Source organism: Nymphalis io, chromosome 13 (genome assembly GCF_905147045.1).
Source record: "Nymphalis io chromosome 13, ilAglIoxx1.1, whole genome shotgun sequence".
Classification (NCBI taxonomy): Eukaryota; Metazoa; Arthropoda; class Insecta; order Lepidoptera; family Nymphalidae; genus Nymphalis; species Nymphalis io.
The window spans coordinates 2,300,370-2,372,458 of record NC_065900.1 but is presented as its reverse complement, the minus strand read 5'-3'; the positions used below and the strand labels follow the sequence as shown (position 1 = coordinate 2,372,458).

General features: G+C 34.4%; 2 protein-coding genes across 16 annotated transcripts in view; one reads left to right on the top strand and one right to left on the bottom strand.

Moving 5' to 3' along the window:
* The window catches only part of LOC126772658 (dorsal-ventral patterning tolloid-like protein 1), a 103,759-nt gene extending 68,602 nt beyond the window's left edge, over positions 1-35,157 (top strand). For 3 of the 7 annotated variants that reach the window (XM_050493068.1, XM_050493069.1, XM_050493072.1), the window contains 14 exons: positions 23,980-24,154; positions 25,241-25,267; positions 25,589-25,800; positions 26,003-26,210; positions 26,506-26,714; positions 27,201-27,336; positions 27,737-27,835; positions 28,019-28,230; positions 28,512-28,740; positions 28,951-29,149; positions 29,293-29,497; positions 30,191-30,320; positions 31,268-31,446; positions 34,957-35,157. In XM_050493068.1, coding sequence (XP_050349025.1) covers positions 23,980-24,154; positions 25,241-25,267; positions 25,589-25,800; positions 26,003-26,210; positions 26,506-26,714; positions 27,201-27,336; positions 27,737-27,835; positions 28,019-28,230; positions 28,512-28,740; positions 28,951-29,149; positions 29,293-29,497; positions 30,191-30,320; positions 31,268-31,446; positions 34,957-35,150 — 2,414 coding nt within the window. In that variant the 3' untranslated portion in view covers positions 35,151-35,157. The other 4 variants (XM_050493066.1, XM_050493067.1, XM_050493070.1 and 1 more) reach the window with 3 other exon arrangements.
* Positions 35,158-37,831: 2,674 nt separating this feature from the next.
* Positions 37,832-62,173, bottom strand: LOC126772660 (heterogeneous nuclear ribonucleoprotein R). 9 transcript variants are annotated; one of them, XM_050493077.1, is made up of 17 exons: positions 62,091-62,173; positions 61,745-61,814; positions 59,383-59,494; positions 57,302-57,495; positions 53,201-53,328; positions 50,690-50,931; positions 48,423-48,558; positions 47,537-47,670; positions 47,370-47,459; positions 47,134-47,283; positions 45,639-45,784; positions 44,553-44,647; positions 42,707-42,849; positions 41,943-42,002; positions 39,955-40,099; positions 38,772-38,823; positions 37,832-38,695 (listed from the first exon to the last, which is right to left on the bottom strand). In XM_050493077.1, exons 3-17 carry the CDS (start codon positions 59,491-59,493, stop codon positions 38,431-38,433), a joined length of 2,091 nt encoding a protein of 696 aa, XP_050349034.1. In that variant the 5' UTR covers position 59,494; positions 61,745-61,814; positions 62,091-62,173; the 3' UTR covers positions 37,832-38,430. The 9 variants fall into 9 exon arrangements, with proteins under 9 accessions (XP_050349034.1, XP_050349032.1, XP_050349037.1 ...); XM_050493075.1 differs by lacking the exons at positions 48,423-48,558; positions 61,745-61,814; positions 62,091-62,173 and adding exons at positions 48,068-48,203; positions 59,747-59,952; positions 60,370-60,705; XM_050493080.1 differs by lacking the exons at positions 48,423-48,558; positions 61,745-61,814; positions 62,091-62,173 and adding exons at positions 48,068-48,203; positions 59,747-59,952; positions 60,370-60,702 and having other exon boundaries at positions 47,370-47,441.
* Between the last annotated feature and the right edge of the window lie 9,916 nt (positions 62,174-72,089).

Below are 72,089 nucleotides of genomic sequence, written 5' to 3'. Positions count from 1 at the left end.
GGTTCAGATAGTAAGTAGTGAAACATATTCAAAGATTGATGGTTCTACTCAGTTTAGAAAATTTTTTTATTAAGCGTATAGATATGTACAAATTGTCAGTAAATTGTATGATTCATAGTTATACAAACGGCGTCGTTTGCTCGCAAGCGTTCGCTGGTTTGTGAAATGCTGAAGGCAAATTTATGATGCCATTAATCGTATTAATTTTGCCAAGAGTCGTCGGGTAACCAAAACCAATATTTGACGAATATAATATTTCTGATATATCATCTGTTTTTGTATGTGATTTAAGAAAACGATTACGAACTGACTTAGTCAATCCTGACTCTACGTGGTGTAGTTCTATGCCTAGATTTTTTTTGTAAAATATGAAGGTTGATGAGCATATGGGGCACCTGATGGTAAGTGATCACCAACGCCCATAGACATTAGCATTGTAAGAAATATTAACCATCGCTTACATAGACAATGCGCCGCCAGCCTTGGGAAATAAGATATTATGTTAATTGTTCTTGTAATAACACTGACTGACTCACCCTTCAAACCGGAACACAACAATACCAGGTACTGCCGTTTTGCGGTAGAATATCTAATGAGTGGGTGGTACCGACCCAGACGAGCTTGTACAAAGCCTTACCACCAGTAAAAATCAGTAAAAAATAGACGTGTTTAGATGGTAGCCATTTATATGTATGAACTGCTTTCTTTCGTAATCATTCATGTATTCTAACCACTGAGCCATTAATGTGATATTATTTTATTCATGCAAAAGAAACAACCCCTTAACAATTATTTAGAAAATGACGGCTAAGATTGTACTACGTTTACCATTCAAATCCTTTGTTAAGGTACACAGTGTTTTATATTCTAAAAATCCTACTCACGTACTAAATGGATATTATATGGAAAGGATCACCTCGGCATTTCCTTTACCTGAGCAAACTAGAACGGGCAAACTCTCCGTCACTGTTCTGAAGTGTTCAGTATTATAATATTGTTTCGTATTTACAGGCGATCATTTTAGGGATTATGGTTTGAAAGATAATTTAATATTTTAATACTGAATAATTTATTTCCATGCCTATTCATAGTTCCTCGTTCGAAATTCAAACTAAATTTTGTTTATTAAGTCCGACAAATTCAAATATACATATTCGAATTCATTCACATGTTTTATTTAAAGCAATATATCTATTGTTCGAATAAATAAATTAATCGATAAATCATGGAACAAAATGCGTCATCTGACTGGAAGTTATCCAGTGCCATTCAGCTTAGTCAATACTCGTGCTGTACTGTTGCGACGTAATTAAAAATCAATCATTCTCATAGTTTGCTATCAGATCTGTGGCACTTAATTAGTTATAAAATAACAGCAGTAGGTATATATTATTAGTTTATATGAAATATCATTGCCTTATATTGTTATATATAATTATTTACGATGCAACTATATGAGATAAAGCACTGACAATCAGTTGTAAGACGTGATTTACCCTGTTGTGATGGCTCACGACAGGGTATTGAATGATAACTATTGTTGATTATGTTCTCCTGATTGATTTCGGCCACGGCGACGTATTATAGTGCACGAGTGTGTGTGCAAAACCACAGATACACTATCTACATATACATTCTCATAATCCAAGGGAATGGCAAATCCGTAGCTACTGGAAAGGGTTCAAACGCAGGATTAACGGCTTTTCATGCTTTCTAAGGAACGGGAGTGCAAACACTGCCAATTTACAGAATCGGGACTGCTATTTAAAATAGGGAGAATGATGAATACAGGTCAAATCTTGAAAATCTTAATAAGGAATTGTAAAAAATAGCCAATCGGCTATTAATATACAGTATCCATCTTAGAAATATTCAAGAAAGAAGTACCTATGAGTATATCCGAGGAGCTCTACTACTCAAATTATGCGTTATAACGCTTGCACGATAATTTCCGAAAGCTTGACTTCGTCAACAATAAGATCTCGCTGACTCGCAATAAATTAATATGATTTCAAATTTACATATTGACTTTTCTTAAGTGTGATCTAAAGTCTTTTCAAATATATCACAAATATAGAATATCAGTTTCCGAGTTTTCCCTTTTTTTACGTTTATTATGTCTAAATAAATAAAAAAGATCAGGCAGTTAGTAAGGAACTATATTTTTAACTTTAAGCATTTTTATATGCAACAATAATCAACATTTGATACGATGCCTCATAAATTCCGGGTTTTATGCGCCTTTTAAAATGTAAATCCGTGCAAAATATTTTCAGTACGCTGAATCACCTAGAACTAAACTTTAATACGGGTTCACAGAAAACATGCAGTTATTTATGAAGCCGAGATCCTTACGAATGTTGACAAAAGGTTTGAGTTTTCTAAGCCGGTTCATATTTATGCGTATATTTACTTAAATTTTTAAGTGCATAAAATAATTTTACGAATGCTTGGTTACGTATTTACAAGTTCAATGTTTAAAATATTTTTAACAACTTTGAAACGAACAAGTTTGTCAATTATGACAACAATTAGAAGTACATAAAGTAAGTTCGAAATTGGAAATATATTTACATAATAATTGGCTATTTTCGAACTGATTACTTTAAAATAGGTTTTAATTGTTAGTGTGAAATAATCAACTAATTATTTCACACTAACAAGGTAATACAACAATAAAGCTAATATAACAATAACACTAAATAGCTAACTAGCTAACACCTTCTTTTTATCGATTTTTTCTATACATATATAGTGACTTGTATATACATAATATATTATATATACATATGAAAGTTAATATTTGTCATTTCTGAAGACATTTGGATGGTAAATTAGCATTAGTGTTTCCATTTAGTATTACACGTTTTCATTCAACCCGTGTAGGTTGCTGGAGTACGCTATTGTTTTTCTCACATAATAATTATGCGCAGTAAATATGGCAACGCGTACAGCAGTTTTAATAACTGGAACTCAATGAAGTATTATTATAGTATTATATTGATATTCTCAGACTTTTGTCTTGTCAACTTACTATGCAGTTTTATCAGAATACAATACAGCTCTAATAGAGTCTATCAATATCATTCTAGATTTAGGTGTCACAGCCATCAGTATTGGAAAAGTAACCTACAAGTCTCTTGCTCTTTTGGCTGTCTTGCTCTTATATAAATTTATATAGATATTTAATAAAGACATTTGCTTATGTAATAAAAAACATAGATGTCCAAAAAACTCTATTATTAAACGTTTTATTGAAACGTTACAGAGGTATATAAGCCGTATACAGGCTTATATTATGATCATTTGATTTATTTACTCCTAACATTTTCACCTGAACTCTCATCGCGAATGTGTTCGCTATTTGATAAGTTCAGAGTGGATCCATTTGAGTGGAAAGTGCGGACGTGGGATTTAGTAACAACTCCATTTATTATAAAACTTTTTGAAATACTATTGCAATATCGTCACCTATGCACATTTCGTGATTTATACTCGTTTTGTTAAAGAAATCCGAGACTGGAAATTGCTATTAAATTTCAATGTAATTCAACGTAATATAAAATAGGTTTCGCGCTACACTCTCGTGACATAATTATGTTTATATGATAAATTATTAAAACAAAGTATTAGAATTGTATTTTATTCAAAATTATCTCTATTTCAGTAAAAATTTTCGTTACGGTGCGTTGTCATGATTTCTTTTCGGAACGAAGTTCTTTTACGCGGCTCACAGTAGAGTGAACTGGCAAAAATCGTCACATAACCAAAATGCGTTATGCCAACTTTAAGTGACCTTTCCTCTGTTTCTTTTTTTTTAGTAACAACGAGTACACGACCTAAAATGAGTCCTTGTTATTAGTAAATTAGTAACGTGTAAACTAAACAATATTCTATAATTAACATTAAATGAGAATGTGGATTAAGAAATAAATTAAACATTGTTGATTTATTGATTTCTAGTTTCCGCACGCGGCTTCACCCACGTATGAGTTAAGAGGTCAGATGTTTGGTGTTCTATGTACTTATCTGTAATCCTGATATGTAAGTCAAATTTCATGGTGGACGGCTGAGTAGTCAAGACGTGAAACTGAAAGTGTAACAAATAATCAAATAAAAAAAAAACACTTTCGCTTTTATTTTATTAGTTAGTGCTATGATTTATTGTATTAATCACAATTTCAAATCGTTCGATATTTGTATTCATTAATAGACTGCGAATAAGTTAATATTTACAAAGTTTATGTTGTAAACATTAGTACTGAAGATATATGGCCTTATTTGTTAAAGTTGCTTAGTGACTGTTTAGTTAAGCAGTGATTTCTCTCTTTCTGTCATTATTGATTTGACATGCAAAAGAAGAAGACATAGACATTGTTTAAACGCCCGCTAAACAACATTTATAATTAAGGCCGATTATGTTTTATAAATGTTCTTTCTTACAACATGAAAATTGAAAAGGATTACGTGTATATATAGTTGAAAATTTTATGTATTATTGAATGCTATATAAAGTTTAATAACTAAAGACTTTTTTGAGGGGGTATGTGGGGCTCGCCGGTGTCCAAGGCGGGGTGCCTTGGACACCGGAATACCCACTAAAAAACCAGCCATACGGTACCCTTTCCGTTTCGACGAGGAGCACGCGAAAGCGATCCCGTGGCGGTCTGACGAAAGTATGTTAATAACTAAAGCCTATTCCAACCAAAAGAGGAGGAGAGACAAATAAACAACTTTGATATTAAATTGACGCAATATCATTGATCGATATCTTGAAAAATTTGTGATTTTTATAATGGATTTGCGAATTCAATTGTATTGAATGTTTTATAAGTTTTCAACTGTCGTTTTAAACATATAGTAAATTATAATTGTACAGATAACTGATGTTTTTTTTTATAGATACGATAAAATGTTTTAATTATATGACATTTTATTTCTCTGTTTTCAGGTAAGAGAACGAATGCGAAACACTTTTAATATAGATACACTTAGTTCAGCAACATTAGACATATTTTTCTAATATGCCTTTCTTGTAGTCTCCACGAACGTGTTGTCCATGTCTTTGTTGTTTATTCCTATCGTTTTATAGTTTAGTTTTTTATGTGTTTGCATTTCATTTCCAGACACCACCACAATCGATTATTTTTTATCATAGCGGGGTTCCTAGGCTAGGCTGTATGGTTTTCGGCCTGTCTATGTCACATTAGCATTTTAGTCATTCAAATTTTAACAACCTTACTTATAAACGTTGTTTAGAGGATTTTACGATTAGTTAAACACTCGTACCTCTCTTTCTTTCATCATTGATAACACATTCGAAAGAAGAAAACACAGATGATTTAACTAATCATCCCCTAAAAATATTTATAGCTAAACGCATATGTGGTAACACAATATACAATTTGGATGTTAGATTTATATATTATTATCATTTATCCGCTACAATAAATTATATTTTATGTCAACAACTAATGATAATGAGTCTTACTATTATTCGCCATTTTGTGTTTTCATTTCAACAAAATGGCTGACTTAATGCGTTCTATATTTGTAATTATGCATCGCCAAACTGAAGAACACGACGGTTGCACACCTTAACATGAATATTCATTTCAGTTAATGAAATCCATTACAATCATCACCCGAATTTCGGCGAAATGAGGTAACATTTCAAAATTACATTGATTTTGCTCATTAACCAAATAAATTTCGTGGCTCATTGAAATTATCGTCAGCAGAGCGAATTTGAATAATATATGTAAAATGAAATTTAACCTACTGTTATAAGATTGTAATAAAAGTTTTAATTACAAAGTTCTAGCATTACTTTTAGTGACTTGTCTCATACTTAATTATTACAAAAACTTGATATCTTATTTACTTTATTCAAAATGGGTAGATATTGTAATGAGCCGGATTTTACCGAATAAAAATTACAAGGCTAAAAAAATATATTGGGTAAAAAAATTACCAAAATGAATATTCAGTAAGGTACATACACGATTTATATTAACTTGAGATATGAAAATATAAATGCAACGTAAGCATTTCGAATAAAAAAATTTAATATCGAAATCCATAAAAATAAACTATAGTTTGAAAATTAAAAACAATACACTTTAAGTTACGTTACATTTAAGAAGTAAAATAATAATAAAGAAGCATGGAGGCTTTTACTATGGTGATAAGGTACGAATTTAAAGTTTTTCAGTCCGAAGTGCGTCAAAAACCAATAATTGGACGATAGAGGTCGAACATTTAGTTTTTTTTCGGTGACACTCAAGATAAAACTATATTAAATTTGTGGTTTATGAAAGGATCAATTTAAGTGATGGCTGTAGCCGCCATATATATATATATATATATATATATATATATATATATATATATATCAAGGTAACGCACGTTAAAACCCTTGGGTGTGGCAGATGTCCATGGGTAGTCACTTTCCATCAGGTGAGATCCTGCTCGTTTGCACACTCTTATATAATAACTAAGGAAGTATGTACTACGTAGTTTGCTTACGTCAAAAGTAGATACAATTCAGTTTTTATAAGAAGTTTAGCTAAACATTTTAAACGGAAGTATGTTTGAAAAATGTTCGGTGTGTAGACCGAATAGGTATTCTTTTTGTGGTTAACCTGAATATAATGAACTACGCGTAATCGACCCTAAAATAAAGGTTTGTTATAAAAAAAATCTCAAATAATTTATTTGATAATTGCAATGGTTTCATTTAAATGTAAATCATTTTTTCAGTAAAATAAATTGTTAACACATCGGTTAACACTTTCAATGCAACTATCAAAAACACAAAGTATGGGTGACACGAGTCAGGTGTGGTTTTTTGCGAAAAAAAAATTGGTTTGGCCCGTACCAATAGCTTTTTATTGTTTTAAAAATAAAACAAAGTTTTCATAAAAAATTCCGATAAGCAGCTCTCGATTATTTGTAAATATAATTATTAATTATCCAGTTTTTGTATCAATTACGTATAGCATTTATTTATTTACCAAAAATAAGTAAACATTTTTTTTCTGACAGACGTATGTTTCTGATCTGACTTGCAAATATATTGTAGTTATCCATAAAATATTTTATATTTGATTTTGAACTGGATTTACTGATAAAAAGTCAAATAAAAGATTAGCAAAGCCTTGGCGTTTTTAGTTGCCATAATAAAAAAAGGAATCAGAACGCAAGGAAAACTTACAATATGTGTTCAATAAATTGATTTGTCTCCTTCATTAATCACATCATTACAGAGGTTTCCCGCAAACTTTCATGTAACACGCTTGTAATTTATCACCAAGGAATATTACCCGAATGATAATAAATTGCTAAAGTTGTTGGAGTGCAGCTGATAAGAGTTATTATGGTAGTATCAGGTGCGCTCGTCGCTTCTTTAAAATAATTCAAGAGACACTCAGCTTAGCGTTATGTAGATTTTTGAGACCGTCGTCGCAAAAGTGGCCTGACCTTAGCTCGGATAATAATCTACTTTAGACACATTGTGAGATATGTTGAGCTCGTAATTTTTATTTACTTACAAGCAACAGCCAGAAGTATGATGGTTAGTGATTTCTACTACTCTTAGTGTTTATATTTATTTTCGTTTAATATCTTAGTATATAAGTAAGTAACGAGCCCGTAAATGTCCACTGGGAGACTTTCCTTTGAAAGAACTAAATTATTTTCAGAAATAAAATGAGATTTCGATGAAATTAATGTATTATTTACAATCATAAAATCCTAAAAAAAAATTTAAAAGTGAATCCCTTTCCCGCCGTAAAGAATGTCTGTCATTGTTCTTGCTTACAGATTAAAAATGTGGAATATTATTGCTTAGTATGAAAAATGTCAGGTAATCTTCAGCAATATTTAATTATAAAACGTATTACGTTTAATATTATATATTACAATTTTATTAACTCTTATACCTTTTAGAGAAAGCCCAAGCCTCGCTGCCCATGCTTGGGTTACGTGTTTGTGGATACACATGTGACGTAATTTCATCCGACATATACATTTCCTCAAAATGTTTTCTTTCATTGTGAAGAGTGAAATAAATTATAAAACAACTTTCAGCTTCGAACTCGTCAAATAAGATACTGGTTTCTAGGCCATCTCGGCTCTTTAGTGTTCAGTATTATTCTACTGTCAATAACAACACTCTTTATTGCCGATTTGCTATGTTCTGGATGAAACGTTCGGTAAACACTGAGCAGGCATTTTTTCTATTACTGAGTAATGATGTTACGTTTGTGGCCTATTTTGTAAAATGTAGTATTTATTATTTATACAAATAAATAAAATTGAAAAGCCTCTGTGATTTCAAAATAAAATGCGTTTTTTAAGTTAATATGCAGCAAGCAAGTTAGCATGCATGTTACCAAAACAAACATTATTTTTATTTTTGTCTATCTCTATTATTTGTTCGAAGTAATTTCCAATTTACAATTAATAACATTCCTTAAAGGCCGCCAACGCACCTGCAAGCCCTCAGATGTTACAGATATCCATGGACGGTTGTAGCTTCTTTCCATCAAGTTAGCCTCCTGCCCGTTTGCCTCCTCCTACATTAAAAAAAAACAAATATTTTTTTATATTTATATCTATATATTTGCCTATTAAAAGGAGTATTGAAATATACATTTCAGTCTTTATTTCATCAAAATCGGGCATATTTGTAGGTATTTTCATAATTTTCCAAAATCGGTTCGGTATAGTACGAAGTAGCGTTGTTTCGCTTTATTTAATAATATAAATAAAACAGCGGGATATAACTAGTGAATTCTAAAAAGACTCAAACAAATGACACATTATCAGTATCTAGTTACTTCAACATCCGTTACGCTTAGAAACTCATGACGTAACTGGAGCTCTCGCATGCGTGTGATGCTTACCTTGTCTGCACTTAACAGTATATTATTACAAGAAGATTGGACTCAGTTCTTATAGTAACAATTATATTTTAATCCCACTTAGCCTTTAGTCTCGATTATGTATTAATACATTTTATAAAATCATCTATGCTCTTCACATATATATGTATATTTTCTCCTTTTTTTGTCAACCATTATTTTTTTCTTGACAAGTATTATTGTTTTAAAAAATAATTAAAACAAGATTAAAAAAAAGGTGGAAACATACACATTCATGTGATTTATACTTAATTTTTCATTTCATTTAAATTATGTTTATTTTTGAATTGTGACTACAGAGCGAAAACCAACCAACGGTTTTCCCTGCTTTCCGAGACACGGGAGTGTACACACTTTCATCTTCCAGACGGGGCTACTACTGAGATTATTTTTTTTTACAATTAATAGGCCAGCGTTGGACCGTTGACTTGCCTGATGTTAAGCGTCGACACGGTCTAAGATGTAGCACGCTTGCCTATAAGAAACCTGTTTACTCTGGTTTTGAAGACACCAACATTGTACCTATCAGGAAATACGGACTAAATAATTTTCTGATAGAAAAACCCGATATCTTATTATTGGCCGACCTGGGATTTGGACCCAGGACCTCCGGGTCTGCGGCCTTACATGAAGCCACTAGACCAACGAGGCAGTCAAATGTAAATATAGTATGTTAAAATACAGTATGTTTGGATATATTTAGCTAATTTATTATTACTTGTGTCTTTTGACTAATGTATCATTCTAATAATATACCTTTTATAAATATCTAAGAGAAATATGCTATAACAAAACAAACTAATGTCTAGTTTAAGAGTATACAAGCAACAAAAAATAATTGAGAACTTCTATGGTAATCAAATTGACAATTATTTATGTTTATAAATTGGGCATATTCCTAACACCGACATCTATAAACAGAGATTGGTTTAACCATGTGACGCATTTGTCCATTCTATTATGAAATAATATAAATAATAATAATATCGACATTTTCATTAAGCTTGTACAGAGCTTGTACTATGGAAACCAGGCAACTGATATACTACATATACTATTTTTCTTTTGTAAATACATACTTATGTAGATAATTACACCCAGACTCAGGACAAACACACATGTTCATGCACACAAATATCTGTCCCGGGTGGGAATCGAACCCACAACCTTCGGCGTGAAAGACAAGCATCCACCAACCACGCCAACCGGTTCCTCTATACTATTCTTTTATGTTATGTGAAAAGGGTTCTATTTCTTCCTTCACGACCATCAATTTCTTGTACTATTTGGTCCAATGTCAAATAAATGTGTAGTGTATTTGTAGATAATACATTTCTTTATAGAGTGGACTGAGACATGAAATAATTAATGAGAATCAGGTGTCTCGCGGAGATAAGGCAGAAATCATTTTAGACGCGTATTATACCATTATCTCTACGTAAGACCTTTAGATAATACGTCGAATAAACTTTCTTGTGAAGGCTCTTTTGTATTTCAAGTTATTATTAAGACTTGTATAAAAATTGAAGGCATTTTATCATAACAATTAATAGCTCATAATGAAGATTTTGTCAAAGATATATAGAAGGACGAAATTCGTTAAAACATAAACTGGAGCATGACATGATAACATTTTACAATTATCAAAATCAAATTATAGTTAAATCGAGAAGACTCGTACATGCATATATTTATTAACAGGATTATATTGAACGAAATGTAACTTACCAGTAGGGCATTTCTCTAAGAACATCCTCGTAACTCACTCTCCTCCTCCATCCATCCTCGTAAGTAGTTAAAGTTACGTAGTAACTACTAGATCCAAGTGTGCATATCTTTCACACATTTCTCAAAAAAAGAATAGAATTCACTTTAAATATTTGAGAAAACAAGGTTAACATACTTAAATATTATATATACAACATACGGACGGTACACAAAAATAAAGAACAAAAAAATTAGACTCTTCACTTAAAATAATGTGGGTATAACAAAAACAAGATGCAATATTACGTATTGTTTGTGTTATAGCAATTGGATAGCAATTGATATTATTTTCTAAAGCTAATTTACCCATTAAAATTTTGTAAGAAAAATACAATAATCAAATAAAAATATAGAAAATTAGTCGCTGATAATATTTTACAAGCCGTTAATAATATTTTTATTTTAGTTTATTTCAAATTATATTGTTTTCAAACATTGTTCATTTTCTATTTTTATTAAATTTATTATTCCTTGTAATTGTAATTAATATTATTATTATGAATGGATGTACACTTTTAATGAATATGCCTGTCTGTTTTTTATCTTTTCGAATGTAATTGTTTTGAATTGTTTTAACACGTGTATTGTTATTGTGCTTAAATTTTTTTATAAATAAATTAACATTTGATTATCATTATTAAAAAGTTTGGAAATTACGCTTCAGATTTACGCTTACGCTTTGGGCACGCGGAAATTGATGTTCATAGTATCGCTGAATAAACTGAATATAAACGGTAACTAGTTGTAAGAGTTTCACATACACTTGCTTATATATTGTATACGTATAAATTTATACTTTTTATGGTATGGGTAGGCAAACGGGCATATGGGTTACCTAATATTAAGTAGTCAACACCGCCCATAGAAATTGGCGATGTATGAAACATTAATCATTCCTTACATCGAAAATGCACCACCAACCCTGGAATCGAAGATGTTCTTTGTGCCTGTACTTACACTGGTTCACTCGCACTTTAAGCCGAAACGCAAATTGTAGCATTATTAGTATTGATTATGTATTGCTGTTTATCGATAGAATATAGCCGAGATGGCCCTGTGGTAATAACGCGTGAATCTTAACCGATGATCGTGGGTTCAAACCCGGGCAAGCACCACTGAATTTTAATGTGCTTAATTTGTGATTATAATTCATCTCGTGCATTACGGTAAAGGAAAAACATCGTGAGGAAGCCTGCATGTGTCTAATTTCATTGAAATTCTGCCACATGTGTATTCTACCAACCCGCATTGGAGCAGCATGGTGGAATAAGCTCCAAACCTTCTCCTCAAAAGGGAGAGGAGGCTTTAGCCCAGCAGTGGGACATTAAGAGGCTGTTACTGTTACTGTTACTGATAGAATATATGATAGTATCTACCTAGACGGGCTTGCACAAAATCAACTTAGTATAGTATAGCTAGAATTTAAACCCGTATAAATATAAATATCATATCTTAATTGCGATAGCGTGAATAAATAGTAAATTGTTCCTAGTTAAGTATTTTTAAGAGTTGGAGATAAAACTTTCGAAATTTTTAAACAATCCGCTCACGGAAAAATAGGAATTCAAATAAAACAAAGAATCCTCAAACGATCAAGTTCAGAATTCGTTTGAGAATCAACTGGGCCCAGAATTTAGCTGCCGTAAAACAAAGGGAAAAAAATCCAAAAGTTCCCGCAAATTACTTTTGCGAAAGGCTAGAGGTATAATGGTGATTTCGTAGGCTCGAAATTATTTCACTCGAACGAACCCAGATAAAGATTAAACCATTAAGCTCGTCGGACCGGCTCTCGATAGCTTTCGATCGTTCACCTGAATTTTTGCTGTACAATGAATTTAATGTCTCTAAACTTATTGAGATTTTACAATAATAGATTTTAATATAATTCGAGCTATAACCACGATATTTCTGAAATAACTAACTCAAAAATCATGCAAAACTTGCCTCCTGAATTTTCAAGTACATAATAAATATGGTCTGGTGTAGTCTGCTCACAGTATCAAATTAAATTCAACTAACCACATCGTATTAGCCACAATTGATTGGATAGATTAGATTCTTTACAACGAATTGTTTTTCTCTGTTGCGTTGTGAATGTTTATTATTGCGTTTCATTTAACATGTCGCAAAAATATTAGGAAATTATCCCTTATCTGCCTGGAAATCATATTAGCGGTGTATGTCTCCACTGAACGTTGATGTGTATACATATATCAGTAAACATGGACGATATCTACAATTACACGAACGGGCGCCACCCTCAATATCCGTCGAGACAATCAAGATGGCTGAACATCCGGCCGCCATGTTGTCGTACTATTGCGATTTCCCGTAAACGATTTCACGGGAAATTTAACTCTAAATTGGTATTTCGCAGTTTTTTTGGCATCTATTGACACCTTTATTTATTTAATTAAGTCAAGAATTTCAATTTGTATCTTGAAAGTATTCTCTGTCGCATACTTTTATTTTAAGCTGCGAATCCATATTCAAAGACTTTTGCCATATTTCAAAATTTTCTTAAACATTCTCTACGTATTATAACTCATTTTACCTAAAAAGATTATTATTGGTGGTAAATTTTTGCAAAGTATTACCTCGCAAAAGCTAATTCTATTAGGTTTATTAATATATATAAGTGTCACTTACTGATGTATTTTCACTATACATTTGTCTTTAATAATAAAGTAACAAAAGTAGCAGTAAGGGCTCGTTACTTAGAAAAAGTTTTAGGAACTTAACGCCAAATAGTCTTTATAGAGAACTTGGAACTTCTTACTAATTACAACTTACTTCTTGTATTTTAATAACCTAAAATACCATGCTTGGATAAGAAACGAAACTCCTAGCTTTCTTTTATGCGACTCTTTTTATTTAATGCCCAAATATATCTCAACGAAAAAAAGTGGTATGATTTAAAATACTTCTAAACTGAACGGCCAGTCATGTTATGAAGTTGATATTCCATGAGGGTTTGTGTTGAGAATGTTTAATGCGCTGCAATCATACAAAATTAAGCTTTCATTCAAATCGGGCCGGATGCTGTATGTGTAGATTACGCTTATACAAAGCCATTCCATTGTCCACAAAAAATATCATCGCAGAATTTCCAGGAGTAACATGAAATAGTCTTTTCATATACATGTATGAATAGAGACTACGCATACCGATTTTGTTTAATAAAGTGTCGTTTGGTCTTCGAGAAGTATCTGAAAGTATCATCGAGAAGACATACGTATGGCAGATAGCTCTACTATTTGTGACTTGCCGAACATTTATGAACTATTTGGCAGTCTTCACACGGTGATTGAAAACGATGAACTAAACTGTTTGTGGATTTATCTCCAATAATAATTCTTAAAACTGCCCACTCCTGACTATAAACCCGATAGGATCTTCAACTCCACCTAATTTAAGCTGTCGGTATTTTGACAAAGCAAAGCAACTATAAATAATAATAAAAAAAAATAAGATATTCTCACATCCCATTTAATTATATAAAACATTTCGGCAACGCAATATAATAATAAAAAAAAACAACTAAAAATATCTTTTTATACATAATTCTGTACGTCAATGAACTTACGAAACTAAGCGCCTATACCGATTTTAATGATGTTTTGGGTGTGATTATATGGATTCCGTTTCAAATTCCATTTGTCTATTTTTCTTTCTATTTGGTAGGTCTGCGATCGGGTTTTCCGTTTTTTTTCTACAGAAATATTATAATTTATCTTTCACTCATACGAATTTGGGTCGGGTAGCTAAGTAAATAGTTTTGCAATAGTACATAGCTGTTTATCTTTGTAAGAGCAGATTTGATTAAATAAAAGCACAACTGATTGAATGATAATGACAGAACAATTGAGCAAACTGCTTAGTTAAAAACTCTTTTGTTTAAATAATATTAATAAATTTATTATCTCTGTCCAATTAATGTGTCAATTTCATTCTTTGAATACGTTTTTCGTATTTTTTTATATGTTAACCAACGAATTTATCAACGATCTCTTCTTTTACATAAATTAAATTGCATAAAAAAGTTACAATTATTAAAATAATAATTACGATTTATTTAAACATTCATTAAAAAAAAATAATAAAAATGCAAAGTTTAAAAATAATCACGTTCTAAATTACTCTTATTGAGGGCGAGTAACGAATGGAAATTCGAAAAAGAATGCATAAGTATTGTTCGAATAAACGTTGGCGTCGCAACGAACGACCGTAATATTTCGTACAATACAACCCCATGGGCATATTGAAGAAAAGAATTTTCATTCATTCATTTCATTTCGAGAAACAAATGGAACATTTCGTAACGCTTCATTTTATCGACTGCACCCTTTCGTTATTATTGTCATAATCGTGAAAACGTGTGCTTTTCTTCTATCCGTGTTTTCCAGGCCAGCACTTAACTTAAGCGGGTGACGCCTGTAAAGCGTCAAAGCAAAAGATTATGTAATATTATATATATATGAGGTGATTTTTTTATCGTTTAGAAAAAATAGGCCGTGGTATAAAAACTATACAAGAGTATTTGTTGAGTATCAATGAGTCCATAGAAGTTCGTAAAGTCCTGGCAATTTCCCTGCAATATTTCTGTAATAAAAAAATAAAATATTCTCACATCCCATTTAATTATAAAAAACATTTCGGCAACGCAATATATAAGAGAATCAATTAAGTCACCCTCTTAAAAAAATACAATTCTAAATATACTATCAGAATTAAAAAAAAAAACGTAAATGGGTTAAATAATGCGCTTAGCGGAGATTGTAGCCAGACCATCAGCAATATAGAACATTATTAAGTCAACTTTTAAGACTATTGTTTTATTTACAGACCCCACTGCTGTTCGAACGAAAGACAAACGATATAAAAAAAGGAAATGAATGAAAGGGCACCAAATAGAAACCACGCTAAACAGAGACCGATAAAATAAAGAGCATAGAATAAATAGTTTTCGGGTTTATTTTGACCAAGCTACCCTCTGCTCCGAATAATAAGGCTTATGTTTACATATATACATATTTACAAGCTGATCAGAGCAGTATAGCTTATTTTATTTTAGAAAAGGAAAAAGGCGAATACATAAAAGATTTTTTTACTTTTTTCAAAATCTATACAAAATTCCTGTAAAAACATGTTAAGCTAATAGCGTCAATATTGCTTCATTATTGTCTCCGCTATAAAAATGGAAAATTATAAATATCTAATGAGTGGGTGGTACCTACCAAGACGAGCTTGCACAAAACCCAACCTACCTCCAAGTAAACTGAGCAATTGTTCAGAGGCTAAGGATAAAATAAAGATGAATGTCACCTGGAAAACTAAGGTTAAGAATATCTTACCTCATTTAAAAAAAATGTTAACCTTTAATATAAAAACAACAAATAACTTTTGTATAAGATTTCATAGTACCCTAAAATGTCATTAACTAATGACTACGTTGTATTCTCCAATATTATAATATACGAGTATAAGTAAAATAAAATATAAGTCGATTGGCTTTACAAAATACTGAATTTATGTCATAAACTCAATAATAAGCATGTTGTAATAAAAAGTTAGATATCCAATTATGCAGAAAAAAACCTTGTCTTTAAGCATAAGACCTTCCAATAGTTAATTAAAAACATTATCTGGAAAAAACTCGTATTTGATACTAGTTATTTTAATTATAATATTAAAATAATCATAATTAAAATTAAAGTATAATGAATGTTAAAAAAAATGCTTTTTAAACTTTCTAATCACAAAGCATTAACTGACTGACTAACTGCTCTGCTACTGGCTACCTCAAGTAATGCCCCACAATGGGCGCCACTATTACATTTTTTATACATATGTACTATCTAGTAGAATCGTCGTGAGTCCTCTATCAATGTCGAATGGAAATTAAAAAAAAATGTAAAAAGTAGTATGTGACAAATAAAATCGTACTATGCACCTGCATTTGCTATTAGCAATTATTGTAAGTCGAAAGAGTGTGTGGAAGTTTGAATGCACATGAATTAAAATGTGACATTTTTGATAGTGACTCAAATTCAAAATAATTATTATTTCCAAATTTCACCTTCGTACTATTTAGTTTTGTTTATTTATTTTTTTGTTAACTTGAATAACTGACCTTTTCATTCTTAGACTATCATCCTTTTTAAAACTTCTTGCTTTAAAACTATACACCTAAAAAGTTGAATTCAAATTTGAATTTAAATTTCCGTTAAATCTCGTCGATATTGTTACACACAGACAACACAAAAAAAAAAAACGATTTTGTGTCAAATTAGTATAATGTTTATTTGTACAAAATAAATGCTTGAAATGTAAAATAATTCGAGCCATTTTTTATCCTAATTATCATAAATATAGGCAACATTGTTCATATCTCTTAAAAATCTTATTATACTATTATATTATAATAGATAATTTAAAGTTGTACCAATTAGTTCACAGGCCATTAAAAGCACGATTTTGACTCTAATTCATTTATAAAGAGTCCACTGAGTTGAGGCTCATAAAGCATAAATCGAGATCTTTTTGCGAGCAAAGTAACTCATAAAAAAAGTCTGTTTGTTGCGAACTCGCTATAATGATAAACGACTTCCATTGTACTTTGTTCTGGACTAAATTCATTATTGCCACTTAACTGAAACTGGAGACCGACTTGAAAACTTGTAAAGCAAACTTTGAATGTTTTTTTTTTTAATATTCAGTAATATTACTTACAGCCACTTTGCCATTGGATACCAATATGATGATAATAATTTGCAATACCTCTCGATGAAGCTGATGTTGCAATAAAATAATTGTCTATTTATGAATTATTAAAACCATTTGTACCAGACGAAAGGTGTTACCATACACATTTAGAAAAGTATATTTTATTTATTAAATAGTAATACCACAAACCGATAACCTTAAAAAATATCAATATTACTTTTATATGCTTTATACGAGCAATTATTGTTGAATTGGTATGTTTGGTGAATGAAAGCGTCTCTAAAACATTGGCAGTATCGATTCCAATAGGCGGAGTTGAATGAAGGTGACTGAAGTATTCAACGCTTGTTACTATCAAATTCATAAATATACAGTTTGGCAAATATGCTTCAATGAATATAAAATATTTAATAACAAAATATTATCGTTATTTAAACGGAGTAAAAACCCGTGAAAGAATCTGATCATTTATGGAAGCTTTAGTGGCGAAAAAAAAAGAATACAGTTGGAGCGGATGTTTCTAAATGGGTGTTGCTTGTCTATTTTAAGCCGTATTCCACGGTGATAAGGTTAAAATAAAGTGGGGTATAACTTCCGCGCTGTAAACGAGTAAGTTGGATGCTACGTTCAACGCAGGAAGTTATGAAGGTATACGTGCTTTAGATATATACTGTGGAAATATTATGTCGATTGTGAACTAACCTATTGTAGATATTTTTATTGTTCATTAAAGAAATGAAATCAAATAGTTTTTGTTTTATATGAAACAGACGAAACGCTAAATTAGAATAATTAATAAATTAAAGAATCAATATTACGAACGGCCATAAATCGATACAAGTATGACCTAAAACTTACAGTTCTATTTCGATGTGTGATATTCAGAGCGCTTGGATAAAATTGAGGTATGTTTAGTGTCAATGTAATGTCTGGAAGTTAAATTGTTGCTATCTATCAAGGAAACTGTAGCGGAGTTGATTTTAGAATGTCACTTCAAGTTAACAGTAGTTTAAGAGTAGTATTCAGATAGTTACAGCAGTAAGTGTCTCGAAACAGGGAAACTTTACGACTAAATCTTGTCCAAAACTTAAAATTAAATAATGAGGCCGTGAAGTTTCTCTGAGTAAGGTATCAAAATTCCGCCATATTGGATTCTTGTACAAGGCACGTTGGTGATTAATTTAATAAAATTACAACTTTATATTCATATATACTACTTTTCATAATCAAAATGAGTTATGATGAATGGATTTATTTTGCTAGTGGGAGTAAATATATTTTTTTACAATTTTTATATTCTTTATCTTCTTTAGTTTTAGGTGTTTATTAATTACTTCCGAAGTATTTTCATGAAAATCACCATATTTGTAATAGTTTCCTTATGTTTCAAAGATGTAATTTGACTATATTATAATACAACTTTATTTTTAACCACTTTTTTGCTTTTGATTATTTTAATGATCAAATGTTATGCTTCTATTTTAAGTAAGTTTATTGTGAGGCAATTAAGTTTTAAGTAAACAAAATATTAAATAATAAATAAATTTTGTTAAATAAGTTATTAAAATTAAATACTTACCTACGTAAATTGACCACATTCATGTGAGGTAGCTTTTAGTCTCATGTTTTAAGGGCATTGTTTCGACATCGATCCAGGTACTCGAACCGCCCACGGGATTAGCAAATACAATTTAAACTGACCTGATATTTAAAGCGACGAATATAATATTAATGACTCTATTAACGCCTACGCTTAAAGATATTTCGTATTTGAAATAATTGTTTACCTAATAACAATATCAACGAATCAGGATAAAGGGCATGCTTATTTTATAACTCGTCTATCAAATGTCAAAATTATATTTAAACTTTTAGATAAATATTACAATAAATCTTTTTATTATTAAATCATCAAAGAAAAAAATATATTTTTCTGAGCTGGAATTTTATAGAACAAACGCTCTTATTTTTGTTCACTGTTTACCAGCGCTATATCAAATTGGAAAAAGTTGATTGCAACATTGGAACATACAAGTACTCGTAAGTTCGTTGGAGCAGTAAATGGTTGTTGTTTCTGTGCAGTGCTCGCGGGAGAGACCACGGAGCTCTCGAGTCTGGCCTCGCTCGACGAACCCTCGCCTACTAAGCTTCCAAGTATGTTTTACATAAAAAGTCATGCTTCAATAAGATCTCAAAACAAACATACGTGTAAATATATATTCAAGACTGTACAATAAATGTTATATACATATTATGTTTTAAAATTGTAAGCGTTGCGCGGATTCAAGAAGTAGACAATAGTTCATTCGACTCTGTCACAAGAGAAATGCTGGTTGTTATATAGATATATAAGACGTACAGCTATATACGATGTATAGCTATATACGATGTACCTTTTAGCTTTTGTTTCTTCTTAGTCTTAGTTAGCTATTTAAGTTTCAAATATTTTGTAGAGAGATCTTATTTTAGCTAAGTTTAGTGTTCATACCTTATGCACTTGAATTCATTCCGAGCACTGGCTGGACCTACATCCGAAATTAGAATCATATCGTAATGCTTTTCAAATAAATAATATAAATAACAAATCGCATTTCGCATCTATTGAAATATCATAATTGCTAAATTAGCGCTTATTTTTCACAGCGCAAGTCTTAAGCATTGTAATTAATCTGACAATTAAATGTAAGATATTTAAAAAAGTTTAATCATCTTTATATTAAATCGCCCTACTTAAATCCTTATAATAAACACGTACGAAACTTAGTTGTAAAAGTCTTCACTAATACGCCCCAAAAAATATATATAAGGTCCTTACACTGCATTAATCTGACTTAATGAAGGCAGTAATCGACTCATGCGGTAAGCTTTGGCTCGGCTTGCAGAAGTTTTAATGGGTATACATACACAGATACTAAATACGTATATGTTGATAGATAACAAATATTTTTTTCAGATATTCTTTAACAAAAGTCATGTTGTTTGATGACTTATAATGAGCTGTTGATTGTACAATACAATTACGAATATATAAATTTTAATTAATTAAATCTTATCTTATAATATTAAATGAGCATTATTATTTAAAACGTATCAACACATGAATAAGTACTAAAAAGTCATCAATTTCGATTCCTAAAATTAGATACCTATGTTAATTAGATTGTGATGTTGCCTGGAAATAAATATAAAAAATACGCCACGGTATTAAAATAACGTTAATCATTTTATAGAAATGAAATGAACACACGGACAGCATGTCTGTGGAAATAGAAATAAAAAAATGGTTAATAGCATAACTGTAGTGAAATTTGCCTGTACGAAGTCGGGATAGAAAGCTAGTAAAAACGCAAACTACTGCGTTATTACAAGTAAATTACAATATATATTTATAAGTCACACTGCGGTACATTCCTATGCTTATAACAAAAAGGTTTGAAGCTTGTCCCATCATGCTACTCCAATATGGGCTTTTGAATACACATGACAAATTAATTATAAATAATCGTCATATGATCTCTATCATTTAAGTATATACCAATGCATTATATCAAGATAAATTTAATTTGCATTTTAAGTTCTAATAAACATCATATTCTAGATAATATTCTCAAGACTTTTAAATTCCTAAATAACAAAAGGAATAGATACTTGTAAAATATATTTATGAATTTATTTACCAATAATAAGCACTGTTTGAATACGCACACCCCGCACCTATTAAATATCCCATCACCGAGATCAAGAATGCTTTATTTGTTGTGTGATTGTTAGTGAAAGTAAATAGCCACGCCAATGCCAAGCAAGTAGCCACATCCAATGATACGTCATTGAATGTAGCCACTTGCAGCATAATGTGATCTATAATCATATTCTATATTATATTTTAATATTACTATGACTACACACTATTTATGAGATAATAGGAATAAGGATAATATCTTCTATTAACCGAGAGAAGGTTGGGACATACTAAAGATAATAATAACGAAATGTAGACCACAGACAATTTATAAATTATAAATTTCCAACGTTAAGCGTGTACATTTCATACCCTTTTTTCTTTCTTTATTGCAATTAATTTTGAGGTGTAATTCTAATTTCAAACTTCTACAATGAATAATCTTAAGCTTAAAGGTCAGGTATGAAACTTAGCTCCACGTTATGTGTAGTCTTTTGTGACGCGAAATTTTACTTCACATTTTCCTTTAAAAAATTAAAAGGCAAGCGTTTCGTACATATGCTTAAATTATACCAACATTGCTTCTATACCCTCTTTGTAATAGACTAGCTTGCTCCGAAAATTTACGTTTACTTTACTAATTTTATTTTAGAAACATACTGTTAAGATGTTATACTATAATAAATATTAAATTTCATACACAACGGGAATATATTTTTTGATCTACGTAATTAAACATATAATTAACATATTATTCTGACATAATAATTAATGATTTTAACAATAAATGTTCTTTCGAATGTCAAATCAATAACAGATAGAAAAAGCATCAGAAGAGATAAATAAATGCTTAACTAAATACAGGCTAAACAACGCGCAATGTCATTTTAAGTAATATGAAAGCTAAATAAATAACTAATGAATATAAGCCCAAATGGAACACTTATATAAATACGATAAACGTTAAATAAATTAAATACTGAGAAACATTATAAATAAGCAGTTTATAACATGGTCGCTTACATTTTATCTTGGCTGTTCAGTAACACAAAAAAAAAACTTTGAAAACAAAAGACGGATATGTTCTTGTTTACGAAGAGATTTGGCCGTGTTTGAGTTTAGTCGTTATAATTTCCACCGCACGGCCATCGTATATTTATTTTCAACTCGTTTTTTTCATAACTGCGTTGACTAAATTTTTAAGCTCAATTATATGATACGATTAATCTACTTAAATATAAAACACAAAAGTGATACAATAGAACTTGATAACATATTTTAAGTAAAAATAATGAAATAATTTGTAGAAAAGTAAAAACAAAGTAATAAAATTCTTGAATGTCGCTACTGGACAAAGGTCTAGTATAAGCTTTAGAGCTTTTTCCACCTTGCTTCACTACTGTGGGTTGGCGAATACAAATGTGGCGGAATTTTAACTGACACGTGCAAATTCCTCACGGTGTTTTGTTCCAGCGCCGAACACGAGATAAATTATAAAGACAAATGAAGTACATTTAGATAAATTCAATTCGAACCTGCGATCTTCTTTTGTTCCACGTATACTATACATAGTATTTGCTTCGGCAGTACATATGTACTAAAATTGGAACGATACAAAGCAGATTAGCATGCTATTCACTAGGTTATTTCGTCTCAACTCAAAGTGTATAACGTTAGATATAATAATATCATACATGCGTCTCTGTTTATAGTAAAGTATTATATTAATTTTATAATATCTAAAAATTGACATTTACTTGGTGGTAAGGTCTTGGGAAAGCCCGTCTGGACACAAGGGGACACGAAATCTTAGTTGGTGGCAAATGGCTTACATGGAGTAAGGAGTGGTTAATATACCTCACATCGAATAGGTAGTGGTAACCACTAAACATCAGGCGCAAATATACCCGCCCCCATCCTATATTATAAAATAATAAGAAAAGTTTTCACCCTACTTTTTGTATCTTGCAACTTTTTCTATAGTCCTATAGTTCTAAGATCCGACCGATTGATGAGACCGCTGAAGACTTGGGTAAATCAGATAAAAGTACTCCGTTTTATTAAAGTTTTTCTCATCAACGGACTTTGTCTAATCAGTCTAATGTTCATAATTAAGATAATGCGATGAACAGTTACTTAAACCAAAATATTTCGAAGTAATTTTCCGTTGGTATATTATTTAGACCAAAACAAATACTTCAGTTTAACAATTAAATTATTATCGTGATTTTTTTACAGTTTTTAATATAATGGATAACATATAAACATAATAAAAAACAAAAACAATTTCAGAAAAAGCCTCGCCTTATCTGTGTTCAGTAAGAACTCATTCATATTATCTCAATCATGAAATGTTGATAACTGACATACAGTGATATGCTATTTTGATACGTGTATGATTTAAACGTTGGAAGTATTAGATTCGATATCGCACATCACTTCTGAGATTTCATAGTCATGTACCGAGATGAGTTTTAGTTTGTTCTAACAGTATAGCTCTGAGCAGTGTTATATGAACTTACAAATTCACTCACACGTGAAATCTAGACAATCGACTTATCGTATATATTATTTTGATGCGTGTATTCTTGAAATATAATATTAATGTCGCATATTACTATCAGGCATTTAACGACCGTTTTCTACGGTTGGTTCCAAGTTTGTTATCACAGAATAGAATATATATATTTCTTTTATTAATTCTACTAATTATAGGAACAAATGATATTTACATTTTTCCTTCAAATAACCATGGTGTTCAAGGATTGAGTTTCGAAACTGTGACTTTAAAATCCGTTATTTATTTAAATATTATAAATAATATAAATTTGAGTAGTTCAATAATCTGAAAGCCTTATAGATATAACATAATGTTTTCAGAGTGCGACCGTACGTTCGTGAGCCGCGGCGGCGCCAGCAACGGCACTTTCCACGCTCCAGAACTCCTCAACCCGAACAACCACAGCCGGCAGTGCCTGTACACGTTCCTAGCGGCCCCGGGGCAGCGCGTGCTGGTGGAGTTCCGAACATTCGACCTGCGAGGGAAGCCACCAGAGTAAGCTAAGCGTTTTTATTATTATATTTAATAAGATTACATTACATAGGTCACTTAATAAATAAGTGAAATTTAACAAATAGTAAGTGGTCGTCATAGCTCAATGTAATAAATATTAAACACTAGCTGAACCAGCGGCTTCGCCCGCGTAGAATTCAGTTCGCCACGATAACCCTTCAGGATCCGCCATTTTAATGCTTAGGTGTTATTATTTTCTAATAAAAATGCATAATTGAGTTAAAAATTACAAGCCAGCAGCGATAGTCATCAGACTATCGCTACTTCATATCAATGAAGACCGTTGGATTGCAATGCAAAAGTTCGCAAATAATTAAAAACAGACATTATCCCACGATCATTATACTGGGATAGAAATCATGTATTAATCCAGGTTATAAATTATGTGTGCCAATGTTTACCCGAAGCCGTTAAGCCGTTTTTATGTGATAGAGTAACAAATATTGAAACATAAAAACTTTCTTATTCATAATATTAGTAGGATTCCTGACATAATCAACGCATCACCAAACGTGGGAACTACGATGTTTATATCTGTTCTGTATAATTACACACTCCACTCGTAACTCACTTTAAAAATCACAAGACATTGCTGCATGGTGGTAAAACAGTTGATAAGATCTCTCCACGGCCAATGGCAATGGAAAAGTAGTTTACTAGGAAAACACTAAAACGTTTTCATAAAGAGTAGAAGCCGTTTCCCATAAGTTTATTTTTATCTCAAGTTTTTTTTAATGTTACCCGCCTAATTCTGCGTAACATCTTCTAATAAAAGGTTCGCTTTAAAGTTTAAGTTATAAGACCGACTTTGCGTGACATTTATTTTAATTGTTTTACTCTATATCTAATTTGTAAAATTAGATATAGAGCACCTTTCAAATAAGGCAGTAAATACATTAAATTAATGTATTTCGCTCTACCATTTTGTAACTTTTGGGCGTAAGAACCTTCAAATTGGATCAAAATGTGTTTGGAGAACTGCTCTGCCAACATCAATTTGTATTAACAAAGTTTTACGCACAAACATCATATTTCATTACTTATTCTAATGGTTCTTGTTTTTTCTAGTGGAGCGGCAGTGGGCGAGCTTCCAGCGTGAGTATCGCTATCACGGTCTTTTATTATTCAATCATAAGGGACGGAAATATGTTTTCTTATAAAACAAGGTGCGATTAATAGGTCAAAGTTATTAAGCTGTCATTGGGAGGAATATACTTCGATTTATTTACAGCTGCGAAACTAACTATGAGTAAGAAAAAAAGTCGAATACCGTCAATATAAAATACATTTAAATACAGAAGATACAATAAAAAAATTATATTTAATTGGCGCTTATACTAAAACATATACTTGTCTGTTTTTTCTTTGCAATCGATATTTTTAGCGACATTTTACTTTCAAGTATTTGTTACTCAGATGCATGCACGAACACATGGACATCTACTCAGAGATGGCGTCACTGGAGACGGGGGAGCTGGTCAACTCCGCCTTCGGTGGACGTTTTTGTGGACCGATCCCACCACGCCGCCGCGTATCCCTTCACCGAGCAGTCGCGCTCGCATTTTTTACAGATCATACGTATACGCCGCCCACGCTCTTCGCAGGAACCTATCGATTCATCAACGCTTGTAAGTGTCGGCTTAAAGGATTACATTAAACCTACATTGTTTTAAAATAAATATTTGCAACACATTTCTAAATTTGTTTTTTATATACTAAAGACGTTCCCTTTTTTTATCTGTTCGCAGTTATCTATTTATAATTTAAATAAAATCAAGTTTTAAGCAATTATTTGTATTTAATAATTATATGAAATTAATTGGTCAACAGCGGAATTCGAGGTAGGGACGCCAGTCCCGAACACGATGTGCTCGTTTATAATCGAATCGAGCAAACGCAAGACGGGGCTGTTGCTGTCTCCGACCTACCCCGGCGTCTACCCCAAGGACGTAACATGCAACTATCAATTCGTCGGCCAAGCGGGCCAACGCATTCGCCTCGAATTCCGAGACTTCGACCTGTTCTTCGGCGGACCTCAGTAAATAAAATATTAAGATATGATATTATTCGATTAGTGTTTAAACTCATTTATTGGTTAAATTAGAAAATAGATCTGTTACTGAAAATATTTAAAAAAAACTAACGAATACATCAATACCCCGTTTGAGAACTCCTAGAAGTGAGACATTTATTTGAGAAATTTTTATTTTTAACTACGAAAATGAACAAAAATTCGACCAATGATTACACTGACTTAAAAATCACAAGTGTCTTGGGATGTCTGTTTTATTATTTGAAATAGAGAACTATTTATCTTTCACTTGAACCATTAGCTGCCCGTTCGACTGGGTGCGCGTGTACGACGGGCCCGACAACTCGTCGGCCGTCATCGGCACGTACTGCGGGCAGCAGCGCAACCTCGTGCTATACTCCAGCGACGAGCGCCTACTAGTCACCTTCTTTACTTTGCCGCGATCGGCCAACACGCAGAACCGCGGTTTCAAGGGTATCTTCGAGTTTTCAGAGAGTTTTGTTAAGTTAGGTGAGTTTTTAAAGAATTAATCTAATAAACGAATTTGTAGAGTTGTTTCTATACATCAATGCATATTATAAAGCAAAGTCTTCCTACCGCGTCTATCTTTCTGATGGTCGTATGAACGCGATAAACTCAAAACTACCAAACAGATTTTGATACGGTTTGTACCGATGGACGGAGTTTAAATTGAGTGTTAAATTGACTAAAATATTATGATGATTGTTAAAGATATCGAAAAAACATACCGACTGGGAGCTTTACTGGCGTTTGCCTCGTAAACCAATAGTTATATATATTACGATATAAACATTTTATGTACACCCGTAGTCTATACGGGACCAGTAGGAAGTATTGTACAAAAGAAACGCTTTATAAATCATGATATAGCTTGTTTTGTAAGTAATAATAATAATAAAACAGATGTTAATTTAAGTAGTTTCTCAAACAGTTATTTTAATTAGAAGCTAAAGTGCTTAAAATGTTTATTTTCAGATTTTATAAGTAAACACGATGCCGAACACATTAGAGGTTCAGAATGCGATCAGAAAATACTTAGTAAAAAGGAATCTACAGGATTCGTGTACCATCCAAATTATCCATTTCCCTATATACAAAAAGTTGTTTGTAGGTGAGTTGTAAATACAAAACCAAAAGGTATAAATAGGATTATATTTAATCGATATAAAGACATAAATTAAAAAGTAACAGCCAGTATATACCCACTGCTGGGCAAAGGTCTCTTGAGGAGATGGCTTGAACCTTATTGCAGCACCACGTTTCTGCAATGAGGATTATTATCTCCATAAGTGATAGATTTTTAGTCTCACGATGTTTTCGTTTATCCTTTTTTCTTTATTCCACCGCGCCAAATGTATTATATTAGGACCTAATAAATACAAATTAAGCACATGGGTTTGAAATCGCAATCTTTTGTTAAGATTTATGCGTTCCGGCCATGTTGGATCTAAAAATAAAAATTAATAAATGAAGAGGCCAAATTAAATAGATACTGTATTAATATTTTACAGATATTTTATATACGGTATGCAAGACTCACAAAATTTGGAGAGAGTTCGATTAGAGTTTCAGAACTTTTCTATACCGAAGGGAGAAAAGCCAAAACCTGAGTGAGTAACAATTTTATTTTTATTTACCTTAAATGATTTTAATTTTAATTTGTTAATCCACATTTAATTTTATAGTCTTCTTTAACATTCTAAAAGATTATAAGCTAATTATCGGTTGTGAGCTACTTTGCCTATGATAAAGAGGAAACAGGTAGAAAATAAAATGTATTATTAAATTTCCAGTTCATGCCAAGACGGTTATCTGAAAGTTTACTTGCGTGGTCAAGAAGCAACAGACTCGTATGATAAGCACGACGCGGAATTGTGTGGAGAGGGTTCTCCCGATCCCGTTTACCCCCCACCACTACTCTCAGATGGACCCCGTCTAGTCATGGTGTTCAGTTCCGGTGAACTCCAGGGTCGCGGTTTTAAAGCTAAATATACATTTGAGACTGGTAAGTTGGAATGTAAAAATAATATAATAATTGCCAAGAAGTAAACCTTGTAAATAATCGCTTTAATTTAAAATCTGTCACCACTTGGCAAGTATCATTGATAAATGGTTCGAAAGCTAAAAGTACCAACAATTATACAAAATCTAAGGCTTATCATTTCTACTGACGTAGGTAATAAATTTTCCTCTTGTGTTGGATTAGTGATCAGCATATGAACCGTAGGCGATCTACATAAATAACAATATACTTATCCAATAATCTCCTGTTCGTTCAATTTTCAGAATACCGAGTACCGGGTACTGCAGCACCGGGCGGCGAGTGTGCGTTCACATATCGTTCGGAAGCTAAGAAACGCGGCGATTTTAACTCCCCCCGCTACCCCTCGAACTACCCCTCTCGTACCAATTGCACTTACACCTTGGTTGCGACGCCCAATGAACAGGTCACCGTCGTCTTCGATCATTTCAAAGTCAGAGCTGACTCGTGGAATGCTACTGCAGGATTATATGGGTTAGATTAGATTCAGTCTCTTAAAATAGCTAAACGATGACTTATGCAGTTTGTGCATTGTGTGGTTAGAAATTATAAAAATCAAATTGTCTCTTTCTCAATATGCATACCCAACCGGAAAGACATCTGATATTTAAGAAAAAAGAGTTTATCTGAATATATTTTGTCGGTGAATGTATGCTCAATCAAGACATTCATTATATCTTCCAGCGGCGCGACTTGCAGCGAGGACTGGGTGGAGGCGTGGTGGACGGGTCGCGAGGGAAGTCGCGTACCGTTGGGCCGTTGGTGCGGACCCGCCACACCCGGTCCGCTGCAGTCACCTCGCGGAGCACTGGGGCTTCTCATTGCATTGCACACCGACTATGACTCAGTGGCCTCAGGGTTTAAAGCGCGCTATGTGTTTGAGGTCGGTTCCTTGAGGCTTCGGCATCGCATTTTTAGTTTTTTTCATAGCAGAAAGTGAAAATAATGCGAATATCATATTTGTTTATAAATATTGTCCGGTAAATCATCACTTATAATAAAAGCCTGCACATAATATAATTGTAGCCCGCGAAGTCAATCTTCGGCGACTGCGGTGGCAACGTGTCGGGCTCGTCGTGGGGCGCGGTGTCGTCCCCGCGCTACCCGCTGCCGTACGAGGCGCCCGCGCGCGGCGCAGCCTCGCGCGTTTGCAACTGGTTCATCACCGCGCGACCCGGCCGCCGCCTGCTCATTAATTTTGACCACTTCGCCGTCGAAGGTCATCTCACTGGTATGTCATATACCTATATTCCAAGTTTTATGTACTGGTAACAGCCTGTGAATGTCCCACTGCTGGGCTAAGGCCTTCTCTCCCTTTTTGAGGGGAAGGTTTAGAGCTTATTCCACCACGCTGATCCAATGCGGGTTGGTGGAATACACATGTGGCAGAATTTCAATGAAATTAGACACATGCAGGTTTCCTCACGATGTTTTCCTTAACTGTAAAGCACGAGATGAATTATATCACAAATTAAGCACATGAAATTCAGTGGTGCTTGCCCGGGTTTGAATCCATGATCATCGGTTAAAATTCACGCGTTCTTACCATTGGGCCATCTCGGCTTTTTCCTGGATTCCTGCTCTCCTCGATAAGTCGTAAATACGTGCAATGACGTAGGTACGTCATGAGGTGAATTCGACTTTGACCAAATCAAATTTTATGTATCAGCCATATTTTATTTCTAATCACCGTTCAAATTATCGTCTAATTAACGAAACTAATTTTAAATACTGCAAAGACCTGTTATAATTTTCATCAATTTTATATAAACAATTAGTGGAGTAGATAAAAGGAGTAATGTCTATTCAGTAACTTGAAAGACTACCTACGTCTGTCATCGTCCACTTCTCCTGAAATCTTTTGTCATTGAAGATTTTAATTATAATAGGATATTCTTATTATTTTAATGGTCCATTATATTAGAGCGCGGTTGCCCTGCGGCGGTGCTACGTCTGTGGTACGAGAGTCCGGGTCCGCCGCTGGAGCTGTGCGGCGAGAAGGCTCCCGCCGACCGCTGGCAGTATCTCTCATCCTCCAACTCGATACGACTTTCGTTAGTAACCCTTATTTTTACTATTTTGAATCCTTAAATGATATAATAAAAATCCCCCACGATCCGACACCACAATATCGTTAATCCAACAAGCATCTACAACTAATAAAATCCTATTGATTTTTGATCATACTTTTTAGATAATATATTAACTTGATGTCAATGCGTCCAGATACGGAGACGCTTCAACACTCCTTCTCCACAAAAGTAATACCTTATGTTTTATATTCTCAAAATATAAATCGATAGTATTTTTATTGCCTACATTAAGTATATTTTATTAATAATTTAAAAAATACATATTTATTTCTAACTGTATCTCTCTGTACTTGGTCGATTTAAGCCACGTTATAGAACTAAGTCAGTAGCGTAGCTATCATAGGGCAAGGTGGTGCGGTCAACCAGGGCTCCCTAAGATGACGGGGCCCCTGAGGCAACATATGAAATAAATTATATTTACACACTAGCCTGGCTATTTTATATATTTTTGCAGACTAACTTTCATTCTTATTTCACTTTCATTATTATTATTAATTTGTATGCTACAATGAGAAAAAAGGTCATCTAACATTTCTATATGTTGGTGACATCTGTACAAATCAAGCAACGCTGCACCGAGGCCCTTATCCCCCTAGCTATACTACTTAATTAAGTTGGGCGTTTCATTGTTCAATATAGAGTTTAACTTAATTTTTTTTATTAAGATACTTCACCAAGGTTTTGTTAATTATATTTATACATACTTTACTTTACTTTCTTAACTACTCGTCAGGAGTTAATCAGATAAAAATGAGTGTCACTCAATTTATCTTCTCAATGAATATGGTGCTAAGTGGTGAACAGAACAACAGTAACAGGAGAGTAGATTTCACCATGATGTAGGCTCTAACAGTTAGACGGGTAAAACGAGAAATCGTACAGTAGTCGATTGATCGCGTCGAATGCAGGTTCATAATAGCGGACAAGTCGGTGGGTGCGGGAGGGTGGCGCGCGGTGTGGACGGAGGTGACGGTGGGCACAGGGGAGGACTGCCCCGCCGCCTGCGCCGGCGCCTGTCTGCCGCCCCGCGCCTCCTGCTCCGGCCTGCAGCACTGCGCCGGCCAGTCCCCCATTCGCCCCGCGCATTGTTAGTATACCCGTCTGCCGCAGACGACTGGCCGACTGTAGGACTCAGTATTCTTTGTCAGAACACAATATTGATGAGCATTTTCGACTCTACATCTCAATTCAGATATGCTCAATGAACATCACTCTTATCTATTTCCCTTAAATCTGACAAACAAAACGACTTAAAATTTAAGTACCTTAATTAAATATTTTTTAAATACCTATATAAATGCGAACCTTCCACGTATGTCTCTTCGCACAGTGAAAAAAACAAAGTCTAGCACATTTGCTGTCAATTGACATTTAACGATTATCATAACCAACAAATTCACCAATAAATTGTTACACGCTAATTACATTTTACAATTAAAGTTAGATCACATCGCATTCGAAGTCTGAATAATACACAGCGAAAGACTACAAAAGCAAAAAGTCTTATCTATTAGGATTGACTTCGCTTCTGCGTAACACTCATACCACAGAATCATTTCAACTGACACACGACATAGTGCTGGTGTTTGGCTAACACGTGATTGCAGTAAAATTTGCACTAAAACACTTGCACAAAATCGCACCTGTTTTCGTACTGTATATTTACGTATAATAAATACATAAGTATAATAAATATGTTTATAAAAAAGTCATCAATAAAATTAAAAAGAGAGAGAGCATCACTAAATCTTATCTTTGACTATTTTATATTAAATATAAATGTGTAGCTATACTCATATGATACAAAAATTTCTATAATATAAATTTTTTGAAAGAACAGCGAAATGTATCTATTAAAATTAATTACATATCGAAATGTGACTTGAAAACCATAAAAACGATATATAAAGTAATCGGTAGAATGGATTTCACCCTAGTACCAATTTTACAAAGATGTAAATTTAAAAAATTATTTCGATATACTTATTTTTCTATCTGGTTAAACAAAGTGGCGCCCAAAAAGGGGCAACACTTAGAACACGCGGGATATTATCAAACATATTTTGGTATATATTTTAATAGTTTCGATTCGTATTTAAAATTGATGATCTTTCATCATAGGTCTCAATTTCTTATGTAACATTCACATTTCGCGTCGTTCCGTTTTTATTGATTTCACTAATTTATTATATTTTTGACGCATAAACTATGGTGTGTCCATATCTGTCGGTTACGTTGCATAGTAGTTCAGTAAGTTTTAAAATAGGAACCTGATTGGCTTTTTAATTATTAAGCTTATATAATTTTAATTTTTATCAAATGTTCAAAATTTTCATCTACACTATTGATAGAAAAAAATGTTATTCGTATATTGATCGCACTCTGCAATTTCGTATGCGATGATAATGTATCAACACAGTTGCATTTTGTCGTTGCAATTAATAATATTAAAATAATAATTTAAAATGTAGATTTTACGGAGTAAGCAGTATTATTATTTGCATTGAGAGTAAAACTGTTTTATTATATTTTATTATAAAAAAATACCAATTTATATTTTATATGCTCAATTTTATTAGATGTAAAATAGTTTTAATAGTATAAAGGTAAATATTGTGAAACATGTAAGTGATTTGTTTATTTGATAATGCAAGCGCTTTCTGCTGCTTACTCCTGCTTTCTTCTATGAATTGTGAGATAATGTATCTAAACACTGTAGAACTATTAAATGATATATTACTTAAATAACATATTAAACATACATTCACTGTACTCTTACTTCTCAGTATTAACGGTTCAATGCAATCTTTGTCTCGGAGGATATTATTATATGTTAAATGTTGGTAGGTATTTAGAACAAAAAAAAAATTAAACTGTTTACCAAATAGCGTAATATATTGAAGATGTTGGGTGATTATGGATATTTTTATTTACAAACTTCGTCCCTTCTATAAACTCTTTAAATATCCTCATAAAACATAATAATTCATTATGCATCCATAAACTGTGCTCCACTTAAATAGATGTTTAAATTCGTCTTGATTTTTCCTTTTTATACTGTGATGACTCAGGAGTAAAAGTAAAAAAATTGCTATAATGTGAGCCTATTTCTCAATCGTTGACCATTATATGGTAAATAGGTCTGAATTCCGATGGGACGAAGCTTGCATTGAGTCATCGCACTATAGGGCCCGGGGTACCGTATCCAACGCTAGAAATACTTGAAACAAATTATACATTATATACATTCGACGTTTAAAAATTGTAATTTGCAGATGCTTCTAATTGTATAACTTAATAATACTACAAATTAATGAAAATGATTTGACCAAGTATTTCTTTTGTAAAAATCGCAATAAAAGTTAATGTTTTCCAATAGTTCGCTACTACAAATAATACAAATTGGCTGAAATCGATTTAAATATGTAAATTAAGCACTTATATTGATATTGGAAAATATTTCTTACAAAATCAATCACCTGTTGAGTCATACATTATTAATTGTCATTTATGCGCCTATATCAGGTGATTTATTTTGCAATACGCTTTAAATCCTTGCGTTTCTCTGGAAGACCAAACATGGTAATGCCTCCTTGAGTCAAGTTCCTGGAGAGGAAACGTAACGGGTTACGCGTTGTGATGCACTTGGGTCGGTCCCCGGGCTGACGCGGCGGTGTGCGCAGGCGGTGCGGCGTCGGGCCAGGCCGCGCCGCGCGCCGCGCTCGTCGTCCTCTCGCTTGTGCTCGCCGCCCCGCACTGACCGGGCGCTGCACACGTGAGTCTATATCTACACCCTTTCCCCCGCCCACAACTCACCGCTACCGCACGCACGCCGAGCATCCGTTCCGCTTTTCTTCTCTTGCTTTCTTCTGTATCATCCTCATCTTAATTGATATCTTAGACTTTAAAGTTCACTAGCCAAGCCTGATTTAGTCATGCGATCGACACCAGATGTAATCATCGCAGCGGAATATGGTTCATTCTTTTGCTGTCCGACGCTCGAACTTTGTAATGTAAGTTTTCACAATTCCGTACAAGTACGTGGATCTGCATTAGTATTGAATATCGTCATCACTCTCGCAATCTGCAAGCTCGCCTCCAAGTAGTTATTCATTGTATCACCATATAAAGCTTTCTATTCTAAATAGACTTAAAATATTGCATGACTTTAAACATAAATGATAAATATAAAAGTATAATAAATGAAAAAATAAAATTGCATAATTGAGCAGAATAATCCTGAATTACAACTCCAATGTCAAAAAATGCACATTGTGCCCAATCGAAACTACTACGATATTTTAGCAATTTTTTAAAAGTTCAGGTTTATTGGGTTAAGAATGCATGTACCTAATTCAATTTATAAATCAAATTTCAAGGTTAACTTCGACAAATCGACATGTGATAGTTGTTCAGGGATCTTTCTAGTAAGGAACGAGGATTCTACGTCGCCGGAAAATTTCTAGTACTGATAAAATCACAAACTATGCCAATCGTTATCGTTGACGATTTATAATAACGAGTATAAAGAAATTTTCTCGCGACGAAATCGTCCGAAACCATCTCGGAGAAAGGAGACAGGAGTGTTCGCGTGCAGGCGAGAGTGCGGGTGCGGCGAGTGGAGGCGGGAGTGCGGTGTGGTGGGCGGCGGGGTGCGTGGGCGGCGGCGCGCTGGTGCTGGCGGCGTGTTGGCGCCGTCGCAGGCGCACGCCGCGCCGCCCGCCCCCGCCGCCGCGACCACCACCCCGTGCCGTCGCTGCCAGGCTCGCCGCTCCGCCGGACACAGTGTGACGCGCAATACAACACTTTAACGGATACTTTTGTTTTATTTTTACTGCCCACTGTAATGCATGCTTAATACATGCTTACAATCTGTAGCCAATAAGTGATATGGGAGCAAATCTTAAATATTAGATCCGTTAATAGACTTTTATAATAAATAATTTGTTATACTAAATATTTATTGAAACAGATCTCCTGTAGTCATTTTCTTTGTCGTGTAGCTATATAATATTTCACGCATCTCGTGTAGGTACTGAACAAATATGTCCAATGGTGAAAGCGAAATTTTAAGAGATGTTTTTTTTGTTAGTACACTGAATAGTCTATTCAATTTTTGGTATTTCCAACTTTTTCATTCTAATTATGATATGTTTATAAATTAAATGAATTCAATTACTTTGAAGTAATATATGACAAAAATAGTAAAATTTTGTCGTCATACCATCATCATCATCATGTCAGCCGAAAGACGTCCACTACTGGACAAAGGCCTCCCTACTGGACAAAGGAAATCCATTTAGGCCGGTCTTGCGCTGCCCGCATCCATTACTCTTTGAGTGACCTTGAGCCTTCTTATAAGACCCATAGTGAGCGACCACGTCTCTGATCCGTAAGTCATCACTGGCAACACACACTGGTCGAAGACTTTCGACTTAAGACGCTGCGGTATTTGGGATGAGAAGATATCGTGTTGCTTCCCGAACGCTGCCCAGCCGAGTTGAATTCGACGATTGGCCTCTTTCTCGAAGTTGGACCTACCTAGTCGGATGGTCTGACCTAGGTAGACATAGTTGTCTACAACTTCGAGTGCAGAATTTCCAACCTTGACTTCGGTGGGTGCAACATGGATGAGCGTCACGGTAGCATGCGAAAGCGATACCGTGACGCTCCTCGTTAAGACGGAAAGGGTACCGTTGGTTTTTTAGTAGGTATTCCGGGGTTCGGGGCGCACTCGGCACCTTGGACACCGGCGAGCCCTACATACCCCCCACTGTCCCGTGGGGGAAACTCTTTAACGCGTATTTCCAGCGATAAAAAAAGGTGCAACATGGATGTTCAACATAATTTTCGTCTTGTACATGTTCATTTTTAGACTAATTTAATGTGTGAATCATTTTCTTTATATATCATATTTAAATCATATTCGTAAGACTGTTGACTGAATTCATTCATTCATTTTATTATTTGGTTGTATTTGACATTAGAATTTTGGCATTCATTGCCACCTGGGAGCGTGATTGTCTCTCTATATGTACTTATGTTTACCTAGTACATTGACATCTTACATACATTGACATTACATAAATTAAGCCGAGATGGCCCAGTGGTAAGAACACGTAAATCTTAACCGATGATCATGGGTTCAAACCCGAGCAAGCACCACGGAATTTTCATGTGCTTAATTTGTGATTATAATTCATCTCGTGCTTTACGTTGAAGGAAAACATCGTGAGGAAACCGGCATTTGTATAATTTCACAGAAATTCTGCCACATATGTATTCCACCAACCCGCACTGGAGCAGCGTGTAATGTAATAAGTTCCAAACCTTCTCCTCGAAAAGGGAGAAGAGGCCTTTAGCACAGCAGTGGGACATTCACAGGCTGTTACGGATTACGGAGATACATTGAAGATAACGCTTTGCCTTCCGTAATTGTGCCTATGCAAGGAACCTAAATGCTTAATATTATAGCTACAACTTGGCAACACTAGTTTGAACCTACATCAATAACAAACCACATTACTTAAGAAGATTATTCTGAAGACTAGCAAAACCAAAAAAAAAATGTTGATAGTTTACCTCCCTTAACAAACTATCGCTAAGTAAAAATGTCCCTCTTCACTTTGTATGTAAGTCGAGATGGCCCAGTGGTACGAACGCGTGAATCTTAACCGATGAACGTGGGTTCGAACCCGGGCAAGCACCTCTGAATTTTCATGTGCTTAATTTCTGTTTATAATTCATCTCGTGCTTTTCGGTGAAGGAAAACATCGTGAGGAAACCTGCATGTGTCTAATTTCATCGAAATTCTGCCACATGTGTATTCTACCAACCCGCATTGGAGCAGCGTGGTGGAATAAGCTCCAAACCTTCTCCTCAAATAGGGAGAGGAGGCCTTAGCCCAGCAGTGGGATATTTACAGGCTGTTACTTTACTTTTTACTTTACTTTGTATGTGCTTTATTTGGAACCACTTATGTTATCTGTTGTAACTTAAACTTGTTATTATATTAGCTTTACAACAATAAACATGATAATGATCAAGACAATATGACAAAATGAGTTCCATGAGACTTAAGGTGTGATGATTTTTACAATAGTAATATTTTCAAAATTGTAAGGAACTTTTTAAGTTAAGGGACAGAAACTACCGTTTGCAAATCTATAGCGCTCGAACTTCAACTGCTCCAAGTGTTTATTGCGCGGTGAGCGATCCATTGCGGGTGTCACCACAGCGGATAGTACCATTATAGACTCACCTTCAGTAAAATTTTGGTTTCTAATTATGCACATTATGGCATTGAATAATTACCTAATACTATAATTTTTGTTGCTTTTTTATTTTTTTCCTCTCTGCAAGTTAGTATGTCGCGACGGTCAATGTAATCGGACTCGTACAATAGGTTAGTTGGGTACGATGTTATTATTTTTTAGCTGTTGGTAATGCGTAAACAAAAGAAAACAAGCACGTAATAAGGCAAACACAGTTTTGCAAATTTATTCCACATATTAACTGATACAAGATTGATACAAGTCAGAGTTCTAACAGTATGGACATGCTATGTGGTCGAAATACAAAAAAGTTTAGTACAGCGATAATAATAAACATTGCAGAAATCCTGAACTTTACATTACTACTTCTTCACACTAATGTATTTTAAAGGGAAATATGTAATAAAAATAAAGCAAAAAACTAAAGCAGGAACACAGTTGGGAAATGTTATCGATTACAGGTGTTTTTTATTTTAGCCGCAATTGATAGAGTCGAGTTCAATTCATTCCATAAATTCTTCCTCGTGTAACCTTAGTTGTAAGTTTGTCAATAAACAACAGTCAAACTCCTTATAATATAATAATTACTGCTAAAATACACATCACATCGCAAAATGCGTTCGCAGGAATAAAATATATCGAATAACATGTATTAAAAAAAACAGACAGTCGACGGGTCGGCGACCCGACGCGCGACCGCAAACAGGCAACCGCGGCCGCGCGTCCTCACAAAAATAAAGTATATATTAAATATATACGGCTAATACGACAGTGAAAACATAAGCATAACGGGAAACTTACATTCGAAACATTTCATAACGTCCTACTTTAAGATTTTTACGGAATCGTCGCGATACAAAATCGAAAACGTGAAAATCAAATAAAAAAAACACATATATAGAAAAAAGTGGAACGATCCCCCCGCTAGGGCGGGCGGACCGGGCGTAAACGTAACCGTGAACCGCTGCGGAGCGTGCGAGGCGCGGTGCGCGGGCGAGGTGCTCCCCTGCGCAGCTTGTAGTGTCTCCGGGACAGGGGCTCGCGCGCGCGGCGCCCGGCGGCGGCGCGACGGCGCGGCGGCGGCTAGCTGCCCGCGCCCGCCCACCCGCGCGCCGCCGCCGCCGCCGCGCCCAGCCGCCGTTTGCTCTCCCCCCCAGCGTTCTGTTGACCCCCGTCGTGTTTACGTTTACCTGCAACCCGCACAGACACCATCTTACCACTTTTGTTCACGTCACTATTTTTTCTACTATCTTAGTTTAATTACTACTATTTTATCAATACTTTATACTGGTCACAAATACAAAAAAATGATGGTCCTAAATAACGTGATATTATTCAATATACAGGATGAACGAATGCATGATGCCATTCAAAAACGAGATACACAATTTAAACGATGTTATCTTCCACAAACTTTAAATTAAAAAAAAAAATTTGGACTCGCAAATAGGCTGATCTAAAGTTTGTGGAAGACCTAGACAGGATGATAAGGATAAAAGGAAAGGAAAGGGTAGGATAGTTACCGATAAATATTTAAGAATCCAGATTACACGCAAACCATTAAACATGCTGAAACGAAATAGTTTGTATCAGGTTAATCGACTTTAAGCCGGCCATCCGAGGGAGTCCAAATTTTTCTTTAACAAAATTTTGAATTTCTTACGATACATTGTTACTGTATTGTATCTATTTGAATGTGAAACAATAAATATAAGAAATAAGATTATTTATTTTATAAATGTGATCTAATTTCAGAGAAAACTTTTAACTTAAGCTAATTAAGGATTGGGTCAAAAGAGTAATCCTGACCGTTTTTATGAACTTACGGTTGGTTAACATCATTGCGTTTTTAAAACTCCCGTATAACTAATAGTTTTATCTCATCTTTCTCAATGATGTATTTCTTTAAAATATTAACAAAACGAGGAGTAATAAATAGAAAGGATTTATACGACAAAACCTTACTCAACTCATACATATTATGGGTTATTTTCCCTACCATCCCTATATATATTTTTTATATTATAGGTATGCGGACGAGCAAATGGGCAACCTGATGGTAAATGGTCACCACCAACGCCCGTAGACATTGGCAATGTATGAAATGTTAACCATCGCTTACATCGCCAATGCGCCACTAACTAATGTTTTATGTCCTTTGTTTCTGTTAATACACTGGCTCACTCACCCTTCACACCGGAACACAACAATACCAAGTACTGCTGTTTTGCGGTAGAATATCTGATGAGTGGGTGGTACCTACCCAGACGAGCTTACACAAAGCCCTACCACCAGTAAAATATAACAAAGTCTATACGAACCTGGTAAACTTGGCTTGGCGCGCGGGTTGCCACGCATGGCGCTGGGCGTGCGGCGGCCACGAGCGGCGCGCCGCGCACCACCACGGGCCCCAGCCGCGGCCCCGCGCCGCGCCCAGCGGGCGCCCGTCCCACATGACCCAGCCCCCTGCACCCAATGTACTGTTACCCATCTCGTAATACCAACACCCTCGCCTTTCGTTTGATACCTCTCAAGTTTGACACCGAGTGTTACGGAAAAGAGTCGGCAAATTATATGACCATGCATACATTTACATATGACAATTCAGAGTCTTTTTATTATTGAATACGAAAGAAACATATTTATAACGAATAATTGTTCATTTGATCTATAACTTACAACGTATATATTTACAGAGTAGCCAAGATTTCTTTATAATTTGCTCGTGTGGCAGATATTATTAAAGGCGATATTTTTAACATAAGAAACATCTAAGAACACGTCGGCCACCTTGACAGCACAGCGCTGTCACTAAATACTAAAATATTTCTGATACCTGCCTCGTGTCAGATTTATGAAAAGAAGAAATTTCAGAGGTACAGATCTCGGAATTTAGTTAAAGCTTTTTCATATTTTAAATGCATGCATATGTAGTGCACACATGATTATAGATAATTGATGGTCCGAATAAAGAGAGAGTTCATAAAAATCTGACAGTGCTTACAAATGACAGCGCTTAAAAATTGTAAAAGAGTTTAGCGATATCATGTACTCTCTTGGATTTATTTTGAATCGTACATCTTTTGGATTAATTTTGAAATTTCCTATAAATATGAAAAAAAAACCGATGAAACAAATGAACTCTCTGATATTCTGAAAGAATACGTTTTTATTAAAAAATAAATATGAAACATGAGAAAAGCATAATCAGACCGATACGGTTGCGAGCTTTCTATCAAGGCAATCGAAATTTTCAATGTAACTATCACATTTTATTGATAAAATATTATAAAAGCATAACTTTGCCGTCTCTAATCGTTCACTTTTGCATATCGTTCCAATGCAAAAAAAAACTGAGTCCAAACCGGATTGAACTCTAAAAACAAATATGTCGTTACAAAATTAGGCAAGTGTTCACACTCGAGAAGTACCAGTACGAAGTGAGGGTAAATGTGCTTACAAGTTTGGTAACATCATTAAATTTTCATCAACAGCCACCATTTTTGTTCTACAATCACAAACAATACTTAACTATACGACATCTAATTCTACCAAGACATTGGTGACTATTGATGATTCATAGACAATAATTTAAAAAACACGAAAATATCATCTATAACTTGTTTAAGTATATTTTTATAGATTAAATTAATATAATTTGTCAAATTAATTATATAAAGAATTTCTCTGTTCATCAATGTAATAATCATTTCATTATGAGAATTGAAAATTCTAAATAAGTGAAAACAAGATTTTGAATTTGAAATGAAACATCGATGAACTAGAATTCAACAACTATCATAACATTGCGAAAGTATTTGGTAAAAAAAAATAATCATAAATACATCTATACTTAATATATATAAAAGCTTTGATAATGTAATCAAACGTCTTCCATATACATAATAATAGTTTAGTTTAACATTTGATATTGTAAATATGCGTAATATGAGAATAATCACACTGTAATTGTTTTTTTTTTTTTCTTCATCAACATCTACAACAAAAGTTGTATGAATATTCTCTTCTAAATCTAATACGTCATGCAGCAAAAAAATAACTGCTTCAACTATATATATATATATACGTTTATATAACACGAGATACAAAATATGCTAAAAGTATTTTTTTGATGTTTTTATCGATAAAGATTTATTAAGAAACAATCAGGTACCTACTTCTACGCTACAATTAATTACTGACATACTTTACGAGTGTAAATTACAACAGATTCTAAGGTCGATAGCCATACATGGACAAACAACAGATGTACAGTACTCTTATTCGTTCACATAACGCAGACGGGTACCTGAATGCCTCCAGTTAGATCGTAGTAAAGCGAGTTGGGCCCGAGAGCGAGCTCGTCGTCCTGAGTGAGGCATTTACCAAGCGGGTCAGTAAGTCTTCTTAACATATTCTCTACCTCGTTACAACAACGAGAAATTTAAAAAACGTTACACGGGCTTTCCGATTTACGAAAACGACATTCCTGATCTAAGAGATATGCGGGGTGGCCAAGCTCCAAGCGTGTTATCGGGTTAGTGACAAAGCGAGCGAAGCAAAGCACTACATGAGGAATGGTAAGCGCGGGATGATGCTAAGCGAGGCAAACGTGTAATGGTAACTGAAAACAACAGGGAGAGGTGAGTCGGGCGCGTTAGTCGGAGTGGCCGCAGCCATGCAGACCTGATGGTGCGATCGCCGACAGCCACCCCGCCCCGCCCAGCTCCCTCGGCCCGCGCGCCCCCGCACCGAGCTTCGTGCTGCGTGTGTGCACCGTGCACTGCGCAACAGCACACTGCACCCTGCACACACACAATGCCGGCGCACCGGTGCGGGGCACGCGCCGCGCTCCGCCGCCGCTATCGATCACCACCGTCAGGCCTACACACTACCGTCTTTACCGAGTCACTGACTCCATTCTAGGATGGGAATCAACCAAAAATAAAACAAAAAGTGAAGAATAGATGAAAAATTTGGCAAATCAAAAACCGAAAGGTAACAATGATGAGTACAGCGTCTAGTGACTAGTAAAATAATATGATAACATTAGTTAGTGTGTGTGGGACCCACCGGTTGCGCTCTGTTGGGAGGCTGGCGGACGGCGGACGGTTGCGGTGGCCCCGCGTAATCAAAATAGAACTCATCGTACCGGTAAAATGGCTCATTGTAGCCACCTCGGTAATCCCCGTACCCGTAATAGTCGTAATCATAATCTATAAACACACAACACAGGCCTTTTAGAGGCTAAGCTAAACTAACGCTAACTTACAAGCTACCGTAGGCTGGCGGTATCCGAGCCTCTGCAACACTCGTCACCGGGCAAACATTTACATACGAATATCTCTGCTAGGAGGCTGTGCACACGGGAACTCCACCTGCTTCCTTAGCTCACTCACAAACCGCTACGCACTCGACGTAGTCAAACTTATCATCGACACACGGAAAAAAAACATGCATCTTCAAGTGTCTAATTTTCAATAATCTATGGTAAATGTTTCCCAAACATGGATTCTTGTGAAAACAAACAATTTTGAATTTGGAAAAAAAAAAATTCGTTGCCGATATGCATTTCTTTGTCCCACCACCAAAACCTATACTGAAAGCGATGTAAAACAGATGATCAAGTCGAAATCTCAAAGATTCGTGTCGAAACGCTGCGGTATCAATGGCGATGATTACATCATGTTCAAGCATGCACTCGGGACTCTGTTAAGGTTGTTATTACATAGACAAGTTTAGCCCTCTCGTATACCACGTAGACTTCACTTTAGAACGGCGTTTCGTTTCTTCTACGTCTTTAGTCCGAAACCATGCAGAACCTACTTAAACCTAGCTCTCATTAATTCTAGCCTATAAAATAGCGTTATGAAACATGTGAGTCGGTCTACGATAACACACTGAAAGTTCTTCATTCTTGTTTTTTCGTCCGTGACTTCAATTAAAAAGGAAGGAAATTTACAGTGTATTGTCGCAACCTTATTTGTTAGTAGGGGATCAGTAGCAAAGTTTGCGTGTGCGCGTGGAAACCACACCGTGTACACTTTATGTTTTGTGTGAAATCAGATCCTTTCAAATCGAGAAATAGTGAAAAAATAGTAATTCCATTTCAATTATCACTAAACAAAAAAAAATATATATATTTTAATAAATATTTCTTCACTCTTCTCTTCCTTGTTGAAGTTTCGAGCTAGGTAGATTGACTTTTTCTGATGATTAAGCATTATGGTTTTTGGATTTACAGTGTTTTTGTTTCTTTCTATTTAGTAATAATTTTACAATGTTGAAAAAAAAATTACAAAACAACATCAAAACCTAGTTTGGTCTTTTTCACACTTTAAATTATAATTAAATTTTTAATAAAATTACTATATATTTATAGATAGAAAACAGATGATTTAAGGATGGACTAGTGTTAAAACGTGTTATGGTTCGATCAAGGCCAATGATTCAGCTCCAACATATCCATAGATGTCGTCAGAGGGGTCGGAGACACGTACAAAGAGTCGCAGAGACGCAGGTGTGAATATGGCAGGTGGTAATCTTTTATAAGAACATGTGACGTAACAGCAGCTGGGACTATTGTAAGAAACATCTGTTCGCGAGAACAAATCCCATACTTTTATGAATTTAATATAGAAAATGACGTATGACGTGTGTGAAGATTGGTCCAAACAGCGAACACGTTGGTTCATGTGCTGCTTAGTCATGACCATTGAAATTAATTCTACAACGGTATTATTTTGTCATATTAATTTAAAAATCATTTTTATATGTATCATTTTGTTTAATCGAAATCATAAAAAAGTCGATCTATCAAAGCAAAAAAATACGCATACGCGCGAACCGGCCCGCGCACGTGCGCGAGTGTGTGTGGTGTGGTGTGTGAGGTGTGTGGGGCGGGGGCGGCGGTACTGACCGTAGTCGCCGCGCGCTTGCGGCGGGCGCGGCTGCGGCTGCGGCGTGCGGCCGCGCAGCGCGCCGTGCACCGGCGAGCAGCTGCACCAATCAAATCTGACATTACACAACGATACGTTACCCACCGCCAACTAAGCTAGCGCGTACCTCGTGCGTTGCCGGCCTCGCGATAACGTTGTCATTGCATACTCGTAGCACATTGTTCATAAATGGCTTGTTTTTTATTACGAGTATTTCATTGATATATTGTTACAATACATATATTAGTTTATCGTACAAAAGTCTGCTTAATTTTCTTTTTACTTCTGCTATGATTTTGCAATCTGTTTTGAAATAAACGAGAACAAGACAACTATATATTACATAAAATAATCTTAGTAATCGAATATTAATGATAAAATTTGTTTTCATTTGTAAACTTTTTATACATGAAAATTAAAGATCAATTTACTTTTTATATTCAATTATTCAATGAATACATGACCGACAACGACACGTTGCTGAATAACTCTTTAATCTCGGGAGAGAAAACTAATGGTGAGTAAAGAACGCATTATTCTATTATTACTAAATACATTCCCACAAATGAAATACGTCTAATTATTATACATTCGTTTAAATATTTTCAATAATTCATCCAGATCCTTTACTACCTACAAATATGTAATTATTAAATATTAAATTTATTCTCAGACGATCTATTTTTTTCTGTAGGCATAAAATAAAATATTTAAAACAAAAACTATTAGTGATATCGAAGAGCAGCCGGTTACGACCGACGCGAGCAAAAGCATCGCAGAGTCCTCACCGTATTAAGCTAAGAAAACAATAATGAATTTATAAAAGAAAAAATAATATAAAAATATACAATTTTAAATTCGAGTATGTGTCTCATACACAGCTTCATTTATGCCGGACCTGTATTTTACTCTAGAAGAAAGGACACCAACAAATATTCCACCGAAAATTGGTCATCTCTAGGTCTACTGGTTACATCTTATAAACGTATCATACATATAATGCAAATGCATGAAACTATACATGATGAATATTTAAAAAAGTAAAATTGAAATAAAGTCGAACTCACCCGCCACGGCCGTATATCATTTGGGTCATCCGACGTTCACGCGCACGTAATATTTCCTCTTTCTTCTTTTTGTCTGAAGGGGGTTTCGCCAGCGACACCTCCAAACGAGCGCCGCCCATATCTTTTCCATATAATTCTTCCATCGCCTGATATCAAACGAATATTATTATATACATTCCTAGATTCTTTTGATCTTATCTATAGTCAAATTGGTAACATTTTGTGTTGTCGACAAGCATTGATGTTTGACAACATTTGAGTTTTGAAAACAGTCATTCATTTGTTTTTTCCTCATTATTTTTTTCTTTGGCGTCGCTTATTACCGCACATTGGAAAACATGAAATATCGGTATATTTACGAGTACGAGTTCTACCGTGGCACCAGTGCTGCAGAAACAGCTCGAAGGATTAATGATGTGCACGGCGCTGGTGTCGCAAAAGAAAGCACGGTACGTTTTTGGTTTCAACGTTTTCGTTCTGTAAATTTCGACCTTTAGAACCAACCCCGTGGACGGCCGGAGACCAAAGTGGAAAATGAAGAATTAAAGGCTATTGTGGAAGCGGATTCATCACAAAGTACTTCAGAGATAGCTGCAGGTTTCGAGGTAAGTGATAAAACTGTATTAATCCACTTGAAGCAAATCGGTTAAGTAAAAAACTTGTACGATGGGTACCTCATGAATTGAGTGAATCGAACTTGCAAACACGTGTCGACTGCTATGTCTCAATGGCTGAACCCTGGAGTCCCTGCCAAATCCTGCCCTAAACGAAAATTGACTCAGAAAAAGTTACTTATGAGTGTTTGGTGGACTAGCGCCGGTGTCGTTCACTACAGCTTTCTAAAATCTGACCAAACGATTACGGCAGATATCTATTGTCAGCAACTGCAAACCATGAAGGAAGTACTAGCTGCTAAACGACCGAGATTGGTCAATCGCTCTAGGCCACTGCTGCTTCACGACAACGCAAGATCACACACTGCACAACAAACAACCACAAGTTAGATGAGCTACAATTGGAATGTCTGCGACATCCACCGTACTCCCCGGACCTTGCTCCAACAGATTACCATTTTTTCCGGAATTTGGACAACTTCTTACAAGGAAAAAAATTTAACTCCGATGCGGCAGTCCAAACCGCCTTCAAAGAGTATTGATTCTCGCCCCCATGGTTTTTTTAGTAAAGGGATCAATGAACTACCTATGAAATGGCAAAAGTGCATAGATAATAACGGTGCATACTTTGTTAAATATATTTTATAAAAAAAAAATGACTATATTCCTCCCGTACAAAAACTCTGGACGGGGTAAGCTACCGGAATTTATATATTAGTTCTCTTTATGTGCTGTCAAATAGACACGACTGAACCATCATACTACGGTTAATTATCAAACAAATGTTATAATCATATCCTTCAAGTTCGAGATGTCAAATATCAAATAAGGGTGGTTATTTTAGGGTAGAGGAACCGAAAGACCGAAACGTTTAATCTCACCTTAACAGCACAATCTCGGTCTTCAAAATGGACGAAAGCGTAATCCTTTATCTTCTTGACGCGCTCCACGGTCCCGTAACGTTCAAACTCTTCTTTCAGCGCCTCTTCCGTGATTTCTTGGGTTAGGTTTCGGACGTATAACACCTTAACCTATATTAAAAAATGAATTTAACATGTAACATTAGTAGTTAACATTTTCTATTTATGAATTGACCGAAGAACAACGAGCCACTTACTTTACTCATAGTTTGCTCATCGGGCTCTTCTTGAGGATCAGCCCAATCCACTATAATATCACAGCCCCATACCTGCGAAGGATCATTAGACTATTAGAAAAAAAAACACTGACATACAATTGACATAACACGGAAGACACGTGTCGTACTAGAGGTAAACAGCTCACCTTTATTCTACCAGTTCCAAGTCTACGTTTAGCTAACGACGCGGCTTTGTGAGACTCGTATTCCAAAAAACAAAATCCTCTATTTTTCTTCTTATCATCGGGCGAACTATATATAATTACTTCTACGAGTCCGGCTGCAATCATACAACTCAAATAAAATGCCACGAAGGGGCCAACGAGCGTGAAAATTATAATATAAAGCTCCCTCCAACCCTCGCTTAAATTCAATTTCAACGCTACAAAATATGAAGCAAATCAAACGATATTCCAGGAGAACATATACGGTACTGAAGAAGTCTAGAGAACAACAGCAAGATTCTCCAGTCATTACCAGTGAGCATTCTCGAGGCGGAGGCCAATCGTCAGGTTAACACTTCGTTTGCGATCTACTTCGCGAGGGGGCGCGAGGGGCGCGGGGCGCGGGGCGCGGGCGGCGCGCGCCGGCGCCGGCGGGGCGGCCGCGCGCCCGGCGCCGGCTCGCGCGCCCTCGCCAACTGAATAGCATTTATTATGAATTCGACAAGGACTTACGTGCGTGCCTAGTAAGCTCCTCAAACAAATCGTCCCGATCTCGATTCTTAGGGATATTTCCCACGAATAAACGATGATTGTTAAAGGAAACCGTTACGCCAATCTTTTTCCCCTTTCGAATTTCATAATCATTCAGCTGCAAGAACAATTCGAGGGAGAATAGCCAATGGCCCGGGCCGGAGCGGCCGCGGCCGCCCGGCCCATGACTGGAGAGGGACGCGGGACGGGCGGCGGGCGGCGCGGGACGCGCGGGACAAGCGGGACGCAAGCGGGGCACCCTCAGCGGTCCACACCAAGCCCCACGCACTCAACCCAACAACTATCAACTCTTTAAGTCATTCGATTGAAACTTTACCTGTTAATTTACCAAACTCTTCCAGTATCTCCTCTTTGCCTTTAGACTTGGGAATGTTGCCGACGAAAAGTCGCAGATTCGGAACGCTAATCTTAATTCTCAGAGTCTTCCCCGGTTTTATTTCGTGATTATCGAGCTGTGGGAAAAATAATAAGGGAAAAATTTTGAAAAATGGGTTTCGTTTCGGATTCGTTCTTGCCGAACTGCGATCCCGGTCGGTTCCGATATCGGCCGAGCCGGCGCCGGTAGTGGCGCTTGATGAATTTAGCACAGGTCGCAGACCGCGGACGCGACAGGCGTGAGCGATGATGTCGGTTAGAGCCAATTGTGATGAGTTAACTGTACTTTGGATGATAAGCCAAAAGTGTTTTACGGAGCAAAGAGGAGAGCCTGAGATATATTAAATTCTCAGCCGGAGAACTTTTTGAAGCCAATTGAAAGTTAACCCTGTAAGTGGACCGTTTGATGAAGTGAAAATAAAAAAAAGCGAGTACAAAGTGTGGTGGTAACAAAAAAAAAAATGAAAGCAACTTAAAATTGAACGAGGTGCACAGTAAAGAACGGGATGATATCTCAGGAAAAGCGAGGCTAGATCAGATTACAGGTGTTATGTTTGCACATTTAAACAAATTCAGTGATTACATTTATATGAGGCGGTGGCCATACACATCGTCAAGAGAACAATCCAATACAACTGTGCGAGACGCAAAATGTACCAAGGACACAATAATTTCGCGAATACAAGAATTTTCAAAATTAATGTATGAATAGGACCACCGCCAAGGGAATATTAATGACATGCTCTTTACATGATAAAAGCTTAAAATCTATATATCCCAAGTGAGACTGTGAATACGTATATTCATCAGGCAAAGGATAGCGTCTTGCAAAAGTACCGACGAGTGATTTGCACTACAGTAGTTTTGCAAGTGACGCCACAATTTGGCGACTTCGGCTGGTGGGATGAAATCATCATTCAAAGAAAATTATTTCAATATAATTACAAATTTAAACGATCACAAACTCTAGATATGATACGTAATTTATATTTACCAGAGTATTTTGTGAAAATAAAATGTCTAAACGATTCGAGCGTCAAATAATAAGCAGATAGCAAACTGATATCAATTAAAAAAAATTGAAAAGTTTTAAATATCTCTCGCAATTCAAATCAATATTAAAAGGAATATATTTTCAATGATTTCACCCAGACATATTTAAATATAAAAACATTCGAAGCCGCCAAATTGCGGTCGCGCTAACGTGCTGTGATTCAGTTACTTTTCAAGGATTATACTTAAACATTCGGCGAGTCACCTGGAAAGTAGATGTCAAATTAGAATTTAGTTTCACTTTAATTGTTCACCAATTAAAAAGACGTAGGATATATCATTCAGTTTAGACACAATGTAGTGTTACCAATCAAGTTATTTCATGTTTTAATTTCTGCGATAACACTGTGCAAGATATGCGTATTGCGTATCGGGTACAGATGTGCTTTAACATCCATATTGTTTGGTTACTAAGGTTTGTGGCAACAAACTATTACTTTGATAAAAATCTACTACTTCCTATAAAGGTATCTAAATACGTACGGGGGTCCCCCGACCCGCATAATTATCAACAGATTCCAATGAAATATAAAATGTTAGGTATTCGATTAAATATATTTATGATTTATCAATATAATATTACTCCAAGGCTAGATAAAACAAGTGTACTTATCAAGATGCAACATTGACATCGAAAGCGGAACTAAATGAACGCAAATGCAGGCAAAAAAGTAACAAAAATTTATATTTAAAGCCTAGTATATTTAAAATAGCGCGTTGTTGCCACCAACCTTATTTTCCTCTTAGCGATTGAACCTCACGTTGAATCGCTAAGCGGGTTCGAAAGTGGTAATCATTTTAAAACGTCTCTTAAGGCATCTTATCTATTCACTAAAAATTAAAATCATTCATATTATTTACTAGCTAAAAATTAATTATTACCACTTTCTAAGACAAAAATTACAACACCCATATATAAATAAATACCCAATACTCTGAACTTACTTTTTCTCTCGATAATATTTAAAACATTTTAAAATCAAAAAATAACTAGACACGGTTTAATATTGTTTCACTTATCGTTGTATCGATCTCGAGTTAGCTTTACGAACTTTCGTATTTTTATTGTGAGGCAGTACACAATTACACACAAGTCAGAAAAAATAAATTCAGCGCAGACTCTGTCCCGGAGGAGATCGCGGCGCCGGTACCCACCTCGTGCACGGCGCGCTGCGTGGCGTCCCGCGTCGTGAAGGTGACGAAGGCGTACCCGCGGTTGGTGCCCGTCATGGGGTCCATCATCAGGCGCAGGTCCCAGATGGTGCCGCAGCGCTCGAACAGCGGGATAAGCTCGTCCTCGTACATGTCCTTGGGGATCTTCCCGCAGAACACCTCGCAGCCGGCGCCGGGCGTGCCGCCCTCCCAGCCCGGCGGCGGCCCGCCGTATTTGCGCTGACCTGTGGGGATGTAGCTTTTCTGTCTCTCGGTTCGTGCTACGGATGCGATTCTTAAGATACGAAAAGCGATGATGATCACTAAACTATTTGAAAATCAAAAACTACATTTTAAAGAATTTTTTCTCTGTGAAATTTATGCAGAGATGATAGTTAATGATAGAAGACATGAATCATGACATTCAGCATCACTTTTTCCCTATTTATTGATATGCTTAGACCTATCAGAAATAACGGGGTACATTAAACGGCTTTGTGTATCTATAAATCTTGTTTAAGATAAGTGCTACAATGCCGAGTAATCTTCTCTCAAATGTTAATATTTAAGTCCGATGATAATCTTTCATTGAAAATTAAATATATTTTGCTACAGATTAAATAATTTCACGAAAATGGAAAAAAAAAGTCCTAATGTTGATCAATCAAATTAAACATTAACGTCAAAATGTAACATGTTTCAACGCCTGCCGCGCAACGTTTAATTATTGTTGATGTGTTCCGATTATATTTTATAAATTAAATCAGTTCTCCTGCTTAATTAACGTTCTGCAAAAGCAAACAAAATACACAAACATCGCGTGATTCGTGAAATGTTTCCTTTTCATTCGATAAGACTATTTTTGGCCAAACAAAGTCAAACTCATTTTAAAATTTAAGACGAAAAATTCACATGACACAAGTAAAACTGTTTATGTCAGAAATGTTTCTCTCAAATGTTACGTATACAAAATGTTGCACTTAAATTTCATCAAATATTTGTTATTAAAAGTAATTATATTCATTTTTATTTCTTATTAGAATATTGTTAGATATTTACCAATCTAATATGAAATATTTCAGAACGAATCCGAAAATAACAAAAAAAAAAATCTCGATCGAAACTCGACCAATTTTTTTTCGCACATCTGTTGGCAATTCCTTCCGATATAATACAATTATTTTCCAGCGTTACGAAACGAGGGAAAATAACACTGTATGACCAATTTTCGATGTTCGCGTATTAATAATTTTACATCTTCCTGTTACCGTAAAGGTTGAAGACATCTCAGGCACGCGATCTAGTTTATGCAATCCCTTGTATGCTATATCTGAACTGGTTTAGAAATCAACTCGATATTATGTTTCATTTGTATCATTATTACATCGTCCATGTGAAGCGATCGAAACAATATTTTTCAATCGAAGCATTTTCATTAAAATTGTTTTTTTTTTTTAATTACTTAAGTTACCAACGGATTTAACCAACATCGAGTTTGCTTGACAACAAAAAATCGCAAAAAGTTACCAACATTTTTTTTTATAGGCACATCTTTAATATATGAACCAACTTTTTCCAGACAAACGTTGTACTGTGTTGTACTGAATATGAGTGCAGTGCAACATTGTACACGTAACGTACGAGTGAAACTTTTCTGCTGCAAAATGTTTTCACTTCTGTAACGCGCTCCGAGTCACTCGGTTTAATTTAACAATGATATAGATATTACTCAAGCCGAGTTTCAGGGAGTTCATTAAAAACAAATGTGGTTACGCGTGATGCGCGCACATACATCAGACATAATAATTTATATAGTAAGGTCTGAGACATTAATATCACTGTGGCGTAACGACGACTGATTAGTGTCAATTTATATGTAAATATATAAAACAAAAGGCTTTACGACTAATTTTCTTGGATAAATATGAAAAGGGAAGTTTAAGGGTTAAACAGTGTTGCGTCCTCTTCTTGCGAATCTCAAATCAACGATGACAGAAGGAGAGGAATCAACGTTTAACTAAACCTCGTTCATAAGTAAGATCGCGTTTGATTACTTACGAATCGCTTAAGTCTAAAGAATGCGAAATACTAAGAAATTATAGAAATTTTTAATAATATTATAAACCGATACTATTATCACTTACGAAATCAAAAGTCGTTCACATTTTATCTAAAAGGGGGCGTAATTCCAATTTAATGAACTATTTCACAAGCTATTCATACTTTAATCTGCGTGTTTTAAATTCACTTACTAAAATAATCAGAGCGTTAATATCGTGATATCGATAATACTATGCTTATAAAAATAATTAGACAAGTAAAAGATAGCTTACATAACTTGCGTTGAGTAATAATCGCAAAGATAATATCACACTGGCAACAAATTATCAATTCGAGATTTAGACAAAGTACACGAAATAAAATTTCTCCACATATCTCAGTCGCTCGTCCGCCGTTCCCACTATATAGATATATAAGTACATATATATAGTATATAATATCAACAAATCCTACCTGTCGTCACGTCTAACGTGTAACCGGTCCTCTCTAAGATCTGTTTGATCTTCTCCTCGTCGGGTCCTTTGACCTGGACAGTGGATGACAGCGCGGGCGCGCCCTGCACACCCGCCCTGCTTTTCTGTCTGTAATATCGACAATTAAACGTTTACGTGTATACATTTAGGTAAAGATAGATAACAATCTATACAACGATGTGGTAAAAGATAAAACATAATATATCGGAAACAGTTAATCAGTACGAACAACGTATATTCAGGTGTCAAAAAATGTTAAAAATAAATTGATATTTTGATCAAAAGTACTATTAACTATTATTAATAAGCTCCATACATAATATTAATATAAGTAATATTTTATTGTTCACCACCGGAGCCCAGTACGTTTTAACTCCACCCCTTTCGGTAAAAATATATAAACCTTCTCCTCGAAAACGGAGGCCTTAACCTAACAGTGGGACATTCACAGGCTGTTATTCATCTCAATAAAGTAATAATAAGCAAACTTATGACTTTTTATATTCCAATGATATGATTTTCGTTTATATATATATAACGTAAGACATATTATTGTCTAAATAAAATATATTCAATGATATTTAATATTTAAAAAAAAAATACAAACTAATATTTTTTTAAAACGACTAAAATATATGTTTTAAAAAAGATGCGAATTTGTAATGGACATGTACAAAGGCAAAGGTTGAAAATATTAAAACAAAATGATATATGTAAAGTTAACACTAGCGCTGAAGGCTCGATGGTACCCTTATAGCGTACTCGCTAACCCCTTAGGACACGCGTTCACTAATTGGGGAACACTGTCTTAGTACTCGTATCTGTCTATAAACAATGCATACGCAATATACCTTCAAACACACCGAAACGAATCTATTAATTAAAAATATATATTTATGAATTCGAAGCCGTTGTTTTACACAAAATTATTTGGATAAGACTTAAAATCTGCTTCTTTTATATATTTGTATTAGCGAGGCAGACGAGAAAAAAATGGACAGTGGACACATTCGTACATAGACACCGGGCACGTAATATAAACCGCTCCTTAACATCAATGCGCCGTCATTCATGGGGTCTAAGATGTTAGCTCTAGTGCCTGCCACTACACAGTCACCCTACAAACTAGAGGGGCTATAAAGTTCATTCGACAATTGTCAAGAGATTTCAAACTTCGTATAAATTATTCGATTCAACTCGTCAATCGTTGATCACGTGATAAAACAAATACAAATGTCATTTTCAAACATTTTGGCCTTTTCCACAAACGAAACAGGCAATCGCTATGAAATTTTGTCTAGGCCCACTGAACACCATAATACAAATTATTTATATTTGCCGGGTAATTGAAGAGTGATTATAACCCGACAGAATAAGAAAGAGATAGCATTATTATTTTCAAATGAATATGACAGATATTAAGAGGATGTGTACACGACAATCTGCCCCATTATCTTGTAATATTTAACGAGCAATTCTTGTACTTGTATGTTATATATTTAGTGTATCTTGAAAACGGCTCAAATTTTTTATTTAGTTTTTTTTTGCTTTGTTATACTACACTGGCCTCCAAAAAAATCGACCCACCTACATTTTTTGTAAAAAAGCTATCGTATGGTTTTAAACTACCACATATTTATATTTTTAAGATTGATAATGAAAAAATGCAATTGTAGGATTGTACAAAAACAGAAATAGTGCGCAAAAAATAGGTTTTTATGTAAATATGTGACAAAACACGAAAACACAAAATTTTACGCAATTTTATTTTTTTGTGTACAAAACGATTATGCCGTTTGTTTTTAAATTTGGGTACCTAAATCTTACTTTAATAGGGAGTGTTTCCTCCTCTTGACCTAATCACTGCCTGCATACGCCTATTAAGTGACCTGATTAGCTTTTTAATGTCTTCCTGTGGGGTCCGTTGCCTTTCTTCAGTTAGGGCAGCTTCCAGTTGATTCAAGGTTTCTGGAATTGGATTTCGTGCTCGAACCGTACGTTTTAGCTGGTCCCAGAGGTGCTCCATCGGGTTTAAGTCCGGACTATTGGCTGGCCACTGCGTAACTGGAATTTCGACTTCCCTGAGATAGTCTTTAACAATTCTAGCGACGTGAGGTCGTGCGTTGTCGTGCATAAGTTGGAAATTATCCCCAATATATCCAGCGTAAGGCATCACATGAGGCTCCAGAATGTCCGTTATGTAAGTTTCAGCATTAACAGCACGATTACGGAAAAAAACCAGCTCTGTGCGTCCCGTCAAAGAAATGCCTCCCCAAAACATTGTAGAGCCTCCACCAAATCGGACTGTTTCTCGAATGCAACACTGAGAGTAGCGTTCTCCTGGCCTTCGCATGACGTTACGTCGTCCATCAGAGCCTACTAGAGACATTCGGCTTTCATCACTGAACAATACTGTCTCCCATTGGTCTAGTGTCCAATCGACGTGCTGCCTAGCAAATTGTAGTCTTGCTTTACGATGGGATGCTGTGAGTTTTGGTCCTGTTGCTGGCTTGTGAGGGGTTAAGTTTTGCTCTCGAAGTCTTCTTCTTACAGTATTTTCACTCACAGACACTCCACGACTTTCTCGGAGTCTACCTTGAACGTCAACAGCCGAAAGATGTCGGTTTCTTAAAGACGTCAAACCAATAAAACGGTCATCGGTCGGGTTCGTGACACGCCCCCTGCCAGATCCTGGTCTCCGGCGATACTCCCCAGTCTCCAAGTAGCGTTTGTACACTCTTCGTACCGCTGAACGACTTAATTTTAGTGTTCTAGCCACATTACGCTGACTTAACCCCTCATGAATAAGAGCTACGACTTGAGCAGCTTCTGCTTCAGTAGTATCCATTTTTTATGTTTAAACTTATTAAAATTATTGTTTCAACAAAGTTTCATACACTTAATCAATAATAAACATCGAACCGAGATGACTCCGCATTAAGAAGTGGAAATAAACTAACCATGCACTTTGTGCACGAAGTAACGTTTTCTTATCAATACTTTAAAAATATTCCAAATATCCTCAATAACACTTACAACTCCTCCAAATCAATATCAAGTGGGTAATAAAATGTTAAATGTATGTCCCATAAGTAAAACAATCCACCTAGGTCGTCGCATAGTTAAGATAACAACTTTGTAAGTAAAAAAATACGGGTGGGTCGATTTTTTTGGCGGCCAGTGTATATAAGTGGCTTTTAAAATAAAACGCAATTTTTCACAAAAAAAAAAAAAAAAAATCAATAAAAGAAAACTGAGCGAGCCCCCTCAACCGGGTACTAAAATTCTAATAAGATTACTAAAAAAAACTCATTTGAAAATTGAAATTCCAATACGTTCCAAATTTATATTTTTTAAACAAAAACATGTAAACACAAAGTAGATTAGGTATCATCAAAAATATAACATCAGCTCGGGGAAAAATAATTCACTGTTGAAATTATAAAGGTAATGAGTAATGCTTCAATGGATTTTTTTTTTGTTTGCACTGTCATTCCCTGTGGCTCTTTGTACAAGGTTACTTTTAAACTTATAGGAGCTTGCAAATATGCGTCACACGCCTCGAAGAGGATAACGACCACGTGTAATCTAATCTTGCACTGTACCGTAACCGTCGCAAAGTATTACAATTCAATATTCATTATTTATATTGCATTATATTACGAAAAAATTACCAATACAAATACATTTCCAGCAAATTTGTGTTAAGCGTTTTTCTGTGCTGTACAGCCTGAATGCCTAGTGAAATGGTTACAGTTTACGACCTCACAGAAAAATGCAACAACCTAGCCGTAGTCGTATTGCACATTTTTCAAAACAATTATCTCGTAAAAGAAACCATCAACGATGCCGCAGTATGATCACGAGATGCAATGCGGCAAGTAATCTGCAATTCGACTAGATGGCAGCACTCGTTTATAAAAATCATCATTTCAAACTTGCTGCAATCCCGCAACACGGCCGATAAGTGTCAAATCAATTTTTCAAGATGACCCAGATACTGATCGGGCAATTTGGCCATCATCCAATATTGGGTAGGGTTGGCAATTGCGAAAACACAAAAAAAAAAAAACATACTCACCTATAGGTTTTCATGACTCCACATAAATAAGCACTTTTATTAGATACATGTTCGAGATTTGAGTCTAAAAATTGTCCAAGAACACTTAAAGCACCGTCGGATGGAAATTCTTTTAAGGCATCTAGCGCACGCTCGTCCAACTCTGCGTGCGCTAGCTTTCCAGTCTTATAAATATCGTCGAGCTTGCTTGCTACCTGGAAAAAACAATTTACTTCGCTTTACTCAACTGCAAAGGTTCAACGACCAAAAAAAGGAAAAAATATATATATATACATATATATATATATATATATATATATATATTTAGTTTCTTTAATGATTTAGAGCGCAAGTCTACAAGTTGAAACTTCTAAACTCGATAAGTGCGAAATCGACGCCGATAAGAAATGAGACGTGAGTGTAAGAACGTGTCTTCAGATAAAAACGACAGAGTGTCCTCAATAAAGTTCATAATTAGTCATCAAAGCCTCGTAGATAGTGTGCTCAGAGCTTTATCTGACCACGGGACAGCCACGCTGTGTATAAACTCTATGTATGGTAAAATATTGGAAATTCCACTTTCGTAGACATTACTTTTGAGACAATTTTCATTATAAAGTATAAATTCTCATACGCGAAGAGACGCTTAGCAAGAGTGAGATGGCGAATACGTAAAGACAACATAAATATGGTCAAAGGGACAGGCTTACATTTTTTTTAACATTACAGGAAGCAGTCGTGAGTGAAGGTGAACCACTTGCAAGATTTAATACCAGTTAACCAAACAAGCTTCAGTTATAGGCCAGGAGTGATGGTGTTTCATCACTTTAATTATAGTAATTACAGGGCTAAATGTAGGATCTTTAAAAATATCGTTGTACAAATAATACTCTTATTATCAAAGCAGTAAGGATGTCAATGGAATAACTGTATATATTAAATTTGTAATTATAATTGCAGATATTTTTTTTATGTTTTTTTTTATATAACACATAAATCTATTTAAGTCATTAAAACCTAATGTCTTTGCCCTAGCTGAATTGTTATTATAATTTTTGTATAAAAATGTTAATCTATTATGGCAACAATGTTATATTTAAAATCCTTATTAAGAGAGATAATATAATATCAAGGGTCAATACAGCTAGAGACAGAGTAAATCCATTTCAAGATTATCCAAGTGAAGTCAGGTAGGTCATATTGTAATAATATTTATGATACAAGTCAAAACATTCTAGATAATTTCAGGTGTGGTAATGCATTATATCTAAAATATAGTCCCATAAATACTTCTTGCTATGTTTCACATTTGATAAAGCAATTCCAAAAATTAGTTTCTATAAATTACTGATTCAACCTATTTTTATCTTTAGACTGGTAGAGGTCAATTCTGCCAACATATTTTTATATTATAATTAAAAAAGTATACACATAATATTTACTTTAGTCTTCTTATATGAATCTTATTAGAATTCAAATATGCTTGGATTAAAGTTTACTAATTTAAAATATTGGCAATACTGTAAATATTAAATATTATAAAATAATAAAATATGAAATAATAACATTAAAGTCTAATTTAGTTTTGAATAATGACATTGAAATCTGATTTTGAAAGAAAATTTTGTATCGCAGACTGTCATTTCATACAAAATTTGCAAAGTTTTCAAATTCATTTATCGCAACATTTTAAAATAAATTTTTAATTATTTCAAAATAGAACTTCAAAGCTGATAATATCTGATATAATAAATAATTTCCATATTATTGTATGTATTATGTTTTGTTGTGTTTTCAAGTTGATGAACTGCGGAAAAAAATCTTTGGCACGCAAAATGGCAATATGGACATGAAGCATATATGGAAATTGATTATAAATCTTAATAATTATGTCAAGAATTTTAAATATAATATACATTATTGCCTTCTCAGATATTTTTATAAAAAAAAAAAAAAAATCTTACAATGTACCACCGTTTCCACAGCCACCGTTATGGAATAATTAGTAAAATTGGATCTATTAAGCTTATAATTATAGTTAGTTATTTATTCTAAAAGCATGATTTTACAATTTGGTCATGATTTGCTATAAAAGTGCTCACCTTTGTGTCCAAGCCATATTCTATAAGTTTGTGGTAATCTGGTGTCCGGCCAACATCAGAGTCCTTCCCAGGGACCTCTTCTAGGGATATTTCTCCATTACCCTCCGCCATTCTGCACAATTATTAACTTTTTGTACACGCACTACACTCTTGCACAGCTACGCACCGACTTCAAAACTTTGAAATTAACTTTATGATAACCAGCTTGTTCTAGGTTGAGCTCTCAGAGCTTACTACAGAATGCAAATGATGTCATATCGAGAGGGCAACGAATACGAAACAATGCTACACATACATCACCAAATTATTATCTTACTTTGATGACTTATAAACAACTAAATAATTATGGGAGAACGATATTTACCTTATTTTACAATTTTTTGTAATTTTGGAAGAAAATGACAACTCTCTAATTGTCCGAAAAACAAAAAAACAAATGATGTTCAAACATAAGAAACTGTGAAACAATAGGATAGTGCACTCCTCATTCCATCCGGGTAAGGCGTAATTTCAAAAAGCGAATGCGCGGGTCATCGCATTCTTCTAGTGATGTGAAACAAATTTTTGAGCCTAAAATAAAAATTGAAATTATAACATAAAAGTTAACAACTACACTTAACATAAAGGATGCGAAATCCGGCGGTCAATGACCGAAATAACACAGAGTATAATCGAAGAGAACTTTTAAATTGTTAAACACAACACTTTTTAGCGAATAATCACTGTAAAAACACTTTTACAATCCTTTGGTAACAAAATACAAACACAAGTAACTTTCCGCGCATAAAACTTTGGCAAATGCGAAACTGCAATAAGTTGAGAGTGCAACTGCATTGCACTCGATAAGAACCGGCCGGCGCGCGCCTGAATTTCCAGGTAGATTCCAATTAGAATAAGCACATACGATGCCGGAAGATAGAATACACTATAACACACAATCACTTTGCAATATAATTAACCTGAAACACTGTACACAAAAATAATTACCTATTAATTTTGCTAGTTGGTGGCCGAGACAGATATGGCGGCACCGCGCGACGTCAACGTGACCGCCAGTACGGGGTTCTCATAACGACGCGCGCGGGACATGCAACGAGGAGTGCATTCAAACTTTGAAAGACAAGTTATGTGTTCAAAAAGATTTAAAGATCTCTCTCTGTTTTCAGAATTAATGCGACCGCAGCGAGTAATGGGATATTTTTATTGCACAGAGAGTTTTTGCAATGATTGCGAATAATTTTGAATGTGAAAGAGCGCGGCGCGTCGCGCAAGGCTGCCGGCCGCGAGGTGAGACAGGCTAGCGGCAAGACGGCGGCGAGTGAGAAGCCGAGAGCGAAGGGGGGAGGGTGTTGCAACCGGCGGTGCAGGCGTGCAGCAGCGACGACGCCGCACCGAGCTCGCTTGCATACTTGCATATACACTCACACTTGCAAACCCTCTGACCTTCGTTACTTATAAGTCGTAATCGATTCACTGTAAGAGTTTTGCCTTTGTTACACATAGTTTCTCTGAGAAACTTTAAGTAAAACATTAAAAGTTGACAACTTTCAACAACTGTCGCAACTCACTAAATAACAAAATAAAAGTTTGATGTGGCATCAAACAAACTTTAATTAAAACCATTATCAGCACTGCCAGTTTTATCCAGTAAGATTCCCATAAATACAAAAATTAAATAATACCTAATTAGAAATTGAGTAATTAGAAAATGCTAACTTCAAATTTAAAAAAATAAGTAATTGCCTCAAATTCAATATTATCTATTTTTTTAATTGCCCTTTTTAGATATTCTATTGTACAAAACGCATAACAAACGACTCAAAAAATCACACGGTTACTAATCGACAACGTCCAATAGTGGAACAAGGTTCATTACTCTTTGATATGGAAACGAAGGGATAAAAGAGTTAATCGCAATAACCCCCTTGCTTTAGTTCGCTTCACCTGCTGATTATTGAAGCCGTATGTATTCGCGACACATACACAAAACTGGCCTTCGTACTTTGCGTGTATGTGTAAGAAACTTGGATCTGTATCCGCCGCATAATGCATATGTGGGTAGATACTTAGATAGAGCGGCTACTGCGGGTGCCTCGCTTTGTGCGGACAGAGTTCCAAAGCGGCCCTTTCACCGCGAATATGAATCTTACACGAGGCCTATGTCGCGTCGAGAATCGCTCAGTACTTAAAACAGACTCGCTTCACAAAGAAGTCGTGTGTAGTATGTATGGTGTAGCGGCACGACAGACACACTTCCTTTCTCACATTTTCTTGATATCAATAGCGTTAAAATACAAGCTGTAAAACGAACTCTCCCCGAGTTTCCGGCGGGTTAAGTCTTCTTGAGAAAGGTTTCGCTCACCTCACACGTCTGTTTTATTCATATCTGATGAATAGTATGGCCCATTGTTCGGTCATACCTCAGCTTGGCACTAAAAAAAATTAAAAACTTAATAATTTGCAAAACGGCACATCACTATCTTCGAAATTTGACAGCTCGACAATTATTATTTTTAATTTACTTAAATGACCTATCTTTGGCATAAATAAAGATTAAAAATAATCTAAATCAAATAAAAACTTTTCTACATTTTATAAATTTGTCAATATTTATAAAATTATTGTAAAATGATTACATTATATTCAAAATAATAACTTATCCTACTTTTAAGCGTATAAGTACAGTAGAACAAGAAATTCTTACTCACCGATTCTCGTAAGGACCTTAGAAATAGCGCGAATCATCCGTCACGGACGTCTATAAATATCCATTTTGCAAATATACATAGCTTCGCAAGACCGCGCTGGCCGCGCGGCGTACTACATTAGCGATAAGGCACTTAGTACGTATTTTAAATACGTCAACAGTTCGTTGACCCGCGCCGTTTCGCACCGTACGTTGTCGAATTTATTGTGTCTGTAGATTTGTGGGTCGACCTCGACGTCGTCTCACTGCACTACCTGACGTCAAATGGAGGGCCCAGATGATGATGACGTCATCTTACCGAATCCAACTAGCCGGTGCTTCTAGTTCTAGTTAATATAATACGGTATTCACAAAACGCGTACTATGAATTATAATACTTGCCCTAATCTAACCTGTCGTTATGAATAGTAAAGTAGTGGTTCTAATCGCGAACGGCGAAACACATGTGTGTCGAGGTCATTGCTATTTGTTTTTTTTTTAATTCAAGGGTAAAGATGTTTAGTAGTCATGTTTGATTTGATGTTTTAATTTAATAATAATAATTTAAATTATACAAAGTTATGTATTCGGTTAAATATTATAATAATTATTTATTGTACAAATTAACCTTTAAAGTTTTTCGCAATAATTTAAAATAATTGTAAAATCAATCCTTACAACAAATAACAGTCTTGTATTTTTATGCTATAAATACTAAAATTTTAGTTCTACATATTTGTTTAGACTTATGAAATGTGACATTATATTCATACTGAATGACATTTCAATTATATATAAAAATATAGCTAGCTATTAGTATGTAACTATTGGATATTATATTCACAATCCTTATATACGTATATTTTATCTATAACATAGACAAATGAATCTTTTTATGAGTTATACAAACTTTTTAAAACGCAATTAAGTCGTGGAGTCATCTCATCCCATTGTCATCGAGGTTCTCGACCTTTGCGCGCCGCATATTCAATTCGCGTTAGATTTTTTTTGCGTCTGAGCGTGTCATAGGCTAAATGCTGACTGAATGGTGAATTGATGATTGGTTTTCTACTCGCGATTTGAAAGGCAGTAATGATAATGAGGAATGTTTTTTATTGTATATGCTTTTATGATATTATTATATGTATTTCTTTATTACCTACCTTATTTTTATTTTTGATATTAAAATTAGCACTACTTATTATCGTAAATAAGTTAGCTGTTCCGGATTTTGATATTTAAGTGGCTACTGGAAATAATAAATTTCTAGATATAAACAATAGATTCTTCGTCAATGATAAAGGTCGCTGTTTCAGTTAATACTCAATAAAGAATACTTAACTGATAGGATACAAGCCACCATATCGTTTTTTATATTTTGCAGAAAAAAAAGTTTGAATTGAATTATCTTTTTGGGTATGGGAGTGATGTGACTTTTTAATTTTATAGACAGTAAATTCCTTGAAAATCTTGGATAATATAACATAAAATTATATTCAAATAGTAAACTGCTTCGTCTTTTTGCCGGTTGGCGTAGCGGAACGGCCTCAACTCCGCTAACTTATGTAAATAAATAAAGTGTATTATGTTCTTAAACTATACTCGAGACTAAACATAAAATATAATAAACAAAAGGAAACGAGAATGTTTTTATATTTAAAAAAGTATCTGAGGAGCACAGATATTATCTTAAAGAATTAAGTAAGTAGGTACCTAATTTATAAATCAAATATTTATTAGACATTTTGATGTCTAATAAATTAATCATAATCTAACTTTACTTGAACTATATTATGGAGCATTGAGTTTAAATAAAATAATCGCATAGAAAAGTTTACAGTTCCGTAGTCAAATAATTTTTTTTTAAATGTTTACGTTGTCTAATTATCAGTCTCACGGGGTGATTAATGAACGACTAGACACGATGGTTCCTAAATATCGTTAGATAGATAAATAGAATATACTTTATTGTACATCAAAAAGATTAAAAAAATCACATAACACATAGATACAACCTACTTAGCGTACAACTTTGACGGCCTCATATGTAACGCATAGCGATCTATCGGTCATTATGGAATACATTCTTTTGATATTAACATAATTTAAAAAATACGTGTTGATTAAAAGTCGTACTCTCAATATGTCTAATAATGAGTAAGTTCCTGTAGCCATACCATATGGCGGGAGCATTTGTTCGCCCACGGAAACAGGAAGGTACATTATTTTTACAATGAACAAATGAAATTTTATTTACGCTAGACATAAAAAAAATTATATAACACCGAATGAAATTTTAGGTTATAATTATATTGTTCAGCCCCTGTAAATACGTTGTTTGAGTCGAGGTAAATAAAACTAGAAGATTTTAACTGAAATTTAAACCACGAGCATAAATCCGAAGGTACCGATTTTTCATGCTTAATTTGTATTTAAAATTAATCGTGCAATCTTGCGCGGCGGTGATGGAAAACAACATTGAGAACATGCATCTTGCATGTGCCGGACGAATTCTGCCACATGTGTGTTACGTCATAGCTCCAATGCGGGAGCAGCGTGCGGAGACTCCGCACCTCTTACAGAGGAAAGGAGACCTTACTAGACAATAGGACAATCACGAACTGTTCCTACTACTTTCTATAATAAAATTACGTATGTTCTAAAAATGACATCCTGTTTAGGTGGTAGGGCTTTGTGCGAGCCCGTCTGGGTAGATACCACCCACTCATTAGATGTTCTACCGCTAAACAGCAATACCTAGTATTGTAGCGTTCCTTTATCGCGATTTAAAGGATAAGTGAGCTAGTGTAACTACAGGGACAAGGGACATAACAAGTTCGTTCCCAAGGTTTGTTGGCACAGTGGTGATGTAAGGTATGGTCAATATAGGTATCTTTCATTGCCAATACACGTCAGCCTACCTGTAACATACAAAATATAAAAACTAACCTTTGATTTAGATCTAAGCGAGTTTGAAAATGTTCGTGAATATGGTAGTATGACTTTCCCTGAACTTTTCTACAGTGTATTTAATCGAATAATCGAATTTTTATTCGAATAATCCAATCGATATTTTAAATAGACTATAGCTACTCTATTTACGTTTCTTTTAAGGAAATATTTGGAGACGAAAAACCGTCGCTATTGATATTTGTTTTCCTATAAACGCTTAAGTAACTTCCATATTATTTATTTTATCATGCTTAAATTAAATGTTTTTAATAATATTCGTATAAGTCTTATTTACATGAAAGACTTAAGTAAGTATATACAAAATGAAAATAGATATTGTTCAAATCATGACCACGTGGGTTGAAGCATTTCCCGTTTATAACAAGGAACAAATGGATTTTCTTGCTCAACGTCGATCTCAAAGATAAGAAGATAACGTATATTCAGTAAAAAGGAATTTTTGACAGTGAACATTGCCAGACATAAGAAAAATTTAATAAAGATGGGTGTTCGTTAATCAAATTTCTATGGAATTAAAAGTACAATTTTCATGTACTTTCAGCAACTCTTATTCTCGTTTACTTTTGAATGATTCGAGCAAAATATGCTATTGCTTCTCTGTTAATGCTACTACAAAACAAAACCGACTTGAAATTTTACCTTTAATGTGGAAACTGTGCCTATATGATACATACATAATTTGAAACACCGAAGGGTGAAAATTGAGCCCGATTACTATTGAACTATTATTGAGTCTTACACCATAAATTTGCTGTAAAAAGGATGAAATAAAACAGCCCTACTAGTATCCGCTTTACGATACCATGATGGCGGCAAAAAGGTGATCATGAAGAATTATCATTTAGAACTTATTATGATAAGCGGCATTCAGCTCATATAAAAGATTTAAATATGGCTTTCTATATTATCATTTATATTTATAAATTCGCACCCAGGTATTAGATAAAATAAGTAAGGAATTATATATAAAAAAGTAACTTTTAATAAAAAAAAAATGTATTTCCTTATGGTTGAAGCTTGCTTCATACCAAATTTAACCAAAATCGGTTCATAAATTTAGCCATGAAAGCGAAACAGTCATACAAACGGACCGACTAACAGAGTTACTTTCGCTTTTTAAAATAATATTATAGATTTTAATTTTATTACATTAATTACTTGTGTTCTCTAATTAAAATTATCTGTTAGTCTGTTTATTTGTTCCCATTGGTAACGTAAGGGATGGGTAATAATTCTTACAGTCCCGATATCTATTCGCGGTGGTGGCCATGTACCATCAGACCTTTTGCCCATCTACCTAGCCTACTTTATATATAAAACAACACATCATCGAACTATATAGCCTTAATGTTTTTATATATTTTTATTTAAGCGTTCCTTATTATGCTTCAGTTTACGTGTCCACAGTTAAACTAGAAACTATGGTATCAGTTTCTCATAAGAAGACTCAAAGGGAAACCTTTTCAGTGTCCATAATTTGCGTTTATCCTTGTGTGTACGTACTGTCTTTATTCAATAATAGACTGCATTGTTTTATGTATATAACGTTATGAGGGTACTGATAAACTTTTCGTCCAGGTCACCATCACATATGTATTTTATAGGTGTGTAGCATGAACACAATGTACTGGCTTTGTGATTATTTTACAATGAAAAGCATTTTGTATTTTTTTTTGTAAAGATGAACAGGACATTGTCAACATATTGAGAATATAAGTATGTATTTAAAAAATTTTTAATTTTTATTTATTTATATGAGATTTATTTAAGTAGAGGAAGTTATATGAACTTGTAATTATAAGGCAACGTTTATATATAACCATAAACATTAACCAGGTTCTTGATGTAACGAAGCCAGCTCAACGTAAATATCAGTTATATTTTTGGTAAGAATCGTTTCAAATATGACGATGTCCTCGAAAACATGCTAAAATTACATGTAAGACTTTTTTTTTTCGAATACGAATCTGAAAGTCGTATATCTACTAATATTATAAATGCAAAAATAACAGTCTGTATTTTACTCCTTCAAAGCTAAGCTACTGAAAAGATTTTGATAGAATTTGGTTTGGAGCTCGAAACTCAAGGATGGGCGGACATAGGCTATCTTTTTAGTTTAAATTTTTCCCCTAACTCGCGAGCGAAGGTGCGGGCGAAAACTAGTTAACTATAGACATCGTGATAAGATTGGCTTTATAGACATAGATTTTTTTTAATGTTATACCTATGTGTAGTTAAAGTCGTCTAGAAAGTCTAGAGAATAACTGATTTATTAGGTTTTTATTTTAAATATATTTAACGGTACTCCGATATACGAACAGAAACCTTAAGAGCTCTTTCACACTTGCGGTTTACCGCGTATACAAATAATACTGAGGTTCATCCTGATTCCTGCACTTGTAAAATTCAATTGAATTACGTTCTCAATTACAAGGAACGTTTCGGCCTTTTGGGCGCAATGCGTAAATTATCACACCATGTATTGCTTTAGAAAACATACTCTTAGTGGTAAGCCGCGTCTTGTTAAGTATCAAAGATCTCGTTCCGGTTGAGGCTTGAATCGTTTTACTATTGCAATGCCTTTTAAATGTATATAACTTTTATGACATACACACATATTCTTGACTTATTTCATGAGCTGTAATATTGTATGTTTAATTATGTTGAATTGGTTATAATTGTTAGTGGTGTTTTTCAAATTTAAAAGATATTTTATAAATCTTGTGTACGTACTATATTTTTATAAGTAAAAACAAAATAACATAATATGATTTTAATTTTAAGACAGTTAAGATATTAATGATATTTTTATTATTGTTTATTTATTTAAGTATATATGTACAAAATTAAAATTCAACCAATGATAAAATTGGCTTAGCTAGTTTTTAGTTTGTATGGTCGATACGTAATATAGACGTTGGCGTAAAGAGAAGCAATCTAATTTACATAATCAGCATTTGTGGTTACAATACACATATGGTTTATCGTTCAAAAACCTATAAGTTTTATTTTAAAAAAATCTAAATTATATTTTTAAGATTATAGAATTTTATTATGAAAGTATAATATTCAATAAAGCTTAGAGTATGAACATGTTTATAATATAATCAAACACAATAAAAATAATAAACGGCTTAAAAAGATCTCGTTGTTACCCTATCTAACTGGTCAGTTATAATATTAATGACATAATCATAAAAATTAAACATGAACACATAACGTGAAATAAAAATTTACAATTCAAAATTGGAATCGGATCGTGGAATCGTGACCCTATTTAACCTCAAAAATCGGGGTCTTGTGAAAAATAAAAAGAACAAGAATTGTCACTGGCCGTAAAAGATTATTCTCGGCTATCGCAATTTCTCCTATTGTCCGGACATCCATTAATTTTTTTCTTCACACAGCAGCAACGGGTTTGCCTGCCCTCGTTGCACAAAGGACGAATGAAAAGGTGGTATGGTTATTCATAAGACGGGTCGTCTGTGTCTACAGGCGAAGAAAGGTGAAACCGTAGTTTAAAGGTCGAGAGGTAATTGATGGTGTCACACCATTGAGTGATATTATGACTTTGTCTAGTGATTGGTTTAGTTGAATGAGCAATTTGAATGGTACTTTTAGATTAATTCTTCTTTTCGTTGCTAAGCAAAGGAGTTCATTGTATAATAAATAAAACGTTTCATAACATTTAAAAATATTGTAATAAGTTATGATTTGTTGTAGATGAGCTTATGATTACATCATTTTAATATAATTTAAAGTCATTTAAAATGTTTATAATAACCAGGTGGTTATTACAAACATACACTGTTATTTAAATGTATATAAAGTTAAAGTAAATGTATATTTTTCAAACAATAGTTTTTATTTTAATAATGGTAATTTTAATTTAAAAAAAAAATTACAATGAGGATTTTTACGATTTTAATAATAATTATTAATATTTGAATACCTTTGAAGTATCTGTCATGAAGCCAAATACAACTGTTATGTTGATTAACGACATCTAAATCTTATTTTTATTGAAATTCAAATGATAACAAAGATTATAATCTCACCAATGTAATCTCTTAAGTTACTTCCTTATCCTCATATTTCTAAATCGGGAATTTTCACAAAGTGCAACCGTTTTCATGAGTTTTAGCTTTTAATAATATTTTTCGATTTATTTTACAAATTTTATTTTTTGTGTCATCTGCCATTCGGATTTCTGTACCTTTCAATCCTCCACTAAACGATAAGAACGTTGAATATCTTGGAAATTATCGAATGATCTAAATCCTTATTTGGTCATAATTGATTTAGAGGTCTGCTAACGAGCTTGTACAAAATAACGTTAAGTTTTGAGTCCATGTTTGGTCAAAAGCGATTTAGAGGCATCTGTCCAATTTAAATCGTGATGTTCCTAAAGAACTCGACAGTAAATTATATATAAGTTTATTATTATTATACTTAAGAATAAGTTATATATAATAAAAATTTTAATGATATTGTATGTTTTCGATTACGAATAATTTAATTATTGGATTTTTATACCAAACTAGTTTTCTGCCGTGGTTTTGGCAGATGTTACGTATGAAAAGCCCATGTCTTTCCTTGGGCTTCAAGCTTGCTTCATCGATACCAATTTCAAAATTGATCCAGTGGTGAAACCGTAAAGCATAATAGACAGCTACTTTCTCATTTATAATATTAGTATAAATTAGCTGTGCTCCATGGATTCATCCGTGTTTTAAGTTATACATGTCTATTTTATACATATGATGAGTATTTGCGTACAGTTGGTTAACGTATAGAGTTACTGCTCCGCTCTATGGTCGTAGCAGGAATTTATATAGCCATTAACTTTCCTCAATAAACAAACTATCTGACGCAAATGTAGCGCTAGTATTAATAAATATGTATTATAATTTACGCTCAAATACATTACGTCTCATATATATTAAGTATTTTTTTTTAATTGAGTTGTAGATCAACTATAAAAATCTATGTCAAAATAATTGGGACAATGATAAGTACGAAACTTCAAATGTCTATCCGATTAAATTAGATCGATGATAAGATACGAAAGAATCAGTAACAAAAGGTAATAAATATACACCTTAAAGACTTATACGCCCCTTTTTAACAATTTACAAAGGGTTGAAAATTGTATGCGAGAACAAATGTCTAACGCCGTGCCAAATTGAAGATGACGAAGCGGAAACTCTGAAACAAAGACGTGGACCAAAATAACACAAAAGATGGGAAGTTGTTAAGAATTGTATTAAAAAAGGAATTTTTATTGTTTTTTTTTTATTATTTTGAATGTTTATCATTTAATTATAATAAAGAAAGAGTGGGTAATAATAAAGGGTTATTTTTACTGATTAATATTTAGATTGCATATAAGCTTTGCAAGTGCATTTAAAAAATATACATAAGCCATACCAAGCATTGGTAAATTATTTCATACGTTCAGTTTATGGAAGTTACCTAAAAAAAAAGATAAAACAATTAAAGGAATTGTTCTTGTCCAATACACCTAGGTGGTTAAGTGATAAATAAATAACCGATTACAGTATACTTAAAATTAATAAATATTTAAAAAAAAGGTTATATCATTTTTGTAGCTTGTGTAAATTTAGCAGAATTAATCATATGAATGTACCGTCGACCGTGTAATGAGACCAGAATTCTATGAAGAAAATTAAACCCTCCAGTGCATTGTGTAAGTGTACTCGAAGTTTCAACGCAGATAAGGAGATTGTTCGTTACCGTAGTGTCTGCGGCCGATATATGACGCTCGATTCAACTGGTGCTTTGGTGCTCCCATGAAAGCTAGTCTTAGAAATAAAAGCTAATAAGTCCAAACACATTTGAAAGCTATATTCAGTTGGCGTAGTACCACCCTACCATTAAGAAAATCCAGTTGCGTCGCAAGTCGGCATGGGAATGTTCGGGGGGTCAACGTCATTCGGTCCGTACTTGTCCCGGGTAAGCAGTGCGTATTATTATTTCGATAGATGTTTTTATTTTAGGGTCTCGGATCCGGTCTGAGCGCCCCCTCGCTCGCCGCCTCGCGGCCGGCTGTCGGACGCGGGTTGTTCTCGCATCGCACTCTGCATCTTGATCTTACGTAACTTGTCAACTTAGTCGCAATTCTTAAAACATTTTTCGCGAATTGTTTTATTATTTATTTTAATTCGTTACTATATTTACTTCTAGATATAAAACAGTTGGCCTTTATAACATTAATGTTGGTCACGTATGTAGTATATTATACTGTCAAGATATATTTCTTTGCAATTATTAAAATTACTTTTGATTTAATATTTAATATGTAATTAAAGTTAGATTACAATTTTAATCCACGCGCTTTTAATTCAGTTGTACCGTTATTTTTTTAAATATCATTCAAATTATTTATGTCGACCCCAGAGAATAATATATTTCTCAAATAAAGAGCGCGTAGCAGAATCCCACCGCCTCGCGACCGGTTCTCTCGATCAATCTCGACCATTGAAATCGCGAAAGCGATGGCCGGTGCGAATTTCACACCAGTCTAGTCTAGACTTTAATAATGTCGCAATAGGCAGCCTAGGTCTCTTTCAATGCCTAGAACGGTGAGAACAAATAACGGGCACGTAACGCATGATTGAATTCACTCTATTCCTTTTATTGTATAAGCTGGTTGCAATTAGTATTATACTGTTATTAAAAGCCAGATCTTTTCAACCTATGATTTACTTATCTACAGACAATATTATTTATTTGCATCCATTCCATCCATTGAATGAGTGTAAAAACGTGTATTGAAATGTTATGTGAAAAACTGCTTATATAAATGTCAAATTCAGTTAGCAAGTAAAAATCACGCGCCAATCTCTTACCCGATACGTATTCCATTAAATTGATTATCGAAAAACAATTATCAGATGTTTATTATCATATCCTATTGTTCTTTTTTACAAGCGCTCATAATAAATAAATAAAGTATTAAGAATTGCTGCTTAAGCTAAGCCTACACACCGGTACAAAACAGTAATTAAGTCTTAAGTAAGATTTT

Bases quoted from the DNA above. Each gene is read 5' to 3' on its own strand.
- LOC126772660 (XM_050493077.1), bottom strand. From the start codon at position 59,493: ATGGCGGAGGGTAATGGAGAAATATCCCTAGAAGAGGTCCCTGGGAAG. The intron at 57,496-59,382 runs GTGAGCACTTTT...TGTTTTTTCCAG, and splicing joins AATATGGCTTGGACACAAAG to GTAGCAAGCAAGCTCGACGA. The intron at 47,460-47,536 runs GTGAGCTGTTTA...TTTTTCTAATAG, and splicing joins TTGGAACTGGTAGAATAAAG to TCTAATGATCCTTCGCAGGT.